The sequence below is a fragment of the Peromyscus leucopus genome, chromosome 4 (genome assembly GCF_004664715.2).
Source record: "Peromyscus leucopus breed LL Stock chromosome 4, UCI_PerLeu_2.1, whole genome shotgun sequence".
Classification (NCBI taxonomy): domain Eukaryota; kingdom Metazoa; phylum Chordata; class Mammalia; order Rodentia; family Cricetidae; genus Peromyscus; species Peromyscus leucopus.
The window spans coordinates 13,354,148-13,417,135 of record NC_051066.1 but is presented as its reverse complement, the minus strand read 5'-3'; the positions used below and the strand labels follow the sequence as shown (position 1 = coordinate 13,417,135).

The 62,988-nt window shown below is 47.7% G+C and overlaps 3 protein-coding genes and 1 non-coding gene across 6 annotated transcripts in view; 2 read left to right on the top strand and 2 right to left on the bottom strand.

Annotated features, from left to right (window-relative positions):
• Positions 1 to 3,833: 3,833 nt before the first annotated feature.
• LOC114692853 (von Ebner gland protein 1-like) lies at positions 3,834 to 9,662 on the bottom strand. Of its 2 annotated transcripts, none has more exons than XM_028868877.2 (7): positions 9,510 to 9,662; positions 8,757 to 8,893; positions 7,615 to 7,685; positions 5,568 to 5,678; positions 4,896 to 4,997; positions 4,680 to 4,706; positions 3,834 to 3,992 (listed from the first exon to the last, which is right to left on the bottom strand). In XM_028868877.2, the coding sequence occupies exons 1-6, from the start codon at positions 9,594 to 9,596 to the stop codon at positions 4,681 to 4,683; spliced, it is 534 nt and encodes a 177-aa protein (XP_028724710.1). In that variant the 5' UTR covers positions 9,597 to 9,662; the 3' UTR covers positions 3,834 to 3,992; position 4,680. The 2 variants fall into 2 exon arrangements, with proteins under 2 accessions (XP_028724710.1, XP_037060559.1); XM_037204664.1 differs by having other exon boundaries at positions 3,834 to 3,989.
• Positions 9,663 to 12,139: 2,477 nt separating this feature from the next.
• LOC114692856 lies at positions 12,140 to 12,296 on the bottom strand. Its single transcript, XR_003734468.1, has one exon. It is a non-coding gene; the product is annotated as a U1 spliceosomal RNA (small nuclear RNA).
• A 9,840-nt stretch (positions 12,297 to 22,136) lies between these two features.
• On the top strand, positions 22,137 to 29,140 carry LOC114692855 (von Ebner gland protein 1-like). 2 transcript variants are annotated; one of them, XM_028868878.2, is made up of 7 exons: positions 22,137 to 22,292; positions 22,747 to 22,883; positions 23,971 to 24,041; positions 27,320 to 27,430; positions 27,993 to 28,094; positions 28,283 to 28,309; positions 28,985 to 29,140. In XM_028868878.2, the coding sequence occupies exons 1-6, from the start codon at positions 22,206 to 22,208 to the stop codon at positions 28,306 to 28,308; spliced, it is 534 nt and encodes a 177-aa protein (XP_028724711.1). In that variant the 5' UTR covers positions 22,137 to 22,205; the 3' UTR covers position 28,309; positions 28,985 to 29,140. The 2 variants fall into 2 exon arrangements, with proteins under 2 accessions (XP_028724711.1, XP_037060259.1); XM_037204364.1 differs by having other exon boundaries at positions 28,982 to 29,140.
• Positions 29,141 to 61,534: 32,394 nt separating this feature from the next.
• LOC114692742 (vomeronasal secretory protein 2-like) overlaps positions 61,535 to 62,988 on the top strand; it is a 3,710-nt gene continuing 2,256 nt past the window's right edge. Inside the window, exons 1-3 of the mRNA XM_037204417.1 lie at positions 61,535 to 61,627; positions 62,148 to 62,281; positions 62,511 to 62,581. Of these exons, the coding sequence (XP_037060312.1) occupies positions 61,535 to 61,627; positions 62,148 to 62,281; positions 62,511 to 62,581 (298 nt within the window). The remainder of the gene's footprint in view (positions 61,628 to 62,147; positions 62,282 to 62,510; positions 62,582 to 62,988) is intronic.

Sequence of the window (62,988 nt, the reverse complement as noted above, 5' to 3'; positions counted from 1 at the left end):
TCTTTTGAAAAATTATTCTGATTGTATGTATTCATTTCTGGAAAAATATGAAAGGGGAGAAGCATTCTGAATCCAAGCCCTTGTTTTTTTGTTAGGGCATTTATCAGATGCAAGCTCCCTCTGGCAAGCCGCCATGTTCGTTCTAGTACTGCCATTGCTGTGCTTGGCCCTGGTCTGGGTAGGACTGGATGCATAGGCCGTGCTTCTGACTCTAGCCAGAGTCTTTCTATGAAGTTACCAGGGTCTCAAGTGAGCATGCCCAGCAAGTTCCCCAAAGCAGACATCCTTTTCCCTCCCAGTGATGCACAGTGCATCCAGAAGATCTCCTAAGAAGTGGCTCCTGAGCTGTCACGACCCTGTGTGGTGTACATACTCCAAGCAGGGAAGAAGCATGGTAAGGTGTCCTACTTAGCTTTAACTGTCCACTGGACATAGCCTAGGGTCCTCTGAAGAGGATGTTCTAATGGACAGATTGCCCACATTGGCCTGTGGGCATGTCTGTGGGGAGTATCTCAATTGCTAATTGATATAGGAGGGGCCAGCCCTAAGTGGGTGGCATCATCCCCTAGAGAGGTGATTCTGGGTTACCTAAGAGTGCTTGATAAGCACGAGCCTGTGTGAGCCAGCAAGCAAATTTTCTCTATGGTTTCAGTTCAGTGTACATAGCAGAGCTACATGGAGACAATGATGTATTTTTCAGCTGTATTACCTCCAAAATGACTGTTTCTAAATCATGCAAAATAAAACAAAGTAAAAGTGAAAATGTAGGGTTTATTGAGGGTTCCTCTGTTCAGAAACAGTCCCAGTGTCATCCATCACACAAACTGTAGCTGATCCATGCAGTGGAATAATGCTCAGCTATAAAAAGAATGAAGTTCTGACCCAAGGGTTGGAGGCTATGGAGCTAAAAGGGAGAAAGAGCTGGGATGCATGTAGAGAGGGAGAAGGCAGGAGGTGGGGAGCATGTGAGTTGAGCTGGGTCCTAGAAGGAAAAGGGAAGGTGGCCTGAGGGTCTTGAAGATGCCTTGGTCATTGTCATTCCTTGGTGGAAATGGATATCATCCTTACTGTGGCTGAGCACTATCACAGCTGATTCTAGAAGAAATGTTGGGGTGAAACTGATGCCCTTCCATAGGTGAGCCTCAGCTCTGGTCATTTCTAGCCTGTGAGTTGGATCCCAGTGCTCATGAACATCCAGCAGCCCTGAACTGAAGCCGTCTATGAGAAAGAGCAGTAGGAGTTCTGGGTGCTGAGGAGGTTCCATGCCTAAACACACAGGCTGAAAGAGAGCACAGAGAAGGCAGTGCTGCCACCATAGCCCACAGATTGAGCAGGGAGGGGACTTCAAGGTCTCAGAACAAGCAAAGTTCCTAGAAAGTGGAGGGATTGAATCAGTTGGCTGGCACAAGTCAGCCAGATGCGTTTAGAAGAAGGTCTGTGCTCTAATCACCACTGGTCATCTTCTGAGGGTCTTTTGGGAGAAATAAAGAGGCCAGCAAAGGTGCTGGACAGGAATGTGGCATCCATGGATGCTTCTCAGAACCACTTTGGAAGCCATCTATGTTAGAGGAATCTATGGCATTTTGGGGCCCTCACTGGTCTTATGCTATGGAAGTCTTTGTGTAGAAGTTTCTTTTGGGAAGAGTTCATTAAGGATCTCTGATCTCTGGGGCTGGAGAGATGGTTCAGTAGGTAAAAGCACTGAGTGGTCTTCCAGAGGACCCAGGTTCAATTCCCAGTACCCACAGGGCAATTCACAACTATCTGTAACAATTCCAGGGGATCTGACACCCTCACAGACATACACCATGAAGGACAAACACCAAAGCATATAAAAAAATATCTGATCTCAGCTGGGGGTAGTGGCACATGCCTTTAATGCCAACACTCTGGAGGCAAAAGCAGGTGGATCTCTGCCAGTTCGAGGCCAGCCTGGTCTACAGAGTAAGTTCCAGGACACCCAGGGCTACACAGAAGAACCCTGTCTCAAAAAAGCAAACAGAAAACAACAACAACAAAATCTCTGATCTCTTCTAGGTCAGTCTTGGATCCAGCCTCTTCTGGAAGACCTAGCACCAAGCCCAGAAACAACCCAGCCTCTAAGTGAAAGCGAATTCATCAGATCCCTCATTTCAAAGCTCTTCCTCATAACAGACCCCAGACTTCAGTTCTGTCTAGTGCAGTCCATTGTCTACAGATGTTGGACAGATAGACCATGAGAGGCCCTGCTGTTCAAAGATGATACCAATAGACAAACCATACCAGGCCCAGGATGCCCAGAGCACGTGCCTGCAAGCCAGATGACTTCCCTCTGATTACACCTGCCAGGAGACCATCTTGATAGTCAGAGGTGTTGAGAGGAAAGAGAATAATCATTACAGAAAGACAGAGCCAGCAATGGACAGGTACATGATGCTTCCACAGAATGGCAGGTGCATGTAGTATAGCAGGAACCCACTGCCTATGGGGGACTTCAGGACCCTCCTCAGAGAAGAAACAGATTTAATGGCCCAAGAAGTCTGCATATGCTACCTCCAGTGTCCCAAGGAGGCCTGACGGACATCCTGTACAAAACCTGACAATATCCATGGGGCCCAGGAAGTGCAAGGTTATGATGGAGTTATCCTGGTACTCAAGGAAGTTTGGTTGATTCCTGCCTCCCCTAGGAGAAAAGAACCCCTCATCACGTTGGCTTTCCCTACTACTCAGTGCAACCCTCAGGGTGATTTGGGGAAGTACACTCATGACATTAGAATGTGCTGGCATGGAATTCCCTGGAGATGGGCTGTAGTGTCCCCTTTTCCCTGCTGGTATATTGGCCATCAGTCCTCCAGGACAAAGGGGCAGAAGTGGCGATAGAGAGCTTTGTATGGCCTGTGATAACAATGGAAATTGTCTTCTGGTAGACTGCTCCAATGAGACAGTTCAACTTTGTTCCAGAGTATAGGGAATATATAGGACTGAGGACAGTAGTAGGGGAATCACCTTATTTGCATTAAACAGCATGCTCCTATTGTAAATTTCCTAGTACAAGTCTTAGTTATCACCTGAGGAAGCACAGTCCTATCATAATGCTCCTCACACAATGTCTAATTACCATATGGGCAGCAGGGGAAAAGCCTCTGCAGGGTACTGTGTCAAGTGTCATACTAGACATAAGTCAGGTATCCGGGCCTAGAGACAGTCTCCAAATAAGGTCAGGTAGAGAACAGAGCACCTCGTGCCAGGGGCAGGAAGTCCTCCATATTATCAAGCCCAGAGATAGTAGCCAAGCCAGGTAGACTGCAATGTCCGACCAGCAGGGGCCCCAGCAATGGGCTATCTCCAGATACATAGGATAATGTCCAGGAACACAGCAGAGACTAGAACACTGTTCATTCCTCAGGAGGAGTTAGTTCCCAGTGTCGTCCTGTCTATCAAAGCCAGTATCTTAAAGGATGACGCCCTCCCCCCCCCCCCCGCCCCAACTACTGTAATGGTAACCAATTGATCATCACCTGCCAGTAAGCTCTCCAGGGACCTCACTTCTGGCCTGGAGTCCCACACACTCATCCTCACACTCTTCCCACCACCCCCACCACCTGACTTTGAGAAGACATAAGCAGAAGTTCCTAGAGGAACCTGGGTTACAACAGTTTTTCACTCCTTCACCTGGACCTTTGTGGCCTTTGCCCAGAAAAACACCATGAGAAACAAGAAGAAGCTGGGAGCACCCATCCATCCTAGCCTCTTTCCTACCCCTCCTTCTCAAAAACAGCCCCCAAGGCCCTAGGATATGTGAGAGCGTCCTGCCTAGTTCCCTCACCACCCACAGACATGCAGAGACACCAGGGAAATGATGAAGTTCTTTAATGACAAGCAGGGTAGTGAGGGACAGAGGGTAGAGGTGGGTGAAGCCAGAAGGGGGAGTGAGAGAGTTCCTTCTTCATCCTGTGCTCAGACGGTCAGGGTGGAGCAAGGCTCTGAGGCAGGCCTGGACCCACGCTTCCCTGCTGTGGAAAGGAGGAGTCAGTGGAGACAAATGATTCATTCAGGAGGAAAATGTTGGGATGGCAGGAGCTCGACCCACCAGATCTAAACAAGACAAAGGTCATTCAACTCCCTCCCCTGCAAACTGAGTCCCCACATTCTCCATGCCCGTGTGTGAAGAGGGGACAGGTGACTTCAGGGCAACAGCATGGCCAAGGGAGGACAAAGATGCTGTTGGACTCAGGCCCTGCCCACACCTGGCCAGTTCACCTTGGGCAGGTCTCAGAACTGCGTCTCCCAAGCATCACACAGCAAAGAGGAACCTAGGAAGGCTGCTGGACCCCAGGCATGGCTGCCACATCCTTTAAAGCAATCCATGCCATAAATGGAGTCAACATGGTAACTGAGAGGAAGGGAGGGGCAGAGGAGGAATGTCCCTTCTGCAGAGACCTGCAGGGGATGCACACAGAGGGACATCCTCTCCAGCTGTAAACCAGCTGCAGGGTATCAGCAAGGGAAGATTCCTGATGTTCAGGAAACAACACCCACGAAGGAACCCTGAACAAATACCCACAGGTAGAGTGCCTTCCAGTAGCACAGGTTATACCTGTCTTCACAGGTAGGAAAAGGTTAAAACACACAATGTCCCTAAGCCCTGTTGACTCCAGAACCAGGATTTCCTCAAGTGTCCCCCAAAACTGGCCACTTACCCTAATTGCTTCCTAGAGGGCAGATTTCTGTCCAAGAAAGAAAAAAAACATGATTCAGAAGACCCAGGGAATTCAGTCAGAAAGCCAAGGCCCCTCCATCAGCCAGCATGACCCCCACCCCTAAAGGACAAAGCTGGATGAGAGACAGCCTGTTGTCCTGAGTGACTGGCTGCCTTCCCTGCATGGGGTGAGAGAACAAGGCAGCTTGCTTCCTACCACTCTGCGTGGGGATGAAGATGTTCCCTGCGTTGAGGCCTCCAGCTCTTAGAGCATTCTGAAAATCTTGTAGGGCCTCCTGGTTGATGTCAGGGTCTCTACCTACAGATGAGACCAGAAGGGACAGGGTGTCAAGAAGAGAGCTGGGGGAGCTGATAGAATTTCCTTCCCAGCCAAGAGGACTAAGTAACTCTTTGGGGTGAAAAGGGAGACATTGCCCTCCCATGCAGAGACATGCCCCAGAGGCCTGGGTGAGAGAGGAGAGCCCAGGTGGGGAAGGAGAACCAGAACACCACACTTGTCCCCCATAGCATCTGACCTAGAAGACACAGGGGCACTGTGCCTTCAGCGCCCTGAGTTTCTCTCAGGGCATCTGGGAACAGAGTGACCAACCTCACTCTGGAGGAGTATGTCACCCTTGGCTGAGGGCTCCATGCTGTCTCCCTGCTCTGTGTGGACAAATGCCCAGCATCAATCAGAGAGAGCTCAGGAGGAGGCTCTGGGGCCTTCATCTCCAGGCAAGAAGGACAGTGACAACAGATGTGATGGGGGCCGGCCTTGATACGCTGAATCCTGTTTCCATACACATCCTTCTTCCAGCTGGAACCCCACAGTGATGAGGCCCCTTTCACCCCATGAGCCCTTGGTCCACCTCACAACAATGGGACTCACCCAAGAGTTTTGCAATTCGGAAACGATACCCATACTTGCTGCTCTCCCAGTAGAAGAAGAGGTGGTCCTCCACTGCAGATGGTATGATGTAGAGCACCTGAGTGCCCCCAACTGTGGAGGTACAGTGATGCAGATTAAGAACAAGCCTCCTGACCCTTCAGCAAGGATCCAAGGGTGGCCTGGCACCCAGCCTGGCACCTCTCAACTCTGTAACCTCCCAGTTACTCAGGTCTGCTTGACCCAGGTTCTTCACCATCCTAGAGCCTCAGTTACAAGGACCCTCCATTTCCATGGGAGCCACACACATGGGAGATGGCCATGTCCCAGTTCTGTGTGTCGTACAGGAGAGTCTGTGTCTGGAACCAGATATAGCCTATTCCTGACTCCTTCCATGAGGTCATCCATAGCCAACAGGACATCTCTGACCAGTGGTATTAACTAGTTTTATGTCACCTTGACTCAAGCTCAAGTCATCAAAGGAGGAAAATCCAATTGAAAAATGCTTCCAGACACTCCTCCACTGCTGGTGGGAATGTAAACTTGTACAACCACTGTGGAAATCAGTATGGTGGTTTCTCAGAAAATTAGGAATCGAACTACCTCAAGACCCAGCCATCCCACTCTTGGGCATATACCCAAGGAATGCTGATTCATACCATGAAGATACATGCTCAGCTATGTTCATAGCAGCACTATTTGTAATAGCCAGAGCCTGGAAACAACCTAGATGCCCGTCAACGGAAGAATGGATGGAAAAAATGTGGTACATATACACAATGGAGTACTACTCAGCAGAGAAAAACAATGAAAGCATGAAATTTGCAGGCAAATGGATGGAACTAGAAAAAAATCATCCTGAGTGAGGTAACCCAAACCCAGAAAGACAGTCATGGTATGTACTCACTCATAGGTGGATTCTAGATATAAAATAAAGAACAATCAGACCACAACCCATAGAACCATAGAGGCTATATATATATATATATATATATATATATATATATATATATATATATATATATAGCATGGAGGTCCCTAGGATGACTGTGGCTTATAATAAATTTCAGTTTTACTCAATTATTGAAAAAAAAATAGCCAAATGAATGGAAACACATGAACTATGAACCAAAGGTTGAGGGCCCCCAGCTGGATCAGGCCCTCTGAATAGGTGAGACAGTTGATTGGCTTGATCAGTTTGGGAGGCAACTAGGCAGTGGGACCAAGTCCTGTGCTCATTGCATGAGTTGGCTGTTTGAAACCTGAAACTTATGCAGGGACACTTGGCTCAGTCTGGGAGGAAGGGACTGGACCTGCCTGGACTGAGTCTACCAGGTTGATTGCAGTCCTCGGGGGAGGACTTGTCCTAGAGGAGGTGGGAATGGGGGGTAGGCTGGGATAAGGGGAGGGGGTGGGAGGGGAGAATAGGGGAACCCATGGCTGATATGTAGAACTGAATGGTATTGTAAAATAAAATATATATAAAAAAAAAAGAAAAAGAAAAAAAGAAAAATGCTTCCAGGAGATCAGGCTGCATGCAAGCTTGTAGGGAATTTTCTTAATTAGTGATTGATGGAGGAGGGCCCAGCCCATTGTGAGTGGGGCCACCTTTATAAGAAAGAAAGCTGAGTAAGCCAGGAAGAGCAAGATGGTAAGTACCACTCCTCCATAGCCTCTGCATCAGCTCCTGTCTCCTGCCCTGTGTGAGTTCCTATCCTGATTCTTTTGATGATGAACAGTGTTGTGGAAGTATAAACAAACTAAGGTCTTTCTTGTTCAACTTCCTTTTTTCATGGTGTTGCAGCTCAGGATCAGTAACCCTAACTAAGATAATAGCCAGTTCTTTTCTAGGGACAAATCTGTGACACACAGTGTAGTGTTTGGTGGCAGTTATTCCCAACTCTAAGGAACACTCATGGGAGTGATCATGAGTATTAACAGGGTTACAAGAAGTAAAGATTCTCAGGCATGTGATACCCTGGAATGGCTACATTGGCCTCACATGTATCAAGGGAGGTTGGGTTCAGCCCTCACAGGCTCAGGGACTCACAGGCTGTGTATTTGTCAGGTTGATCTGTCTTCTCTAGGACAACCCTCATCTCTCGGCACTCTCCTGCAATCCTGGAAGACAGAAGGTCTGTGAGACACATTACCCAGCCACACACCTTCCCTCCTGGTGGCACCCACAACATGGTCCACAGGTGCCTGCTTCCAAGGGGGCCACGGGAGTGCAGGCTTCACTGAGTCCCAATTATGTTTCCAGCAGGCCTCCTGAGTCACATGTTCCAATCCCCTGGCTCCCACAGTGGCCTAGTTCTGTGTCCTGCCCCTGATGGCTGCACCCTGACAGCCTCTTGCTCACTCCCTTCGGGGACCCCGAGCTACATGGTTTGTAGACATTGTCTGGAGTCAGCCCTTCCTGCCTAGCCTCCATGCTGTGGGGCCCCTGCGCCTCACCCTCTGTCTCTGGAGATACTTGGGGACCAGCCCCACCATCAGTGTCACCCGGCCAGCTGAGGGGACTCTTCAGTGAGTGGGACTGGGGGAAAAGAACAAAGGGCAGACTCCAGGGTAACTGCCAGGTCAGAGTCTGCCCAAATGTCAGATTCCGTGAAGACAGCACAGACACGGCCATGTTGTCCAGGGGCCACTGAGGTGACAGGAGCCCAAATGTCACATCAGACACAAAGGTAGAAGCCACACAGACGGGAAGTCACACAGGTGAGAGTCTACACAGAGAAGAGGTCACTCAGAGGACAGGCCACACAGTGATTGGTCACACAGGTGGGAAGAGGCTGGGATTTCAGTGTCTCTTGGGGCCTGATAAGCTTTCTCCACAGGGCCCTGTACACCCTCATTTACTCTGAAATCCCAGGCTCTGCCTCTCTCCCCAGCAGAATTTCACACTGGAGGGTGAACAGGCCCAGATTGCATGTTCACACTGGGTCTGAGAGTGGAACCCTTCTCCAAGGGCCTGGGCCACTGACAAAGGATATCCCATCAGAATAGAAAATGGGTGCCCCTTGCAGCTGAGATATTTTCTCTGGGCCACCCACCATCACACCGTCCTCTCTAAGCTGACGCACCCTCAGTGGTACTGTTGCCCCAGGCCCCCAGCTCAGCCTCTAGCTCTCATGTGTGGGGAATCAAAGGCCAAGAAGAATGCTACCATGTCAGCGAGCATGCACTTACCGGATGGTGAAGTTGACTTCCAGGTTGCCCTCTTCCAGGGTCTTTATGGTCATGGGAGTCACAGACACAGAGAGAAGCTTCTTTTTGGGAAATGCCTTGTCAGACGCAGTAGCTTTCACATACCACGTTCCTGACACCTGGAGAAGGCACCTGCCCATCAAGACTCAGGTAGACCCCAGGACCGCCCTAGTCCTCAGCCCCGACTCTACCTTGGCTCCCAAGTTCTGGACAAGTGAAACATATTCCAGGCTCCCTTTTTTTTTCTCTTTTGTTTTTTTGAGACAGGGTTTCTCTTTGTAGCTTTGCACCTTTCCTGGATCTCGCTTTGTAGACCAGGCTGGCCTCGAACTCACAGAGATCTGCCTGGCTCTGCGTCCCGAGTGCTGGGATTAAAGGTGTGCACCACCACTGCCTGACTCCAGGCTCCCTTTCTATCAACCCCTTAAATAAACTAGCTCTCCCAGGGCCACAGTGGTGTGGTCTCCCACCCTTGCAGCTGTGACACTATCTCAGACCTCTGCACTCCCAGAGAACAGTGAAGAGAGCTGGACTCTGACCTCCTCCTGCCCTCTGCACCCAGAACCATCTGACCAGATTCCTTGTGCTGTGTCTGACATTCCCCAGTAGGGGTTCAAGCCTCACTCTAAAATGATGTCTCTTTAGATGAAGGAGGAATGGGGCTCTAACCGTCAACCTCAGCCCCCCATCTGCCATACCCCCCCCCCTTGAAGCCCCTGCCCATGTCAGCCTCACATCATGACTCTCTTCCACAGCAGGGTAGGCCTGGGCCTGCAGGGCCACAACAAGGCTCAGGCCAAAGCTCAGGAGCAGGGCCTTCATCTCCACAGTCTGTGCTCACAGGTGCCCAACAAGTCACTGACAGGCTGAGGAGGCTGTGCTGGGGCCCCACTCAGCTGCCCTTTATACTGCTCAGCCCCGGGTCCCCAGGGAACTTGGCAAGGAGGACTGACCAGTCCCTTCCTGGCCATTCATCATGGCCAGGTCTTCAGTGGACCAAATAAAATGTCATCATTGTTGGAAGTTGCTAGAGAACACTCATGGCTCAAAGGATGATGGGACAGGGCTCCTTGCAGATTTGCCCTGGCAAGAAAGTGAATCTGAGTTAGAGGTGCAGCCTCCCATGTCAGGAGCCCCTGGGGGTGAGTAGAGCAGGATCGAACCCCTCCTGCACACACTGTGTGGTCATCCAGCTGGCCGACATGCTCATTGACACAGAGGAGGCCACCGAAGCCAGACAGTCTTGTGCTCCATTCTCAGGAACCTTCCCCAATTCCAGGGCAGGACACTGAACCTTAGAGTCATCTTGGAAAAAGAGGAAAGTGGGGGCCTGCTGTGTGACTGTCAAAATTCGTGCTTAAAGATGTGTCCCCTCCTCAGCAAGGTGTGTGCACCAGCCCCTGACCATATGTGGAACAATGGTGGGTCAGACATAGAAAGCAAGCAAGCAGGCCTGTGTGAGCACATATGTACACAGGCACACATGTACACACAATCAGCAATGGGACAGGATCAGAGGTAGATCTGGAAAGGTGGCTCAGCAGTTAAGAGTCCTTTTTGTATTGCAGACAACCTGGGTTCAGTTCCTAGCACCCATATGGTGGCTCACAACCTCCTGTAACTCCAGTGCCCGGGTACCTGACATTCCCTTCTTCCCTTCACAGGGTTTGACATGCACATGGGGCATATAAATTTATTCAGCCTCATAAAGATACAAATAAATAAAAAATTAGTGAAAAACTAAACAAAACAAAAACAAAACCCAGGCTGCCATAGGATCCCAGGCCTCTAGGCTGGCAGGACCGTTGTCCTGTAAGGATTAGTATTGTTATCATGAAACCCCATAACCAACACAACTTGGAGAGTAAAGGGTTTATTTTGATTACAGTTCAGAATCACTGTATTCTTCATTGAAAGGGTTCAGGACAGGAACTCAACCAGGGCGGGCACCTGGAGGCAGGAGCTGATGCAGAAGCCATTGAGGAAGGCTGCTTATGGAGCTACTCAACCTAGCTTGCTCATCCTGCTGTCTGGCGGAACCCAGGACCTCCAGCCCAGGTTTGACCTGACCGACACTGGGCTTGGTGCTTCCCAACAATCACTAATTAAGAAGATGACCTATAGGTACGGGTTGCCCTCAGCCTGATCTTTTGGAGGCATTTTCTCAGTGGAGGCTCTCTTCTCTCCAGTGACTCTAGCTTGTGTCACGTTGACATAAAACTAGCCAGCACAATTGACCCCTTGTCAACTTGACACACAAACATGTCACTGTTAAGCCACGACTTTTCCTTTATTTTTCATCCCCAAGTAAAAAAAATAAGTGAAACACTTTCTTACTTCAAGAGGGAAGAACTAGGGTACAGTCATAGTCTGAATAAAGGAAAAATGAAACTCTATTTGTGTGAATAATTGAATGTCCAATGTCTGGGAGCCACTCACAATCTTCTGGGCTTCTCCGAAGTGCCTGGGTCACTTCACTGGCTCCACCCTCTGCAGCACACACAGCTCGTCTTCTAGGCCCCAGCAGGCTCCACTCCACTGCTGCTGCTGTTCTTGGTGGTCATCCCATGGTGCTGGCATCTCCAAAATGCTAGGGTCTTCTGCTCCAGCTAGGCTGCACTTTCACCAATAGCCTCTCCTGGGCTCTCTCCAGTGACTCCAGTCCTGCCACACTGTGCCAAGCCCCAGCTCTTCACTATGACCCCTTCATGCCTTGTAAAGCAGTATCTCCTGGGTGGCTCTTATACTACCCAGTTTGGCTGCCAGCATGAGGTACGACCTGAGTTGCCTCTGGAACACAGTTGTGTGCTGACCCTGAGGAAACACTTTCCAGAAGACTTAACCTCAGTGATGCTGCTCTCCTCTAAGTTACTGCTAATTTCTCACCTATACCTAACCAGACACCACAGATTCTTCACACAAATGGTTCAGTAGAGTCTTTGCTTCTCTCTGAAACTTCACAAGCCAGGCCTCCATCACCTACACTGCTCTCAGCATTCTTATTTTCCAGCCTCCCACAGACCATCTCACTAATTTTGAACCCTCGATGACTTTTCTAGCCCAAAGTTCCAAAGTCTTTCCACAATCCTCCACAAAGCACATGGTCAGGTCTGTCACAGCAAGACCCCACAATCTTGGTACCAACTTCTGTCTTAGCTAGGGTTACTATTGCTGTGATGAAACACCATGACCAAAAGCAACTTGGGGAGGACAGGGTTTGTTTGGCTCACACTTCTACATCACTGTTCATCACTGAAGGAAGTCAGGGCAGATAACTGGAGGCAGGAGCTGATGCAGAGGCCGTGGAGTGCTGCTTATTAGCTTATTCCATGTGGCTTGTTCACCCTATTTCCTTTTCTTTTTTCCAGGGAAGAGAATGAATACAGTCCCCCACTACCACAAATTATGCAGTTGAGTTTTCTACGTTTGGGGAAATCACAGGGTCAGTACATCTAGAGTGCAATACATAAGCCTCACCCTGGGAAAACCACCTTCAGGGTACCTCCCCCGTCAGGTAAGTATTCAATCTGTTTTTTTTACAGAACACAAGACCTCCTGCCCAGGGGCTGCCCCACCCACAGTGGGCTGGGCACTCCCCCATTGATCACAAATTAGGGAATGTTCTACAGGCTTGCCTACAGCTGGATCTTATGGAGGCATGTTCTCAATCGAGGCTCCCTTCTTTCCAGTGACTCTAGTTTATGTCAAGTTGACATAAAACTAGCCAGCACAGTAGGGGGCTGTTTCTCCAGGGCTGAAAAATAGTCTTCCCGACTACAGAAGGGGGGTTGGCAGCCCTTCCTGATAGATCCCCCGGGTCAACTGACTAGTTGTCACACAATTGGGGTAAGGGGAGGGGGAACCCCTTGAACGCCCCTCCCCTGCTCTGGCCCCAAGGCAAGGGAAGACACAGCTGCAGCCTCCAGTACAGGGACTGGGACAAGCCCGGCTGTGATGGTGGCAAAGTGCGTGAAGGATTTTCTACACATGATTTGGAAAAAGCCAGAGAAATAAGAGCGAAGGGACAAAATTGATGAGAAGGTGAGAGAAGAGGATACCCAGAATGCAGTGCCTTGTGAAGAGATCACAGATAGACACGAAAGGCTGGCAAGACCTCAGAGCCCTGAGGCAGACACAGTGTGATGAATGTTGACAAGATGAGGTGGCCAGAAAGAGTCCTCATCTGTGAGCTTGCTGTGGTGACCTAGGACTCCAGGTTCTCCTGTCTCCTACAGATTCCAGACTGTTCCCACATGGGCTATTCCACGCACAAGCAAGGAGTCCATTACTCATGTGATTTTATAGAATTTGCCACAGTCATCTGTCTCTGTGGTATAGGTTTGTAGGTAAGGGGTGTGTGAAACCAACAGTCACGTAGGATTGTACCCATCTTTACCATATGGTCTTGGCTTTCAGGAGCATTCCCAACAGGCTTTGTGCCAGAACCCCTGGTTTCCTGTCCCAAGGGTGCTGGACCTTTAACCACAGAGGGATCTCACCATACAGCCTCGGGTTGATGGTATGCCATGAAACAGAATAGTCCCATTTCTGATTTACTGGCAGAACTTACAAGGGCATCTGTGCCAGAAGCTGCACGTTCCCCTCATCCTCTCAGTTATTGATGAAAAATGAATTTGATTTGAACTCCACAGCAGAGCAAAGACTGAAGCAGTTCTGCTCTGCTCGCAGGAAACAGTGTGATGTCAGTTCCGAAGGAAGCCGGAGTCAAGGAATGGTGGTCACAGGGTAGAAGGGGTTTCAGAGTCTAGCCAGGTTGTGTAAGTAAGTAGAAACGATCCGCCCATGTTATCCTGTTTTTTGGGAGTTCTAAGCTTTCTTTTTAAAATTCATTTAGTTTGATCTTATGAGTGTCTACTTGCATGTGTACATGTGCAGCCACATACATGCCTGGTGCCTAAGGAGGGCTGAGAAGGGTATCAGATCCCCTGGGACTGCTGTTCAGATAGCCATGAGCTAGCACGTGAATGCTGGGAATCAAACCTGGGTCCTCTGAAAGATCAAGTGCTCTTAACTGCTGAGCCACCTCTCCAGACTCTCCATATATATTGTGTTTAATGGCTTTTGAAAAGCTAATGTCCCAAAGCCACAGAGGGCAGCAGAGGATCAGAAACTCATTGTAAGGGGGCTGTGGACAGAGTCCCCCCCGCCCCCCAGATATACACAGTGCTGACAGGACAGGCTTTATTTATTTATTTATTTTTAAGAACTTTTTAATTCATTTTACGTATCAATCACAAATCCCCCTCTTCCTTCCTCCTGCCCCTCAAGCTTCCTCCCACAACCCACCCCCCAATCCCTTCTAAGAGAAGGTATGGCCTCCCATGGGTCGTCAGCAGAGCCTGGTACATTCAGTAAAGGTAGGTCCAAGCCCCTCCCCTGCCTCGAGGCTGTGTGAGGTGTCCCACCATAGGTAGTGGGCTCCAAAAAGCCTGCTCATGCACCAGGGGTGGATCCTGATCCTACTGCCAGGGGACCCCTTAAGCAGATCAAGCTACACAACTGTCTCACTTATGCAGAGGGTCTAGTTCAGTCCCGTGGAGGCTCCACAGCTGTTAGTCTAAATTTCATGCTTTATTTTTTATTTTTATTTTTTAAACAGAGTTTCTCTGTAGCTTTGGTGCCTGTTCTGGAACTCACAGAGATCCACTTGTCTCTGCCTCCTGAGTGCTGGGATTAAAGGTGTGTACCACCACCACCTGGCTCCAGGACAGGCTTTAAACAAGAAATCTTAAATAGCTGAGGACAATTCATGCCAGTCCCAGGGTAAAAACCTTGTCCTCCTTCTCAGACACAGTTCCCCCCAAGAAGCCTCAGATGGACTTCAGGGAGCTAGCTGAAGGCTATCCTTAGTTCTGCAGTTAACATATGACTACCCAGGGCTGACTCTCAGAGCAAGTTGAACATGAGCAGCTATCATTCTACTTCCCAAGGTCCATTGAGCTCCCAACTCCACCGGGCTGTCTATGGCAGTGTCTCTGTTAGGTGTCCTGCCTGTTCCCAGAGGAGTTCAGGGTCCTGAAAGTGTGTCTGACTTTCAACTCTGTCATGTCAGCCCTGTGTGTCTCTCCATTGCTTTCTGTAACCCTCTGCCATCCCCAACACATTCCCTGGGTCAGGAAGGGCCTGACTACCCCGTCTTTAGGGAACTTAGAGTCAGGACCAGTCCCACCCTTTCCCCCACCCTACCCCTGTCCCCGACACTGGTCTTGCTCTCTGTCCCAAGAGGCACCGCCGCATAGACAGGTCAGGACCAGCACCCAGGCCCCTCATCTTTCCAGGCCGAGGCTCAGTAAATGCTGTCTGAACTTGGCTGGACTGAGTTGCAGGTACCTGAGGGGATGGGATCTGCACTTGGCTCTGAAGCTGAGGATGGGGTCCAGAGGCCAGAGTATGTTTGTGTACAGAGGGAGTAGTTGTGTTCAGGGAAAGGCTGTATTTGCTTTCTGGCTCTTTCTCCTCCAATTCCTCCTGGACGATGGCTAATCTGAACACAGGGCACTTTATAGAATGGCTTGGGCCATGCCACAGTAAATGTCACACAAATGGGAACATGCCTGGAGGTTACTTCACCCGGGAGCCAAGTAATGTCCTTGGATGTGGTCTGGGGGAAGCTGTGCCAGCCTTACCCTGGGTACCTCGTGCTGGAACGCCACAGTCACCTAACACTCTGTTCCAGAAGGGTGGACATCCCAGTGGAGTCAACCTAACCCTTTGGCCATCTAAGCCCCATAAACCAACGGAGAGGGAGGGACCTCACTTGGAAACACACATAATTCTTCCCTTCCTTGGTTTCCTGGAGTTCCAGCTTAATAATCACCCCAAAGTGTTATAACCAGGGAGACACAGAAGTTCCCACGGGTAAGGAAAGGGAAGCAAAGGGAGGGAGGCCTGGAAGGAGCCACTAAGAGAGCAACATTGAGCCCCTTAAGGATATCTCCTGGGAAACTGAGGCTCAGTTGAGCCTGACCCAGGTCTCTTTCCATCTGGCCTCCACCTCTACACACAGACAACTGTTCTGTGGGGCTGGAAATGGCTAAGGAGGGCCCTCCAGACCATGAGCCATATGGAAGAAGCCCACCTTGTGTATCTTGCCACCTGAGCCGGTCCCCAGACAAACAGTAGGAAGTGCTTTGTGGGGCAAGCCCCATGAATGTGTCCATGCTGTGGTTTGTCTAGATAGGCCTGTGGAAAAGGAGGGGACCAAGGACTATGGCCATTTAAGTGCATCATTGTCTAACCAGGTTCTGCCATCCTTGACCCCCTTTCCAAAAAAAAAAAAAAAAAAAAAAAAAAAAAAAAAAAAAAAGGAAGGCAAGGTTGAAAACAGTGAGTGAGGTGCTGACCCAGCCAGAGGCTAATCAGACTCCAGGTTCATCACTGGTCAGTGCACAGAAGAGCCGCGACCCTTGCCAGATGCTGCCCGTCAGACCTCCTGCCCCACACCTTCCACAGGAGGGCCCATGCCCTCGTTCTGAAGAGGCATCCAGGTGCTGAGCATGGCTGAGACTCCCACTCCCCTACAGACTCACTCCGCCCCACACTCAGGGGTATGAATTGCCCCACCTCTTAAGACCACCTCTCTCCTTTCTTCTGATTTTGTGAGCCCCGAGTTGTGACCATTCACCAAGTAATTCACTATAAGCCAAAGTGCCCATGGGAAGGCTGCCTGTCACATAGTGAGGGACACAAAGACGACCTTCAGTTCCCATTGTTGAAATTTCAGATTTCCTAGTGATTTGTACAAACACAGAAAGTGCTGTTTATATTATATGTAACACTATATATGTGCATTATAGATAATTTTAGATTTTTAAGAAAAAATGAAAATTGTTTATAAACTCAGCACACCCTAAACTCTCCCCTGAGACTGAGCTGGGTCACCATGAAATGTACGGTTCACTGGGAACAATTTACCTTTTTACTGTAGTTTCTTGATGACTTTTTTGCTCTCTGCTCAAGCTGTGTCCCCACAGCCACCTCCAGGGCCACTGGCCTCTGCCATTCATGTACTGTGTACACTCTGGAGTTTCCCAGCATCTTGAATGAGGCACACACAGAAGTACCGAGCAGATGTGTATGGTGGGATTGTGTAAGTGCAGGAAGCAGGGTCTTTCTGGGGCTGATGGTGGCACTATTGGTGGCTGCCGAGCATCCATTTCCTCCCTCCTTCCTCCCACACAGGCCATCAGTATCCTCATGAATAATGACACTCTCCCATCTACAGGTCGCCTCTGACTGATATACAGTGACCTGTCCCTCAGTCTATGATAGGGCTGGCCAGAGAGATAAGGAGAAACTCACTGGGGATGTCTGAGAATCCCAGAGGAAGGCCCGTGAGAGAAGCCCACCCAGTGAACCCTTGAATAGAGTCAGGAAGCATCCAGGTCCAGCATGACATCTTGAAAGCTGGCTCGATACCTGGATTCCAGCCCAGAGAGCAGAGGCTCAGGCTGTGGGCTAAGCTTGTGAGGCAGGCAGTGCCCTGTGTGGAGGCTGTGTGTCAGAGGACAGCTGTACCATGACAAGGGACAAGTAGGGGTGCGGATGTCATGGAAAGGGAGGTGCAGGATAGTGAGAAGTCAGGGGAGATGTGGAGCTCTGAATGGCCACCTGCCCATCATAGGCAGCACCACTACCACTCCAGCCCTGAGTAAGGAGCCATGACAGGCAACAGGATGTGTCTTTAAAGCTGTAGCAACTGACCTTTCAAACATCAGCAAAAGACACGCTCACCACACTGTGGAAGTCCTACCCTCAAGCAATAGTGCAGTGCTTTCCATGAGAGCCAGCCTCGGATCTGCGTCACTCTGGCCTCAGCTGGCTTGGCCCTTCCACAGGGAAGTGAGTCTCCATTACACGTTATCTGTAGCTGTGGAGAGCCAACCTCATGTCCGTGCTGTGCTGGCTTCAGATGGCTTGGCTCCCCAATGGGGAAGTGGGTATCAGACAATTATTCTATTTTCTGCATCACTGGAGATCCAGCTTCATATCTGTGTCATGGTGACTTTGACTGACTTAACCATCCTGAGAGGAACTGAAGCTTAGAGCTGGCTCTGAGCCTTCAATACTGGCTTGTTCTACAAGGTACCAAGAGTACTCAAGAAGTCCACAAGTTTGGACAATAAGTACAACTTTTCTGTGAGCCACAGAAAGCCAGAACTTTCTATCATTGTTCTTAGAGTTCAGCAGATACTTGAGTGGGGGACTTCGGTGCCCACAGCCATATAAGACCCCTGTGATAGATTGACAGATGGTTCCATACAGTCATTTGGCATTGGGCAAGGACCCTACAAGTCATTTCTGAAGATATTCTCACAACAACCTATCAGGTAGACCCAGAGTGATTGCAAATCCTGCTTGTAGATTGGATTAGACTGAGAAGGGCCTAGGACTAGACACACCTAGGACGTGACTCTGAGTGTGTCTTTAAGGGATTCCAAAGAGGATTAACTAAGGTTAGGAGAACATCATGAAAGAAGATGATCTTATCCCTCAGCCTAGGACCCCAGGGGAGATAACAGAGTTCTGAGAAAGGAGAAGCCAAGAGTGAAGTTCTCAGTATGTTTCCTTCACAGTACAACTAGGCTGCTTTGCCATGCCCTCCGCCATGTCAAACTGAAATCTCTGAAACTAGGAGCCAGATATAACCTAACTTCCTTTAGATTGTGTAGACCAGGGGGTGGTGTCAGCAAGGGATGGTCTTTGCTGCCAAGGCTGAGAAGCTGAGTTGGGTCACTAGGGCTTATGTGGTGTCAGGAGTGGTGTCCTCTGACTTCCACAAGCACTCCATGGTGTGTATATGTGCACACACATACACTAGATAATGCAATAAACATTTTAAACTAATATTTAAAAAAATGATAGCAGAGAAGTGAGATTGTTGCTGTGAATATGAGACAATGTGGTTGGAGATGATGGCTAGAGAAGCCCTAGTATTCTGTAAACAAAGTGTAAGGGGTGTTCATGTGAGATTGCCTAGAGTAAGACCAACAGCAAAGACTGTACACATGAGGCATCCACCTGGAAATGTCGACTTTATTGGGAATTGGGTTCAAGGTGGTGTGTGTTACACTGTGAGAGAGAACTTCAGGGAAGACCAAAGTAACTGTGATGGACTAATTAATCTACTAGAGGAAGTTTCAAGGCAGTCCAGCATTGAGGCTATGGTATGGTTATTGCTGGCTGCTTTGGGTCAGGTTCACAGAGAAAATCAAGAGCAAAATGCAGAGTAGAAAGACTTGAAAAAAATGCATTTCAGTGATAGAAGCTCACGGAAAGTTGCAGCTAAGAAAGTCATAGTTTCTGAAGAAATTGCAGCCATTGAAAAGAAGCCAAATAGTTTTAATTGAGAAAATGGGAATTATGCCTTGGTGAATTTCAGAGACCTTACTTACTGTAGACTCAAGGGCACAAATGAGTAAATTCATTTGAAAGAATTTCCTTTACTTGGATAGATCTGGCTTAGAATTTGGTTTCTCCAGATCCATTTTCCTCAGTAACCCAGATACTCAGAGGCCACTGCTACCAAGGGGGCCCATCTGCTGTCCTGTTGGAAGGATCAGGAACTGCCTATGCAATGAAGCATGCAGAATCCACATTACCTGGAGACAGAGGCTTGTACCCAGAGTTCAAAGAAAGTCCTAGGAGGCCAGGCAATGAGCAGCAGGCTCAGGATTCCTGCAGGCAGCTCCTGAGAGAATAGCTAGAAGGACAAAGTTGATGATGTAGTGTTTGCCTTGGTAATTTATAGATGTAGGGAGTAAAAAACATCGTTGATAAAAGCTTTGGGCAGCAAACAAAACCAGCCCAAGAGATATATCCTCAAGCCAGGGTGTATCTGCTAACATCTTAGGAGTTGGTCTTTCCAGGTTTATGTGAGCCTCTGTGACCACACTGTGTGACACAAGAGCAGGACATAGATTATAGGATTTAATGATTTCATTTCTGGGTTTCAGTCTAGCTTTGATCCCATGCTTCCTTTTTATGACCCCTTGGGAATGGGGATGTCTCCTCTGTACTATTTTATCTTGGCAGTATGCCATTTTCTGTTTTTCTTTTATAGGGACACAAAGCTAAGGGTTTGCCTCGAATCTCACTGGAAACTTTGCATTGCAGATTTTGATGAAGGCTCCAACAGTTACAACTATGAAGACTCTTGGATGCATTTGTATCATGGGTCTCTGGGATTCAGGGGTTTGAATATGAAGTATCTCCTGTGGTATACTCCTAGTCCTTAGGTGTTGATATTATTTGAGAAGGTTTTGGAAGCCTTAGGAGGTGGGTCCTAGTTAAAAGAAGTAGGTTATTAAAAGGTGTCTTTGAGGAATAGATCTAGTTCCTCTTCATTTTCTCTTCTTCCTGCTTTCAGTAGATGGAAAGCCTCTTCTACTACAAGCTCCCACTGCCATGGTGCTCAGCCTAAACACATGGGATCAAGAAACCACAGAGTTAACCCTCAGAAACCAGGAGGTTAAATGATTTCTCAACAGTCTGATTCCATTTCTATTGCTGTGATAAAATACCCTGACAAAAGTCAACGTAAGGCAGGAAAGTTTCATTGTAGACAACATGAGAAAGCAAAACAAAACAAAACAAAACAAAACAAAACAACAACAAAAAAAAAAAACCAAAACAAAAACAGAAAAGAAAAACCAAGAGAGGAAGGGGATTATTTGACTTACAATTCCAGGCCACCGTCCATTACTGAGGGAAAGTCCAGGCAATCCAGTTACAGCACATCCAAGGCCAAGTGCAAAGAGAAATAAATGTACCTGTGCTGCCTGCTTGCTTAGTACCAAGCTAGATTTCTTCACCAACACACTTCAGGGCCCAGCCTAGGGAATGGTGCTGCCCACAGTGGGCTGTCAAGTAACAGTAAAGTGAAGACAACCCACAGACAAGGCTACAGATCAACCTGATCTAGATAATTCCTAAATTGAGTCTCTTCCCAGGTGATTCTGAGTTGTAGCAAGTTGACATTTACCGCTAGCCAGTAAGCCAGCCAGAAGTTGCCTGTGTCTGGTATTTTGTTTAGGAGAGGGTCATATTGTCTGCCCACTTTTCCTTTCTCTGTTACCTTGCAGTCTTCATGCTATCTGTTCTTCTGCCTCTGCCTTTGCCTCAGCCCCAGTGCTCCGGTCAGCTGTGAAGCTCTTGAATTTTAAAATATAGAGAATCTGAAAATTTTGAAGAACAAAGACAACCCTTTCCAGGGGATTTATCCCAGAGTTCTTGATCCAAGGCTGAGCATAACAGCTTAGGAACTGAACTAGAGATACCTCACCTCACCCAAAGGGCCACATAGAGCTAACACACTGCAACATGTTTGCCCAGACTATGACATAGACCTGGAGGGTGTCAGAGATAAAGAGAGTAAGTTACAAACAGTGGCATATCAGAGCCATAAAGGAGGGTTTCTAGGATCCTTAATGTATCAAGGAATCCACTCATCACTCCTTAGAAAAAAGACCCCTGGCATCTGCTAGCTTCAGGGACAGAAGCCTGTGTGCATTAGGCCCTTTACCTGACTGTAAGCCTGTGGGATTTATATGTACCACAATCATGCAGGTAACTGAAAACCGGAAGAAAGTATCATATCCCCTGGAACTGGAGTTACAGGTGGTCATGAATTACCATATGGGTGCTAGGAACTGAACCCAGGTTGTCTGCAAGAGCAAAAAGGACTCTTAACTGCTGAGCCACCTTTCCAGATCTACCTCTGATTCTGTCCCATTGCTGATTGTGTGTACACGTGTGCCTGTGTACATATGTGCTCACACAGGTCTGCTTGCTTGCTTTCTATTTCTGTGCCATTATTGTTCCACATATGGTCAGGGGCTGGTGCACACACCTTGCTGAGGAGGGGACGCATCTTTAAGCACGAATTTTGACAGTCACACAGCAGGCCCCCACTTTCCTCTTTTTCCAAGACGGATCTAAGGTTCAGTGTCCTGCCCTGGAAATGAGGAAGGTTCCTGAGAATGGAGCACAAGACTGTCTGGCTTCGGTGGCCTCCTCTGTATCAGTGAGCATGTCGGCCAGCTGGATGACCACAGTGTGTGCAGGAGGGGTTCGATCCTGCTCTACTCACCCCCAGGGGCTCCTGACATGGGAGGCTGCACCTCTAACTCAGATTCACTTTCTTGCCAGGGCAAATCTGCAAGGAGCCCTGTCCCATCATCCTTTGAGCCATGAGTGTTCTCTAGCAACTTCCAACAATGATGACATTTTATTTGGTCCACTGAAGACCTGGCCATGATGAATGGCCAGGAAGGGACTGGTCAGTCCTCCTTGCCAAGTTCCCTGGGGACCCGGGGCTGAGCAGTATAAAGGGCAGCTGAGTGGGGCCCCAGCACAGCCTCCTCAGCCTGTCAGTGACTTGTTGGGCACCTGTGAGCACAGACTGTGGAGATGAAGGCCCTGCTCCTGAGCTTTGGCCTGAGCCTTGTTGTGGCCCTGCAGGCCCAGGCCTACCCTGCTGTGGAAGAGAGTCATGATGTGAGGCTGACATGGGCAGGGGCTTCAAGGGGGGGGGTATGGCAGATGGGGGGCTGAGGTTGACGGTTAGAGCCCCATTCCTCCTTCATCTAAAGAGACATCATTTTAGAGTGAGGCTTGAACCCCTACTGGGGAATGTCAGACACAGCACAAGGAATCTGGTCAGATGGTTCTGGGTGCAGAGGGCAGGAGGAGGTCAGAGTCCAGCTCTCTTCACTGTTCTCTGGGAGTGCAGAGGTCTGAGATAGTGTCACAGCTGCAAGGGTGGGAGACCACACCACTGTGGCCCTGGGAGAGCTAGTTTATTTAAGGGGTTGATAGAAAGGGAGCCTGGAATATGTTTCACTTGTCCAGAACTTGGGAGCCAAGGTAGAGTCAGGGCTGAGGACTAGGGGCAGGACTAGGGGCGGTCCTGGGGTCTACCTGAGTCCTGATGGGCAGGTGCCTTCTCCAGGTGTCAGGAACGTGGTATGTGAAAGCTACAGCGTCTGACAAGGAGATTCCTGACAAGAAGCTTCGCTCTGTGTCTGTGACTCCCATGACCATCAAGACCCTGGAAGAGGGCAACCTGGAAGTCAAGTTCACTGTCCTGTAAGTACATGCCCCCTGAAATGGTAGCATTCTTCTTGGCCTTTGATTCCCCACACATGAGAGCTGGAGGCTGAGCTGGGGGCCTGGGGCAACAGTACCACTGAGGGTGCCTCAGCTTAGAGAGGACCGTGTGATGGTGGGTGGCCCAGAGAAAATATCTCAGCTGCAAGGGGCACCCATTTTCTATTCTGATGGGATATCCTTTGTCAGTGATCCAGGACCTTGGAGAAGGTTTTCACTCTCAGACCCAGTGTGAACATGCAGTCTGGGCCTGTTCACCCTCCAGTGTGAAATTCTGCTTGGGAGAGAGGCAGAGCCTCGGATTTCAGAGTGAATGAGAGTGTACAGGGCCCTGTGGAGAAAGCTTATCAGGCTCCAAGAGACACTGAAATCCCAGCCTCTTCCCACCTGTGTGACCAATCACTGTGTGGCCTGTCCTCTGTGTGACCTCTTCTCTGTGTAGACTCTCACCTGTGTGATCTCACACCTGTGTGACCTCCCGTCTGTGTGGCTTCTACCTTTGTGTCTGATGTGACATTTGGGCTCCTGTCACCTCAGTGGCCCCTGGACAACATGGCCGTGTCTGTGCTGTCTTCACGGAATCTGACATTTGGGCAGACTCTGACCTGGCAGTTACCCTGGAGTCTGCCCTTTGTCCTTTTCCCCCAGTCCCACTCACTGAAGAGTCCCCTCAGCTGGCCGGGTGACACTGATGGTGGGGCTGGTCCCCAAGTATCTCCAGAGACAGAGGGTGAGGCACAGGGGCCACACAGCATGGAGGCTAGGCAGGAAGGGCTGACTCCAGACAATGTCTACAAACCATGTAGCTTGGGGTCCCCGAAGGGAGTGAGCAAGAGGCTGTCAGGGTGCAGCCATCAGGGGCAGGACACAGAACTGGGCCACTGTGGAAGCCAGGGGATTGGAACATGTGACTCAGGAGGCCTGCTGGAAACATAATTGGGATTCAGTGAAGCCTGCACTCCCGTGGCCCCCTTGGAAGCAGGCACCTGTGGACCATGTTGTGGGTGCCACCAGGAGGGAAGGTGTGTGGCTGGGTAATGTGTCTCACAGACCTTCTGTCTTCCAGGATTGCAGGCGAGTGCCGAGAGATGAGCGTTGTCCTAGAGAAGACAGATCAACCTGACAAATACACAGCCTGTGAGTCCCTGAGCCTGTGAGGGCTGAACCCAACCTCCCTTGATACATGTGAGGCCAATGTAGCCATTCCAGGGTATTGCATGCCTGAGAATCTTTACTTCTTGTAACCCTGTTAATACTCAAGATCACTCCCACGGGGCAGTTTTCTTTCCAGATGGGAACAACTGCTACCAAGCACTACATCAGGTGTGGTAGATTTGTTTCTAGAGGAGAATTGGCTGTTGTCTTAGAATTACTGATACTGAGATGCAACACCATGACAAGAAGGAAGTTGAGCAAGAAAGACCTTAGTTTGTTTATATTTCCACATCACTGTTCATTATCAAAGGAAGTCAGGACAGGGCAGGACATGGGAGTTGATGCAGACACCATAGAAGAGTGGTATTTCATGACTTGCTCTTCATGGCTTGCTCAGCTTGCCTTTTTTTTTATGGGAGATTTATCCACCTTAGATATGTTTTTTTTTATTTAGAGTTTTTTTTTATTAATTATTTTATACCAACCACAAATTCCCCTCTCATCCACCCTCCTGCTCCCTCCCAGTGTCCCTCCACCCAACCCAAACCCTTTCCCCTCCTCCAAAAGGGTAAGGCCTCCTATGAGGAGTCAGCAAAGCCTGGTATATATAAAAAAAGCCTGGTATATTCAACTGAGGCAGGACCAAGCCCCTCCTCCGCTGCATCAAGGGGGTGCAAGCCATCCCACCATAGGTAATGGGCTCCAGAAAGCCAGCTCATGTCCCAGGGATAGATCCTGATCCCACTGCCAGGGGTCTCTCAAACAGACCAAGCTCCACAACTGTCTCCCATATGCAGAGTGCCTAGTCTGGTCCCATGCAGGCTCCACAGCTGTCGATCTAAAGTTCCTGAGTTCCCACCAGCTTGGTTCAGGTGTCATTGTAGATTTCCCCATCATGACCTTGACCAACCTCCTGCTCATATAATCCCTCTTCCCTCTCTTCAACTTCATTCCTGGAACTCGGTCTGGTGCTTGGCTGTGGATTTGTGCATCAGTTACTTCCATCGGTTACTGGATGAAGGCTCTATGATGACAGGGTATTCACCAATCTGAATACCAGGGTAGGGCAGTTCAGGCACTCTCCATTATTGCTAGTAGTCTAATCTGGAATCATCCATGTGGAATACTGGGAGTTTCCCTATTGCCAGGCTTCCCCCTAACCCAAGAATATCTCACTCTATCAAGATATCTCTTTCATTGCTCTCCCACTCTGTCCCTCTCCCAGCTTGACCATTGAGTTCCCTCATGTTCTCATCCCCCATCCCCTCCCCTCTATTGCTCCCCTTATCCCCAGTTTACTCATGGAGATCTCCTCTGTTTCCCCTTCCCAAAGCAATCCATGCATCCTTCTTAGGGTCCTACTTCCTAACTTCTCTGGAGCTGTGGGCTGTAGTCTGATTATCCTTTGTTTTACATCGAGTATTTACTTATGAGTGAGTATATTCCATGTTTATCTGAGTCTGGGTTACCTCACTCAGAATGATATTTTCTAGTTCCATCCATTTGCCTGTAAATTTTATGATGTCATTTTTTTTTAACAGCTGAGTAGTACTCCATTGTGTAAATGTGCCACATCTTCTTTATCCATTCTTTGGTTGTGGAGCATCTAGGTTGTTTCCAGGTTCTGGATATTATGAATAATGCTGCTATGAACATAGTTGAGCAAGTGTCCTCATGGTATGATTGAGCATCCCTTGGGTATATGCCCAAGAGTGGTATCATTGGTTCTTGAAAATTGATACCCAATTTTCTGAGAAGTCACCATACTGTTTTGCAAAGTGGTTGTACAAGTTTGCACTCCCACCAATAGTGGAGGAGTGTTCCCCTTGCTTCATATCCTCTCCAACATAAGCTGTCATCAGTGTTTTTTTATCTTAACCATTCTGACAGGTGTAAGGTGGTATCTCAGAGTTGTTTTGATTTGCATTTCCCTGATGACAAAGAATGTTGAGCAATTCCTTTAATGTCTTTCCATTTGAGATTCTTCTGTCTGTCTAGAATTCTCTGTTTAGATCTGTAGATGATTTTTAATTGGATTATTTGGTATTTTGATGTCTAGCTTCTTGAGTTCTTTATATATTGTGGAGATCAGCCCTCTGTCAGATGTGGGATTGGTAAAGATCTTTTCCCATTCTTTAGGCTGTCATTTTGTCTAATTTACAATTCCTTTGCCTTACAGAAGCTTCTCAGTTTCAGGAGGTCTCATTTATTAATTATTGGTCTCAGTGTCTGTGCTACTGGTGTTGTATTTAGGAAGTGGTCTCCTGTGCCAATGCATTCTAGGCTACTTCCTTTTTTTCTATCAGGATTAGTGTAGCTGGATTTATGTTGAGGTCTGTGATACACTTGGATTTGAGTTTTGTGCATGGTAATAGGCGTGGATCTATTTGCAGTCTTCTACATGTAGATATCCAGTTATGCCAGAACCATTTATTGAAGATGCTTTCTTTTTTTTTTTCATTGTACAGTTTTGGCTTCTTTGTCAAAAATCAGTGTTCATAGGTGTGTGGATTAATGTCAGGGTCTTCAATTTGATTCCATTGGTCCCTATGTCAGATTTTATGCCAATACCAAGCTGTTTTTATTACTATAGCTTTATAGTAGAGCTTGAAGTCAGGGATGGTGATGCCTTCAGAAGTTGCTTTATTATAAAGGATTGTTTTAGCTATATTAAGTTTTTGTTTTTTCATATCAAGTTGAGTATTGTTCTTTCGAGGTCTGTGAAGAATTGTATTGGAATTTTGATCATGATTCAGCTTGCTTTCTTATAGAGATGGCCACACTCACAATGGGCTGGGCCCTCCTCCATCAATCACTAATTAAGAAAATTCCATACAAGCTTGTCTGCAGCCTGATCTCGTGGAAGCATTTTCTCATTTGGACTTTACTCCTCTCTGATGACTTTAGCTTGTGTCAAGTTGACATAAAACTAGTTAATACCACTGCTCAGAGATGTCCCATTGGCTATGGCTGACCTCATGGAAGGAGTCAGGAATAGGCTATATCTGGCTCCAGAGGCAGACTTTCCTGTACGACACAGAGAACTGGGACATGGCCATCTCCCATGTGTATGGCTCCTCTGGAAATGGAGGGTCCTTGTAACTGAGGCTCTGGGATGGTGAAGAACCTGGGTCAGGCAGACCTGAGTAACTGGGAGGTTACAGAGTTGAGAGGTGCCAGACTGGGTGCCAGGCCACCCTTAGATCCTTGCTGAAGGGTCAGGTGGCTTATTCTTAATCTGCATCACTGTACCTCCACAGTTGGGGGCACTCAGGTGCTCTACATCATACCATCTGCAGTGGAGGACCACTTCTTCTTCTACTGGGAGAGCAACAATCCTGAGTTTCATTTCCGAATTGCAAAACTCTTGGGTAAGTCCCATTGTTGTGAGGTGGACCAAGGGCTCATGGGGTGAAAGGGGCCTTACCACTGTGGGGTTCCAGATGGAAGAAGGATGTGTATGGAAACAGGATTCAGCGTATAAAGGTCGGCCCCCATCACATCTGTTGTCACTGTCCTTCTTGCCTGGAGATGAAGGCCCAGAGTCTCCTCTTGAGCTCTCTCTGATTGATGCTGGGCACTTGTCCACACAGAGCATGGAGAGAGCATGGAGCCCTCAGCCAAGGGTGACATACTCCTCCAGAGTGAGGTTGGTCATTCTGTTCCCAGATGCCCTGAGAGAAACTCAGGGAGCTGAAGGCACAGTGCCCCTGTGTCTTCTAGGTCAGATGTTATGGGGGACAAGTGTGGTGTTCTGGTTCTCCTTCCCCACCTGGGCTCTCTCACCCAGGCCTCTGGGGCATGTCTCTGCATGGGTGGGCAATGTCTCCCTTTTCACCCCAAAATTGCTTAGTCCTCCTGGCTGGGAAGGAAATTCTATCAGCTCTCCCAGCTCTCTCCCTGACACCTTGTCCCTCCTGGTCTTATCTGTAGGTAGAGACCCTGACATCAACCAGGAGGCCCTGGAAGATTTTCAGAATGCTCTAAGAGCTGGAGGCCTCAACGCAGAGAACATCTTCATCCCCATGCAGAGCGGTAGGAAGCAAGCTGCCTTGTTCTCTCACCCCATGCAGGGAAGGCAGCCAGTCACTCAGGACAACAGGCTGTCTCTCATCCAGCTTTGTCCTTTAGGGATGGGGAGTTGTGCTGGCTGATGGAGGGGCCTTGGCTTTCTGACTGAATTCCCTGGGTCTTCTGAATCATGTTTTTTCTTTCTTGGACAGAAACCTGCCCTCTAGGAAGCAATTAGGGTAAGCGGCCAGTTTTGGGGGACACTTGAGGAAATCCTGGTTCTGGGGTCAACAGGGCTTAGGGACATTGTGTGTGTTTTCCTACCTGTGAAGACAGGTACAACCTGTGCTACTGGAAGGCACTCTACCTGTGGGTATTTGTTCAGGGTTCCTTCGTGGGTGTTGTTTCCTGAACATCAGGAATCTTCCCTTGCTGATACCCTGCAGCTGGTTTACAGCTGGAGAGGATGTCCCTCTGTGTGCATCCCCTGCAGGTCTCTGCAGAAGGGACATTCCTCCTCTGCCCCTCCCTTCCTCTCAGTTACCATGTTGACTCCATTTATGGCATGGATTGCTTTAAAGGATGTGGCAGCCATGCCTGGGGTCCAGCAGCCTTCCTAGGTTCCTCTTTGCTGTGTGATGCTTGGGAGATGCAGTTCTGAGACCTGCCCAAGGTGAACTGGCCAGGTGTGGGCAGGGCCTGAGTCCAACAGCATCTTTGTCCTCCCTTGGCCATGCTGTTGCCCTGAAGTCACCTGTCCCCTCTTCACACACGGGCATGGAGAATGTGGGGACTCAGTTTGCAGGGGAGGGAGTTGAATGACCTTTGTCTTGTTTAGATCTGGTGGGTTGAGCTCCTGCCATCCCAACATTTTCCCCCTGAATGAATCATTTGTCTCCTCCTTTCCACAGCAGGGAAGCGTGGGTCCAGGCCTGCCTCAGAGCCTTGCTCCATCCTGACCATCTGAGCACAGGACGCAGAAGGAGCTCTCTCACTCCCCCTTCTGGCTTCACCCACCCCTACCCTCTGTCCCTCACTGCCCTGCTTGTCATTAAAGAATTTCATCATTTCCCTGGTGTCTCTGCATGTCTGTGGGTGGTGAGGGAACCTGAGGGGGTTAGGAGACTCCCACATGTCCTAGAGACTTGGCAGTTAGTTTTAAGGAGGAGGAGAAGAGGTAAATTGTTGGGAGCTGTGCAGCCTAGTCTTGGATCAGCATATAACTACCTGTCTGAAGGGTTTCCTCAGGGCAAGGCACCCGTGGAAACGGACTCTCACTTGGCAATGACCCAGTCCTAAGGACAGCATAGGAATTTGCAAAATTCGTGCACCTTTTCAGGCTCTTTTCTCTCTCATTACGTTGGTGATTCTTTGGGTGATTTTTAGTTTTCCTTTGTCAGTCACATTGCAATAGCTGTAATTTCCCCTGGAAATTCTGCTCTTTCTCACTGTCTAAGATTTGACGTGAGCTAATGCTTCTTAAATTTTTTTCTCTTTTTAAAATAAGTCCAGGCTTAATCTGAGCAGAGTAAAGCAACTCCTGGTGACTCTTGGGAAGGCAGGAGAGAGAGTGCAAGAGAGCATGTGGCAGGTCTGGTGACCAGGTCTTAAATATCCTGTAGGTGTTGTCTTGAGCATCTTTGGGGGAGGAGCTGACCCTTGGTGGGCCTTCTGAGGGTTGGGTTCTGGAATGGGAAAAGTGAGACTGGAGCATGGAATGGGTCCCTGAGCTAGAGATTCTCAACATCTCAACCTGTTTGGGTATATATGGATGCCAGTTCAAGTCTGTCTACTTCCTACTGGCAAGGGAAGATGTGGGTAGGGGCAGTGGGGAGTAGTCAGTGAGGTCATGTTCAGTAGGAGGTGTGGGTGAAGAAACATTTGGTTAACTGCCATTCTGAAGACCTTAGGCATCTGTTTCTCTCTCTCTCTCTCTCTTTCTTTCTTTCTTTTTTTTTTTTTTTTCGAGACATGGTTTCTCTTTGTAGCTTTGTGCCTCTCCTGAAACTCACTTGGTAGCCCAGGCTGGCCTCGAACTCACAGAGATCCGCCTGGCTCTGCCTCCCGAGTGCTGGGATTAAAGGTGTGCGCCACCACCGCCCGGCTTGGCATCTGTTTCTTTAGGAGACAGAAAAGGCAGGTTGCTAGGAGAAAAATAAAACCTGATTATTAACACCTGCCCTATGAATGGGGCTAGCTGTGGGAAAAAGAATGAAACACAGATGTGCCCTCATTGTACAGAAGAGGCAAGGCTGAGTGTCCTCGAGTCTAGAGAGGTGGCACCAGTACTGAAGTCCCAGGAGCTTAGGGAAATGGCACACCAGACCTAGGGATGATATGTTCTAGGAGTACTGGAGCCATTGCATCTGCTGTTTCCCTGGAGGCTGGGAATGAATCCATCCTGCAAAGGTGTCAATAAGAGTTAAGAGATAATGGAGCCTTCTTATGTGAGTGTGGTCAACATGTCAGTACTTGTCTGGTTGGTGTCCTCATTTGGCTCAGGGGCTGGCATGTCTGGAGGACCCCATGCAGGTTGGCCTTGGCACAAGTCTGGCAGGAGGAATGAACCTGTTTAAAGACTGATTTATTATGCCAGATTCCTGGATGCAGTAGCATAACTCTTTCCCCAGGAACCTGTACGTGTCTGTAAAACAACTGGAACAGATTTATATCTTGCTGTCATAGCAAAAAGCCTCTATGTAGTCCTAAAGCTGAGACTAGTAAAATCCACAGAAATTTAAGGACTTTTGAAAACTGTTTATAGTCTTGAGGGGAGAGCTGCTAAACTGGCAAAGCTACCAGTGCCCTAGTCATCAAACATCATCGGATATGAGAAGGATAAGCAAAAGTGAGACAGATTTCCAGCTACCTAGGCAGTCCCAGGTTCTCTGTGGCCATTGGTGGAAAAGTCCCAAAGACAGTACCTGTCTTTAGCTGCCAAGCCCAGAAGATCTGACAGACTTCCCTGTGGGGTAGGAATATGGGGGAGAGTGGGGTCATTGATCCCCCAGTGTCCTGTTGTCCAGTCTGGACAGGGTCTTGGCATTGGTTTAAAGTGCAAAGCAGTTCTTGCTGTGTGGCTGGCTTTGCCACATTCAAATAAAGCTTCCAGGTAGAAGTTCTTCCATGTTCCTTGGAGGAGATATAGGATGCTGCTAGGAGCTGGTATGTCTCTATCATGAGAAGCTATTTTATTAAAATGCCATATTATCAGATCCCTGAAGCATTTGAAGACCAGGGTATAATTATCTGTTAGGTATATCTGAATTAGACAAATGTTGTTTGTTGTTTAGGCTTAATTTGAGAGCACATATAAGCTAAATCTGGACATACTGCTTATTCAATTAGTTACAGCTTATCAATGTTGGTAAAAGCAAGAAGATTAGAAGGAAAATTTCAGTCTCTAGTTCAGCTATGGTCTTAGGATATAATCATAAGGCAAAATCAAGTTAACATTGTAAACAATTCAGTGTTTTTTAAAGTCAATAATAAGGGAATACTCTTATGATCTAAAATCTGCCTGTATGGATCACCCTGGAAAGGGGAAATGGATGAGATCTCCATGAGTAGACTAGGGGTGAGGGAGGCAATGGAGGGTAGGGGATGGGAGATGAGAACATAAAGGAATAGGATGGTTGAGTTAGAACAGGGATGGAATGGAAGAGCAATGAAAGAAGTACCACGGCTCCTGTGTGCTGACCCTGAGGAAGTACTCCCAGAAGACTGTACCTCAGTGATTCGGCTCTCTTCTCAATCACTGCTCATTTCTCAGCTCCAGTGAACCAGCACTGACTGTCTGAGTGAAGCAGTGGTTTTACTTCAGTGGTGCCGGTCTCTAAGGACAGCCATTCTCCAGTTCCAGCCGATCAGACAGCATAGACTCTTAATTCAAAATATCATAAAATGTCCCAGGTAGAGTCTTTGCTTCCCTCTGAATCTTCACAAGTCCCCCATCAAACGCCTTGTTCTCACCTTGCTTTCCTCTCATCTCTCACAGAAGAGCCACTGAGCTTTTCCAGCCCAAATTTCCAATGCCATCACAATCCTCCCAAAACCACGTGGTCAGGTCTGTCACAGCAGTACCCCACTCCTGGCACCAGGTTCTATCTTAGTTCGTTTTCTACTTTTCTGATGAAAAAACAAGACCAAAGCAATCTGTGAAAGGAAGGGTCAGTTTGGGGCTTTGTAGAGATCCACAGCAGTTTCCTAGTGAGAACTTATGGTCCAAGAATCTGAGCTTGCTTTACCCAGCAGGGCTGCATAAGGGGATGATTGGACCACAGGCATGGTTACCAGGTTTTTGGAAGGGTCTGCACTTGGCTGTGCGGTGTGCTTTGATCTAGCAAGGGGGAGGTCTTTTGCCCTGCCCCTTGGCATTGTTATAAAAAGCTCGTTTGAAGTGACAGAAGGGGCCGGTGGATTTTGATCCGGGTCCTCCTGAAGATATCCTGTGTTTCTATGTCTCCTCTCTGCTATCTTTCAATTTAAAAGTTTCTTATCCCTCTCTCTCCTCATAGGAACCCTCTAAAAGGTAGGATCTGGCCTCCCACAGGGCTTATAGTTCCAGAGGGATGAGGATACATCACTATCATGGCAGGGAGGTGTGCCAGTAGGCAGCCATGGTGTCAGGAACAGCTGAGAGCTCACATCTCAAACACAGGCAGAAAGCATAGCTAGCAAACTCAAAATGCTGTGCAGTGTTTGAAATCACAAAGCCTGCCACACCAGTGTGACAAACTTCCATCAGCAAGACCACATCTCTTACACCTACCCAAACAGGGCCACAAACTGGGGGCCAAGTATTCAAATATCTGAGCCTATGGGGGTCATTGTCCCTCAAACCACCACGTACAATGAAAACAGTCCAGTAAAAGAAAGAAATCAAAAATGCAAAGAACATGAAAAGCATGCCACCCAGAGACGAGCATGGTGGGAGACGGACTCAGTCTGCTTGGTTTTTCTCAGAGAGAAAGGATGAGAGGGAGAATGGAAGACACACACACACACACACACACACACACACACACACACACGCACACGCACACGCACACGCACACGCACACGCACACGCACACGCACACACACACAGAGACAGAGACAGAGACAGAGACAGAGAAAGAAAGAGAGAGAGAGAGAGATGTGAAGGAGGAAACACAGACTTTTTCCCTTAAAAAAATTTTGGAGACAGAGTCTAATGTTGCTGGAGGGCTTCTCTCCAGGTTCCACCAAGCCCCGCAGTCCCACAATCCACGTATAAAATAATCACTCAGACGCTTATATTACTTATAAACTGTATGGCCATGGCAGGCTTTTTGCTAACTGTTCTTATATCTTAAATTAACCCATTTCTATAAATCTATACCTTGCCATGTGGCTCGTGGCTTACTGGCATCTTTACATGTTGCTTGTCCTGGCGGTGGCTCGCAGTGTCTCCTTCTGACTTCCTGTTCTTTCTTTTCTCCTCTCTGTTAGTCCCGCCTATACTTCCTGCCTAGCCATGGGCCAATCAGTATTTTATTTATTGACCAATCAGAGCAACACATTTGCCATACAGAACATCCCACAGCAGTCTAATGTAGCTGAGTCTGACCGGTATCTCAGTGTGTATCTGAGGCTTGCACTGAACTCCCGATCCTCCTGTCCCCACCTCCCAAGCACTGGGATTAAGGTGTGCAGCACCACACCAGGCTACTCTCATCCTATTAGTAACTGCCTCTGTTAACTGAGTGTGCTAACACTGACATATCTCGGTCTCAGCAGAGTGTGTCACTTGACACACAGAAGAGAGCCATGCAGCACTGGAGGCGGGAAGCCACAAATCAGTGTGGGTGGCCCTGCCTTTGAAAACCCAGGAGATCCAAGAGGGTTGGTCATCAGCACCTTCAAGGATCCTCCACTTCTTGTGCTGAGCACCCATGCTTCATTCAGATTGGCTTTACTTTGGAACTGGGCATTCAGGGTGGTCAAAGTGCATCCTTGATGGCCGGTGGTGGCACACGTCTTTAATCCCAACACTCGGGAGGCAGAGGCCGGTGGATCTCTGTGAGTTCAAGGCCAGCCTGGTCTACACAGTGAGTTCTAGGGCAGCTAGGACTGTTACACTGAGAAACCCTGTCTCAAAAAAAAAATCAAAATCAAAACAAAACAAAGCAAAACAAAACAAAACAAAAACCAAGTGCATCCTCAAAAATAATGAAGTCCATAGGGAAACAATCTGTCGTCCCCACTATGTAGTCCATCTTCCAGGAGTTCCTGATGTTCATCTCAGGACTGCTCTCCATTTATTTCAATGACCTCAGTCCCCTTCAGGCCTGGTGCTATTGGTTGAGCTATCAATGCCCCCCTATCTATAAATGCCGTGTAACACCCAGACACAGGACCCTGCAGTGAGGCACCTGGGACTTTAGTAGCATCTAAAAGTTGTCCACACTGAGGTTCACCTTCAAGGGCAGTGAAGGGTGTGACCAGAAGTGGTGAGACCAGGAGCTGTGGAGTTGGGGAACTCCGTAAGAACCACCACTAGAATGAAATGGGGTCATTCCTAAATGCCTTAGGCCATGGCACACTGTGGACAGGGTGCCCTCTCCCTCCTACCCTACCATCTCTCCACCTTGTTGACCCTGGGTTGTCCCCAGCCACCTGTTTTTTGATTCCTGAGATCATGTACCATCTGAGGACTCCACATGATGCCCTTTCTCAGTCACCAGGGATTGACGGCAAACCCCGTCTCACCTGCACTGGATCGATTCTCTCACCACTTTACTTTTTGGGTCTCTGAGCATAGGTGGCAGAACTCAGCTCACTGGGACACAGGGAATGACAGGTGGGTGAGAGGTGTGGTGAGGCTTCACATCATACTGCACATGAGATTCATGATTGGTCAATCACACGTGACTATTGTTTCTCATTGCTTTTTTTTAAAGGATGGAATTCCATACACTGCTGTGGGATGTTCTGTATGGCAAATGTGTTGCTCTGATTGGTCAATAAATAAAATACTGATTGGCCCGTGGCTAGGCAGGAAGTATAGGCGGGACTAACAGAGAGGAGAAAAGAAAGAACAGGAAGGCAGAAGGAGTCACTGCCAGCCGCCACCATGACAAGCCGCATGTGAAGATGCTGGTAAGCCACGAGCCACGTGGCAAGGTATAGATTTATGGAAATGGATTAATTTAAGATATAAGAACAGCTAGCCACGGCCATACAGTTTGTAAGCAATATAAGTTTCTGTGTTTACTTGGTTGGGTCTGAGCAGCTGTGGGACTGGTGGGTGAGAGAGATTTGTCCTGACTGTGGGCCAGGCAAGAAAATTCTAGCTACAATACACCATTGTCATAAATGCTTTCATCAGTGACCCACATGCAGTGAAGTATAATCTATTTGATTGCAATCAGCAGGACAACAACAATGCCCTTGGGATGACAGACTTTCTGCTCAGTAGCACCTTGCATGCTGGGGTCAAGGCCTAGGTCTTATGAGCACCTCATCAAGAGTCAAGGCTTGTTAGAGAGTGCTCATAAATATTGTTTATAGATATGTGGAGCTGTCCAACCTGGGTCAACAGAGGCACAAATATGCCATTGTGTGACCAGCACCTGTGACCAGAGCCTGGGCCAGCTGAGTCTCAGAAGAGGACATTGAGGGCTAAGAAGCACAGGATGGGGGAGGAAGGAGGCTGAGCTTCTGCTGGGGAGGGAGCTGGGCTGACTCTTTAGAGAGGGCAGCCAGGGAAGCTCAGCCACGGACTCTGGATGCAGTGGGCCCTGGCCACATTGTGCCCCTCTTGCTCTTTTGAACCAAAGGGACCTAGACTGGTGGTCACCTTCGTGGCCTGTCAGTGTTCAGACAAATGAGAGTGTTAATTTTAGTGTGATGGGGACTCTTGTCTGAGAAAGTTGATACAGTTGTACAAACACTGGCTCTCAACTGCCTGTGTCTGACCTAAGAATCGATCACAGGGCACAGGCATGGAAGGGGATTCAATTGTACAGGGTGGGCTGGGGTTCCACCAGTCCTTTCAGCAGGCCCTCAGATGATCAACACAGCAGAGGATCCAATGTCTTTTGTCAAAGTTGATGTCCCTGAGCTCATAAAGGTGAAACACGCTGACATATCCTTTAGTGAACACATAATTGTGACCCCCTCCCCCACATGCAGCTAGAGCTTTTCCAGATTCAGGATAACATTGTGAAGCACAGGCTTCCAAGCCCGACTCCTCAGGAGCTTAGGATGCAACAGAGGAGGTGGATGATGGGTAGAGGTGAGGAAGAAGGAGTGAGGCACTTGAGAGTAAGAAGTGCTCTAAGAGAGCCCAGATGACTCTGGGGCAGAATGCAGCAGTTCAGGTGACTGTGGGCTTGAGAGTGGCTAGGAGACTCTTCTTAGAGGAGGCCCTCTTTCAGGAGACCCTGAGCCTTCACACAGTGACCCTACCTACATCTAGGATGAGCCTCCAGGCATGAGCAGCAATGAGGTGAGATCCTAGAACCCAGTGTGTGCTCTAGAAATCAACAGAATTGTGCATGGAGAAGAAACCCAGTTCCTTTCTAATCAGGAGGAGCTGATAAGTCACCTTCCAGGGAAGGTGGCCAGGCCAGTCATGGTGAGAGCAGGGCTAGGGAATGAACTCAGCATTCTCTTACTGGCCCAGAGTGAAGACTGTGTCTCCACCCCACACCTGAGTCACTCATACTCTCTGAGGTTCTTCAGGGGTAGCACCCTTGGATGGTGCATACTTTGTAGGTCTTTTTTTCTGGAGGTGGCAATGAATGACCACCATATCCCAACAGCAACAACACTCCCAACCCCCATGGTGGATGTGAATTTGGCCATAACAGATGGCCAGGAGGGGTGTGGTCAGTGTCATTGTGGCCATAAAGGGCATCCTCTGAGGAGCCAGCAAAGCCTCATAAACTCACCCCAGTGACCTGCCTTGTCTGAGAGCACAGAGCCTGGAGATGCAGAGCCTGCTCCTGACTGTCACACTGTTTGTCCTGGTGGCTGTCCTACAAGCTCAGGATGACCTGCCCTTCCTCTCAGAAGAAAAGAAAGTGAGGCAGCAAGGGATGGTGGACAGGTGTATGTGGAAGGCTTGACTGCTGGCCAGTGTCTGAGGACTGGAGCTAGCACTCATGAGTGTTCAAGTCCTCTGAGTCTGAGCAGAGACTGCTGTTCTCCAGCACACATGGGTTCCTGGGCCACAGAGTTGGAGCAGGAAGGGTCCTAGAGCAGGGACACCCAGAACCAGAACTCATTCTGGTTCTCTCTTAAAGAAATTCAGTCTTTGGAGACAGACCACTCCTGCTTCTACTGGGCTATCAAATTGTAGTTCTTGTCTAATTTTAAGAAACAAGGGGTTGAAGGGTGGAACATCACTAACCTGGGGGCTGCATCTTGGGTTCTGAGATGTGTGTTCATGCTGCATTGCCTATGGGAACCTGGGGGAGACTTGGGGCAAATGTGGGCTCAGGACTCTGTCTGCCCCAGCTCTCAGGTGTCAGTTCATGAAGGCTAGAGTGACTGAAAGGAACCTGACAGAGCCGAGGAGACCTATGGTAGTGTTCCCTCATAGAGTGTCGTATCTGGAACAAGGAATTTGGAGATCAGGACCACCATCATGTGAGTATCCCCCATGTGTCTTTTCAGCTTTCTACCCCCTCCTCTATCCATGTTTGGATACTGATGACAGAAAATCTCCTTCCTCTGAGGGGCCACAGTCTCATCATCCTAAAACTTGGAGGAGTTGATATAGGATTTCAGGGGACATTGTGCTAAGGCTGATGAACCAGGTGACCTCAGTAGAGCTCAGGCATGTTTCTGAAAGAGGCTGTCTGTTAGTTTTCTGTTTTCCAGGTCTGAGAGTCAGTGCATTAAGGTGGAGTTCATATGCATAGAACAGAGGTGCCTGGTCAACTGGACTGTGAGTCCCTGTCTCAGTTTCTTCTCTTAATGCTGTGATAAAAACACCCCAGTGAACACTGCTTAAGGGGGAAAGGGTTTGCTCTAGCTCACAGTTCAAGGTACAGTCCACAATGGTGGGGCTTTCCTGGCAGCTGGAGCATGAAGCAGCCGCTCATATTGCACACATAGTCAGGAGAGCAATGAGTGCATTCATGCTGGTGCTCAGATGGCTTCACCATTTTATAGTCTGGATCTTCTGCCCACAGAATGTTCCTGCTCACAGTTAAGATGATTCTTCCACAATCAATGAACATAATCCTAACAACCACTGTCATGACCAGTGGAACATCTCCCAGGTGATTCTAGATTGTGTCAAGTTATTAGTCAACATGGTATCCCTGGCTGCATGTGATTATCTCTTGCCAGGTAAGCTCCTGGGGTTGCAGCCTCCCTGCCCCCACTTACTTTTCAGGAGGGACTACCCAGTTAATTCCCAGGTGACTTTAGAGATCACAGGCTAGTCCACAGAAGAGACCATGCTTCCCTTTAGATAATACTGTCCATTAGCTAATAGGGAGACTGAAGCTTAGATATAGGAAGCAGGGCAGTGTAGCTGCTAGTGGACCAGTCATGCACAGCCTCCATCTTCCCTGACACCTGTGGTCCTGGCTCCATAGCTATGGATGACACCTCTCCAGGAGGAACTTCTGTCTCATGATGGGACCACAGCAAGGTCTGGAGCCATCCGGCTGGGTGCTCATGGGTTATGGCTGAAACTTACTAGACTGTTCCTTAGTGTTGTCTGAATGTTGTCTTTGAAAAAGACACTACACACCCATTTCTCTTTATTTTGCAGTTTTGGGTCAAATATTCTGTTACATCTATGAGCTACCAGTGAAGGACCACTACATCTTATATGCTGAAAACCTTTCATTTGAGAAAAAATTCCAAATGGGGCTCCTCATAGGTGAGGGATTCCAGAGTCCCCACCTCCTGCCCATGCTCTCTACTACCATTAGCTATTTGAATGTGCAGCAGCTACACCCTGGCACCCTGGGTGTCTAGCAGCTCTGCAAAAGGTGCTGTGTGGTCAGTGTGCATGCTCTGAAGTGGGAAGGGATGGTCTGTGCAGAACTTCCACGGACATGAGCAGCTGTGGCCTCAAATACTGACCAATAGGACAGGAGTTCCAGCCAGTGACTTACACATGGCACTTTTAGGGGGTTTCAGGTTTCATAGCAGGCAGGTTTCATTGAAAGGTTGTGTCCTAATAGAGACCTTTTATGGGCTCTTGTGGAATATTAATTTAAGATGTGTTACATTTGGTCATGCTGTGGAATATTTGGTTAATGATGCAAAGATGTGTTGCATTCTTTTATGTTGCATTTGTTTTAACTCTGTAAAGTTGTGTTACTTTGCCTGACTAAAACATCTGATTGGGCTAGTAAAAAGCAGAACCATCAATAGCAAGGCAGGAGAAAGAAATAGGTAGGGCTCCCAGGCAGAGAGAACAAAGAGGAGGAGGAGAGAGAAAAGGAAAGGAGCCATAAAGGAGGAGGAGAGGGTGATGCCAGGGGCCACCACTCAGGTACACAACTAGCTACGAAGTAAGAAGGAAAGGAAGGTGTACAGAACACAGAAAGATACACAGCCCAGAGGCAGAAGGTAGACAGGATAAGTTAAGAAAAACTGGCTAGAAACAAGCCAAGCTAAGGCCAGGCATTCATAAGAAAGAATAAATCTTCCTGTATTTATTTGGGCTGGGTGGCAGGCCCATCAAAGAGAAAATAATAATAATAATAATAATAATAATAATAATAATAATAATAATAATAAACAACCAACTACAATGGGCAATTCCCCCTACAGATAGGAGGCAGACTAGGACCTTGAAACACAAGGTCCTTCCTGGTTAGAATGTGGCATTATTTGTCTGCTTAGGGTGTCACCTATATGTTCAGTCATACAGTGGCTCTATGTGTCAGTGATACCCACTTCCTGTGCACAAGCTAAAAAACCCTGAGATTATATTCCTAAAGCTACCCACCTGGTCTATTCCCTTATTTGGCCATTTTCTCCTCCTGAGGCTGAGTACTAAGGTCTAGCTATCAAAGTATTGAAGTCAAGAAATCAAAAGCCTGGGGCTGGAGAGATGACTCAGAGGTTAAGAGCACTGCTTGTTCTTCCAAAGGTCCTGAGTTCAATTCCCAGCAACCACATGGTAGCTCACAACCATCTGTAATGAGATCTGATGCTCTCTTCTGGCTTGCAGGGATATGTGCAGACAGAACACTGTATACATAATAAATAAATCTTTAAAAAAAAGAAATCAAAAGCCCCTTTTGGCTCACCTAATTAACATATCCCACCTCCACGGACCCTCTGAAATCTCCTCCCCTCTTGCTCCCGTCTGCTCCAGGGTGAAGGCCCTAGAGCTGGGCAGTGTTTTTATCTTTGTGTCACTGGCTCTCGACAGAGCTGTGCTGTCACACCCCATCTGCTTATCTGTCCTCTGCTCACAGGAAAGTGTCCAAAAGAAAGTTGGAGGCCCTGGAAGGATTTAAGAAATTCACACAGCACAAAGGACTTCTCCAAGAAAACATCGTTGTGTCTGTGCAGAGGGTGAGAAAATGCTCTGCTCTACTCCTTGCCCGGGTCCCCTCTGTGTCACCCATGATTCTGCAACTGCTGTGTAACCACGTGCCCTTCACCAGCAGGGCCCTTCTTGTCACCTTAATCACGGGGCCATCCAAGCTGCAGGTGTAATCTGGGTCTTCACCCTGGACACCTTCTTTAGTTGATGTTTTTCTTGCTGTCACAGAACGCTGTGTTCCCAAATGTGTCAGTGGTGAGTGACGCTCTGAAGGAACCCTGAGAGAACTCAGATGCCTCAGTTCCAGGGTTAAAGCGTCTAGCTGTTCTTGGCCTTGCTCCCATCCTTTCACTCAGGAGGGACCATTTTTAGCCAGGAAGCAGTGGCCACTCCAGGAGGAGTCCTCAAGCATAATTCCCAAGAAATCTGTCCTTTCTTTTCCCAGACCCATACTGTGGTCTCCACTTGGTCTAATTAGAGATTTATAAGGTCAAAGGGTCAGGATTGTTCAGGAGACCATGTATTCTCAGGAGGGACCTCCAGGAGGCTTGATGGAAGGAAGACCTCTGATAGGCACCCACCTCCCAGGTTGCTACTCTCTGCTATTCCCGTGGTAAAGGGAGGAGTCACTTGTGTTCCTCTCTCTGTCACAGCCCACCAGGACCACAGCTGCTGAGCCATCTTCGACACTAGCACATGGCAGTGACCTCTCTGGACTCCTCTCCCCCTGGACCGGAGCTGCCTTCCCCACTGGAGGCCCCACTCCTTCCTTGACTGTGACTCCCAGTGACCCGCTCTCCTGCTTGAGCGGTCAACCCCATCCCTGCCCATCTGAATCCAGTAAAGAGGTTAGCATTTTTTGTCTGGGTTCAGCTTTTATGTGTCAGGCCTTCTCAGTTCACACGGTTGAGGAGATATTGGAATTAACAGATACCAGACACCAAGTAGCCTGGCACCCAGCAGTCCTGTAGAGCTATGTGATATCTTGGAAGTTCAAGTGATGTGCAGTCAATGCCAAGTAGCTTCAAAAGATGTCTGACATGGGGCAGGAGAATTTGGGTAGTCGCTAGAGGGGGTAGGACTGGGTGATGGCATCAGGGTGGCAAATGTCTGAAGGTCTCTACAGAGATCTTGCTGCACTGGGGAATTTCATGGGATGCTAGCTTTGAATTACCTAGGAGCAGTGGCAGCGGTGGAGGGAGGAAGATTGCAGGACCCTTCCTCATCACCCTCAAGCAAGGCAGACCTGGATGCAGATCTCTGAGTAGTTTTACTCATCTTGGCTTTCTGTGATTGGTCAGTATTCAAGGTCTGTGTTGATATTGCCTCAGGGATCACAGTGATGGAGGGCTGGGCCAGTACTTTGAATGATGATGATAAACTCAGAAACTGCCAATCTCAGTGGGACATGGATTCCTGGAGGATGAGTGTGCAGTTTGCCAATTGCTCTCAAATGAGCATCAGCAGTAACCCTCCAGCCCAACTCCTACCCTTACCTGTTTCTTCTCCTTGCCCCTCTCTGCCTGGACCTGGTCATCTGGAAAGGGAGTTGACCCCAGTGATGTGGGATGTTCTTCTGTGAACAGGGATAAAGGCCGGTGTTATGAAAAAAAAATATACTAAAGACAAAGTCCCTTAACCAAGAGGCGCTCCAATAAAGTGTGATCTGAGAAGAATCCTCGCGTGGTGGTAAAGAGGATTCAGAACTCAACACACGGAGCGGTGACGTCGGTAAGTTCTCCAGGAACGGTGACGTTGGTAAACGCCCCACAGTTCCTAATTCTCTCTCTCAAATGAGCGGCAGCCGCCGGTTTGAGTTCCTGGCGGGTTCCTGGCATGTGTGCTTGACCTGCAGTATGGCGGGAATGAGGCCTCTGCAAGTGGCACATTAAGCTGCGTGGTGGATTTAGCCTTTGCTAGTTACAAAACAAAAAAGGTTTCTGGGCTACACGCTGCTTGGATAAAAGCACAGACCCACGATGGCTCCCAGAGCTGGTGGAAAACGTACCACCGCCATGTTGGGAAGCTGAAGGGGGCGGAGCCAGCAGCCACAGAGCTGTTTCAGGCTTAGAAGGCTACAGTTTAAAGCAATAAGTTTGCAATAAGACAGATTCAGATGGAACAAGACTTTAAATGCTTTACAATGTGTGTAAAAATGTACATAGGCTTGGAAGAGAGAGGAAAAGGAACATAGACAGTTATATAAAGAAATAGAAAGTTTAAAAAAATAAAGTCTTTAAAGAGAAAGTAAAAGTAATATAAAAAATAAGTCATATAAAGATGGATATCACACAGAGAGTTTGGATTATATTGTCTTTGGGATTTTTAACTGCAGAAAAACATTTGATCGTAAAAGATGTTGAGTTAAACCAATATGTATATATTAAAGATACTTTGACTTTAAAATTTGGATATAAGGATGTGTTACTTTGGAAAGGAGACTCTGCTTTTGTCTCTACAGAAAGCCAGAGGCTATGGATTTGTTCCAGATTAAGACACATCAGGTTTGACCAGCCAAGACCCCCTGAAGGTCTCTGATGACACCATGGCCCAGATGATTCAACATCCAGAATTGTTTCAAGGCAACTGGCTCAGACGATACAGCCTCACGGACTACTCCATGATCCTTAAATATTCTTTGCGTCCCCATAAGATACAGCGCCCCCCTCCAGCAGGAAGTAGTTAAGAGAAGCTACGCCCAAATTCCCAAATATACCAAGCTGGCTTTGGAGATGTGTAAAAGTTAAAACCTTCCTTTTTTTAAAAAAAAAAGAAAAGGGGAAGTGCTGTGGGATGATTTGTATGTCCTGTGGGAGCCCTTCTTGGGTTCCTTGTGGCGTTACCCAGCAGGTCCGTATAGAGGATGATTAGGACCATGGGCCTGAGTGCAGGTGTTTGAGATGGTCTGCACTTGGCTGTGCTGGGGGATGGTCTGTATGTCAAGTTGTTCTGATTGGTCAATAAATAAAACCTGATCGGCTGTGGCTAAGCAGGAAGGATAGGCGGGACTAACAGAGAGGAGAAATAAAAGGACAGGAAGGCAGAAGGACTGGCTGCAGCCGCCGCCATGACCAGCAGCATGTGAAGACGCCGATAAGCCACCAGCCATGTGGCGAGGTATAGATTTGTAGAAATGGATTACTTTAAGATATAGATTTATGGAAATGAATTAATTTAAGATATAAGAATAGTTAATAAGAAGCCTGCCACAGCCATACAGTTTGAAAGCAATATAAGTCTCTGTGTTTACTTGGTTGGGTCTGAGCGGCTGTGGGACTGGCGGGTGACAAAGATTTGTCCTGACTGTGGGCAAGGCAGAAAAACTAAAGCTACACTTCTTTATACTGTGAATATGTGTTGCTTTTATTGGTTGATGAATAAAGCTGATTTGGCCTATGGCAGGGCAGAATATAGGTAGGTGGGAAAGCCAAACTGAATACATACCTACCAATAGTATGTGAGGGTTCCATTTCCCCAATTTACTTCTTTTCTTAATGATTGACATTATGGACTAGGCCAAGGTGGGATCTCAGTGTGTATTTCCTTGATTGTGAACAATGATGGATACTGTCATATGTTATTACCCAATTATACTTCAACTTTGAGGACTGTTTCAGTCCCTGAATTATTTATTAGACGGTTTGGATGTTTGTATTTAGTTTTTTGAGCTCTTTATGTATTCTAGATATTAATTCTCTTCCAGAGGTTATCCCATTCTGTAAGCCAGTTTTCACCCATGCTGTTGCTTGCTTTGGAAAAACTTTTCAATTCTATCCAATCTCATTAACCAATTCTTGGCTGTATTTCTTGATCGATTATGCTCTTTTCCAGATCTCCACTCTATGTCCATCTTTTGAAGAGTCTGTGTTTTAGTTTCGCTATAGATTCCAGATAGCGTCATGTCCTACATTAAGATCTTTGACTCCTTTTGCATGGATTTTTGGCAGGGTGAGGTAAAGACCCAGATCTATTCTTGGACCTGACCTTCAGGTCTCCATCAGCATCTGTTGAAGAGACTTTCTTTCATCGTGTATATAATTGTCAAGAATCAGGTGGTCACAAGATGTAGCTCCATTCCTAAGCCCTCTATGGTCTATGTTTCTATTTGCTGCCAGCAACACAATGCTTTGGTTACTGTATTGTAACTTGGAATCTAGGATGATGACACCTCTGACATAGTTCCTTTTACTCAGGATTGCTTTGGCTATTTGGTGTCTTTTGTGCTTCCATATAAATTTTAGCAATATTTTGTCTTTCTGTGAGGAATGGTATTGGCATTTGATGTGGATTGTGTTGATTCTGTAGACTGTATCTTTTTAAAAATAAATTTATTTATTTATTTTACATCCTGGCCACAGTTTCCCCTCCCTCCTTTCCTCGTATCCCCTCCCCTCCATGTCCCCTTTGTTCCCACCCTGCCCCAATACACTCCTCCTCTGATTCTGTTTAGGAAAGGGCAGGTCTCCCATGAATATCAACAAAACATGGCATATCAAGTTGCAGTAAGACTAAGCACCTCCCCATGTATTAATGCTGGGCAAGAAGACGCAGTATGAGGAGTCGGGTCTCAAAAGCCAGTAGAAGAGTTGGAGACAGCCCCTGTAGCCTGGGCTCATAGGGGCTCACAGAGACTGAACCAACAGCCAGGGGGCCTGCATGAGGCTGACCTAGGCACTCTGCATATATGACAATTGTGTAGCTTGGTCTTCTTGTGGGATTCGTAACAGTGTAGACTGTATTTTATAATGTAGAAACTTCCACAGTATTAATTCTGCTCATCTGGGAGCATGGGAGGTGTTTCTGTCTTCTAGTGTCTTCTTCAATGTATTATTTTCAACTGAAAAGTTTTGATTTTAAAGTTCTTTCACTTTTTTGGTAGGTTAATTGCAAGACATTAAATTCACTATTTTTTAAAACTGTTTAGAGTGGGATTCATGTGTTCACTACTGTGCATAGTGATACAGTATATAGAAAAGTTATATGTTTTTATTTTGATTTTTGTTTTGTTTTGTTTTTGTTTTTTCGAGACAGGGTTTCCCTGTGTAGCTTTGCGCCTGTCCTGGAACTCACTTTGTAGACCAGGCTGGCCTCGAACTCACAGAGATCCACCTGCCTCTGCCTCCTGAGTGCTGGGATTAAAGGCCGCCGCCGCCGCCGCCGCCACCACCACCACCACCACCACCGCCCATCTTTTGATTTTGTAAAGGTGTTAATTAGTTCTTAGAGTTTCCCAAGTCTATTATGTAGAGAGTCATATCATCAGCAAATACTGATGTTTTGACTTCTCCTTTTCCTATCTGTACGCTTTAATCTCTTTTTCTTGTCATATTGACTAGCTAAGATTCAAGCTGCTTATTGAGTTGAGAGTCAAGAATGTGGACACCCTTGTCTCTGCTGGCTTTATTGATAATGTGTTTCTCCATGCAGGACAATGTTGGCTGTAGTTTAGAACAGAGCTTTTATTATGCGGATTTGCTCCTTCTGTTACTACTTTCTTCTGAGCAGGTATCATGAAGGAGTGACTGACTTTGTCAGAGTGCTCTTCTGAGTCAGACCTGATCATGCCATTTTTGTCACTGTCATTTATTTGCTGTATTGCATTCTTTATTTGCATATGTTGACATCCATGTATCCCAGGAGTGAAGTCAACTTGATCATAGTAAATGATCTTTCTGGTGTGTTGTTAAGTTATTATTGTTATATACTTTTAAGTTATATAATAAATAAAATGTTATTTTAACAATTGCTTTATTGAGAATTGCCTCCATGTTTATTGGGAAGATTTGCCTATACCTTTTTTGTGTGTTTGTTTCTAGTATTAGCATCAGGGTACTGCTAGCCTTGTGAGAGTAGCACTCCTTCTCTTCTGTCTTACGGAGTAATTTGAAGGTCACTGGTGCCTGTTCTTACTTAAGAGCTGGTACCATTCTGCAGGGAATCCATGTTGGTCTGAACTTCAATTATTGGGGAGGCTTTTATTACTGCTTCCATCTCATGCTCAGTACAGAACTCTTTGAGTTGTTTTTCTTTTGCTGAACTTTGTTAAGTCATGGTTGTCTATGAAATTATCTATTTCTTTTCTATTTCTCAACTTATTTGAATCTAGTTTTTAGTGCATGCCTTAATGATCCTTTGAATTTCATTTGGTGTTTGATGAAACATCTTTCTTTTATCTCTAATATATTAGTTTGTGTTTCTCTTTTTCTTTTAATTAGTTTAGCTAATTTTCTTCTATCTTTTTCATTTTTTTGAAGTCTCATATTTTGGTTGACTGTCTTGTTATTTCCTTTATCATCTCCTTAGTTTCTGCTCTAATCTTTCTTTTCTTTCTTTTTTTTTTTTTTTACCACATATTACTTGAAAACTTCATATGTGACTATATTGGACTTAAGTCCAATAGCCACCCCTCTCCCTTCCAATGGCTCCTAGAATTATACACCACATCTTCTTCCAAACTTCATGATCATGTCACACTTTCTCCTCCTCCTTCCACCCCTTCCTTCCCCTGCCTTTCCTCCTTCTCCTCCCACCCTTCCTTCCCCTACCCTTCCTCCTTCTCCTCCCACCCCTGCCCTTCCTCCTTCTCCTCCCACCCTGTCCTTCCCCTGCTCTTTCTCCTTCTCCTCCTTTCCCTTCAGAAATCTAGAGTGCAGACAGTGCTGTGCATGTGAACATGGGTGGAAGGCCATTCAGTTCAGCATGGGAAACCAACCATGGGCAGACTCCTCTGAAGAAAACTGACCACAAGTCAGCAGCCACCCCCTGACAAAACTCCTTTGATTTTCCAGCCCATAGCTCTAAAGCTTTGCTAATTTCTAAAGGCCTAACACACATTCACTCAGGGTTCTCAAGTAACGACCTCATTTTTAGTACCAATTTCTGGTGTTAATCCTCTTCTTATCACTTGGCAAAATGCACAATGGAAACAACACAATGGAGGAAGGATTTATTCTGGCTTGTGATTCAGGAGCTACCATGCATCATGGTAGTGGGGAGCATGGTGCCTGAATCAGCTAAACCATGGCAGTGCAGGAGGAGCTCGTGACTTGTTTGCATCTAGAGTATCAAGAACTGCCTAAGACCCAGAGGTGGATTCTACCAGCATCTCATGTCTTCTCATGAGACTTTAGGGCCAAAGGTTCACATGTTTCCCAGAAAAGTACCTCCATCTAGTGCTGAGGTGTTCAGATAGAAGAGTCTGTGGGAAACACCCAGGTAACACACATAGAGACATAAGCACAGAAATGTATACGCAGATACACATAGATTTGCACACACAGACCCTCACACACGAACAGACACACGCACACACAGAGATGCACATACAACCACATATACACAAACATACCCTAAAATGCACGGTGACACAGGATCACACACAAGCACATACAAACATGATACAGGTACAGATATGAACACACATAACTGCTATATTGACACACAGAGACAGAGACACATCTAGGCACAACCTGCATGCTCACAGACAGACAATCACATGGAGAGATAGGCATCCACTTGTCCACACAAATAGAAATAGACTTGTGCATCCTTGTGTATAGTTGCCCAAAGACACATGCAAATGCAAACATGCGCATAGACACTGGCACACATCTCCACAAAGCAGGACAATGAACTTTTTTGTGCAGTGTAAAAGAGAAGGGAGAAGTGAAGAGTGAGGACTCCTGAGCAGCTTCCGCCCATGGCCTGACTCCCCACTTCTCTTGCAGTGTGGAGAGAGGGAAGGCAGTTGATCTAAAAAAAAAAAAGCTCAATTGGATTTGGGGACATTGTTGGGGCCCAGCTGCTGGGTGAGGTTGTGGAGGGCAAGAGGGGTCTGTAGGGTCCTCATGAGTCTAATGCACATGGGAAGACAGGGCTCAGGATTCAGGGTGCTAGAGGGAGCGGGCACAGCTCAGTTCTCAGGGGGCTGTGGCATCAGAACACAATTGTGTGTCCAGCACCACTGTGTGGAGAGGGAATGGGGGTTGCGCTTGGATCTGGGAGTTCTGGAAGGGACTGGGAGGTATGGAGACGTCCTTTGTTTTGGGAGTGGGACCTGTCCATGGAAAGGTAGGAACACAGGAGCCCTGGTTATCTTTCTGGCTCTAGATTCTCAGGCAGGATTTCTGATTCTGATAACATTCTTTCCCTGACAGACTTCCTCAGAGTGAGTGAAGGCACAGCTAGGTGTCGCCTGCAGAGATTACCACCTCCACTCAGAGCTGCTTCCTTTACCCTTTCCAGACTGAGAGAGGCTGGGTGTCAGAACACTGACTGTGGTCCCCAGGGGTCCCAACCTCTCGTTATCCTCGCTCCTGTGCCACAAAGCAGGTCCAAAGAAAACAGTGCAATCAGCACACAGCATGGATGGAGCCTTTGTGCAGGGGAGATGGGGGTGTCTGGTACTCAGTATACAATAAATGTGCTTCTCAGAATTCATGTAGACAGAGGCTCCATGGCTACAATGCAGCTGTTCCTGCTGACCATAGGCCTGACCTGCTCTTGGTGGTGCAGGCAGGCGACATTAGTCATCATGAATGTACCACGACAGACAAGGTGAGATCTCTGGGTTGACTGGAGGTAGGAATCAGGTTTTCAGGATCATGATGCTGGACTGGGTGAGAGTCTGCATTTGTTGATGAACTTTGGTAGGCTACCTCTTGTTATGTGCTAGGGTCTGCCCTCCTACATGGAGTTTTCACGTTCTCTGTTGGGTGGGTGGTACCCACAAGCAGAGTGATGGGTTATAGGGGCATCTGTCTGGCCATTTTGTCACACAGAGACCCACAGCCTCTCTCTGTCAGTCCTGGGCTTTTAAACCCACAGAAATGATACTTCAGAATTTCTGTGGTCCAGGGATAGCACTAATGAGGAATAAGTTTTGGAAGAACATTGATGACTCCAGTCCTTAGAGTGGTCCCTGACAGTAGGAGGAGACAGGGACTGAATCCAAGGGGCAAGGCATACCCATGTAGGGTGAGAATGGTCATCAGTGACTCAATACTCCGTGGTATTGTTCACCCACAACTGATCATTTCTGATCTCTGTCCACTACACCCCTAGCCTTATCCTGTAGGAGGTGACCTTTCTATTCCTTCTGAGTGGCCTGTGCAGGGCCATAATCGTATCCACTCCCAGGAACAGCGTCTCCTAGGAGATACCTGCCTTACCTTGCCTGGATCAACCTACCAATCATGCAGAGAGGGTGGTCATGACCAAGGGCTTCCTGACCCTCCAGTCTGCTTTGAGATACTTGCCAAGCCCCTCCTGCCTCTGCTCTCACTTCAGCTACAGCCTGAAACCCCTTTTCCTGGCTCTCCCTCTCCTTCCTGCCCTCCTCTATGGTGACTTCCCCAGTCTAGCTTTTACGAAACTGGGACATAATTCACTGGGTAGGAAACCTTCCCATCTGGAAGCAAAGCTGAGAGGCCCACTGCTTCCCTTCACATTGGCCAAAACCAGAATTAGTTTCTTGGAGTTCAGGATGAACATCTCCTGAGTACCTGCCCTCAAGCCATCTGCTTGACTTTTAGCTGCATGGTCTCCTCACCCTCACCCCATACATGCTCTCAACTTCAGCTAGGTGGAGGATGCAAACAAGTAATCCTCTTTTCTTGTCTAGACAACATGTCAGGTGTCTTCTGTAACTGCAGGAAAGATGTTCCCAGGAACACAGAGTTTAGCACAGGAGACCCAGGGTCCCACCTGATGCATTCTGAACTGTTGTACACTGGGAATGATAGGAACTTCCAAGCACAATGCTCCTGGCTCTTGGAGAAACCAGTGTGGACACCACTCACATCTGTGTAGGGAAGGAGTCTCTGGCACTGCAGGATTTCAGTAGGTTCTGAGGTCAATGAGGAGCCTAGGGGATCATGGGCAAATTTGGGATTGTGTCATCTGGCAAAGGCCCTTGGAGAAACATTTGGAGACCAAGGGCATAGCCTGGCCTCTCATGGAAAATGGTCTGAGATGGGTTGGTTGGAACACTGTCCTGGACTCCGGGTAGGGGTTGGTCATTGGCTCTCCACCTATCTGTATCTGATGTTTCCATACTAGTGTGGCATGAAACACACAGCATTTGAACATAGGGTGGAAAGCCTGCAGCTGGTGCTGGCCACTGCATGTGTTGGGGATGGGGTAGGACTGAGCTCTCCTTACTGTTGGGCACTGGGCATGGGAGCAGAAAAGGATGGGGCAGATGTGAAGGACAGAACTATGCTTCTGCCCTGTGTCCAGGAAACCCACTGGATGTGTTGAGTTCAAGATGACCATGAATGAAACAAGACCAACCTTGCTACTTCATTCTCTGTAAGTGCTTATAGTTACATTGTTATATTTCACAGATAATTTTTGGGGAATCTTGATAGCCACACAGCTTGTTCTTTGTCTGCAGGACCATGGCACTATGTCACCATAGTGTTCCTTGGAGGGGAGAACTTCAATGTGGCCTTCTTAAATGGCAAAACCAATGATGTACAACAAAAGATGGCAATACTCATGGGTGTGTCCTGACCTGCCTGAGTTTGTGGGTGTTGGCATGGCTTCCTGTGGCACTAGGTATGGAATCATTTTCTACTTCCTTTTCCCTTAGCTCTAGATCTGGGGTTGTTGCTGTGCTTCCTGGCTCTTTGGGAGAAGGATTTGTATCCATTTCATTCTCAGTCTTCAGATGGCCACTTGTAATGTCTAAGACCACCATCCAAGCTCCATCTACCCATCCTCACACCTTCCCTCCCTCTCAGTCAGCCCTTGGTGCAATCTTTCTCTGAGCAGAGATGTAGGTGTCACTGAGTATATTGTGAGTCCACTGGAGACCTGTGTTTTTATCATGGTAGCAGGACCAGAGTACCAGCATCCAGTGCCATGAGGCCAGAGTGGTGTTCGGCACTCTGTGGTTCACAAGATGTTCCCCTTTAGCCAGGCAGTTCTGAGATCCTGAAGTCCATAGCTCACTGCCAATTTAAAAGTAAAGGAAGGAAGAGACAAATACATGAAGGAGACTCAGTTTTTAGCTTTGGCAAGTGCTGTGGAAAACAAAACTTATAATTTCTCTTTCTTTAATTTAGACAGTTTACAACATATAGGATGGGGTGGTGCCTTTGTGGCTAGGAGTACTGTCTCTGCAAGTGCCAGGGCCTGACTTCGAACACCCGGCACAAACATGCAAAGCTGGCCACAGCTGAGCATGCCTGTTACCCAAGCACATCCCTAGAGCCCTTGCTGGCCAGCTAGCAGACCTAAAAAGGGGATTCAGATTTAGTTAGAGACTCTCTCTGAAACAGTGACCTACCATTATCCTCTGAACAGTTCATGGGCATGCACAGGTAAACACACACACACACACACACACACACACACACACACACACACACACACACACACAAGAGGAGTCAGAAATTAAGCATGTATAGATTTAGCTGTGAGACAGATCAGTCATGTCCTGATAAAGGCAACTCTCATGATTAACAACAGAAACACCCACTGATGCCCACTGGCCCCACCTTCACATTGTAACCAAGGACTCCAGGGGCTGTGGTGCCATCCAGACCCTGTTGGTGTCTCTAGCTTCCCACCTACCATTCCTACGTGAGATATCCCCCTGGGCAAAGGAGGAGTCAAGGGCCCTCCTCCCAGCATGTATTTTGGAGGCAGAGGATGGATTACTGAGGGCCTTATTGTATGATGGTGTCCTGCTAACAGGACCTGGGAACAGAACAAAGGCAGAGAGGTAGTCGGTCAGTGGTGGATACCTCCTCTTCTACCTCATGCTACCTAAGCTGTCAAACTCAACATTTCCCTCTGAGGGAAGTGGATTAGAGCACTGAGTTCAGGATGTGCCTGGAGTGGGGAATTCTGCATCTGTCCTCTGCCCTCCATGAAAGGGTGGCTGGGACCCTTTATAAGAAGCCATTGGAGAGGGACCCCCTGGGTCCTCTAGTCTCACAGGAGAACTACGTGCTCGGGTGGTACTTGTCTCAAGTAAGATATGAACTTGATTTTCTCCTGATAGCTCCCATATGGCTGACATCCTTCTTGGAGAGTTTGGTGTGAAAACACCCTAAAATCTGCCTATGTCACAGAAGATCCTCCAAGGGACTTGTGTGTGACTTGTCTATAGTGAAAGTCCTTCCCAGTACTATTGGTGGAAGTATTAAGGCAACTCTATGTAGTTAAAAGGGAGGTTTATTTTGTGGGGGTAACTTACAAGTAAAGGGATAGTTTACAGAGTTCAGGAAAGGTATAGCACAGTCCAGCAGTGTTCTTTGGAGAACTCTGCTCGGTCTACCTCCAGTGTCCAGGATCCAGGAACCAAGAGAGCTGGCACATCCGGATCTCAGGTCTTAAGGGCTCCTGTCTCGGCCCCGCCTCGTAAAGTGGGACAGTTACCAGAAGCCTCAGGGGGGTAGTACTTCCAGGTCAAAGCTGGAACAGCTACTCACTACACAGTACTTCTTGCCATCCTCATCTGTCTGCAGGTTGCCATAATCAGATGGCAAACCCAACTTTGCTGATGGATTTTGAGACATCTGTGAACTAACTATCACTGAATAATCAAGCATCATCAACTCTTCTTATGGTGGTAAGCTTTTGCTGATTCTCCTTCTCTTCTATTCATGATTTCTCTGTATGGCAGTGGCCATGTCAACACCCTCCAATTCCCATCTTTTTCTATGTCTGCAAATAGATTCCTGTGAATTGGGCAAAGAATCCTAGTACACAGATGGATCCCTGAAGAAACTACATGGGAATCTGGCACTGGGACCTTCTTCCTCCTGCAGCAGTAGACAGAATTCCAGGTGCCAAGAGAGATAGGGCTTCCCAACCACACCCACACCTCCTCAGACCTCTGCTTTCAATAAAGATGATAGATAGCTCCTGGGTCTGCATGTCCAGAATGATTCATGGGATCCAGATCTCTGGTAATGAGGTGTAGGCAGATGCTCAGACCTGACCTTGATTGTCAGGAAGAAAGGACTTCATGTTCACAGGTCTCCATGTAGGTGGCATGCTATGGCATACAAGGTCACTGGGCTCAGTAGTGGGCAGGTGGAGAGAGAGAGAGAGGCATGAGCCTGCAGGAAGATGACAAGAAGTAAGTAGTGAGGGGACAAGAGGTTGAGCAGGATCACAGGGATGCAGGTGTGTTGGTTAATGTATGTCACTGCAAGAACCCGAGTTCTCAGTACTGTCCTCTGGTTCTGTCTCTGGTGATGGATGGTGGCCCTAGTGTGAGGCCACAGAGGAGGGTGGCTGTGGCCTCTGGGCATGTGGAAGTTGGGGCTTGCTACTGAGGCCTTTATGATCTGAGAATTAGCTTATGTGTATCACCTCCTGCAGGGACAAAGAGCCCCAGAGGCCAGAACATCAAAAATGCAAACCTGAGGCCAAGCCCAGGTAGAGAGAAGGGAAAAATTCTCTCCATATCTCCACTAAAGATCCAAAATCAGTATTTTCAAAGTTCAGTATTTTCAAATATAATAACCTTTTCTGCTGATGTTATTCACACACAAAATGCAATTAGATTCTTTATGGACAATCTTCTCAAACTCCGTGGCATCAGGAAGCTTTGATGAAATGACTCGTGAGCTTGGAGTCAGGCTGTGGATTAGCTTCCTGAAGACTGGGTCATTATGACCTGATATATGTGCTGAGAAAAATCAGTGCATTTGCCCCCAGGCCCTTGTGCAGTGCCAGGCAATGAGTTGTAACCACAGAGGACATGTTCCTTGGAGAAGGGAAGAGAAGAGAGGAACTCAGAGGACCAACTCCACCCCAAGATGAACATGTCCATGGGCCAGTCTTCAAGTGGAACCTGCTCATGGAGAGCCTGGGAATCACAGACATGACAAATCTCCTCCTACAACTGTGTTGTCCCCTCCAGATCTCCCTCAGAGTGTGTGGGGCCAAAGGAGACAAGGTGTCCTTGAGCGTCTAATGTGTCTTGTATGAACGTTTCCTACCCAGACATAAACAAATTCTACTCATCTCAGATAAGGCACCCTTTGTCTCACCTAATTAACATGTCTGATTAAATTAAACACCCCATCCTAACATGGGGGTTCCCCCTTTACCTTTCAAAACCATCTTTTGCCTATGGGCTACAGCTGTCTCCTCTCTATTTAGAGATAGTTCTTTGTCTTTCCTAACCCCTCTTGGGACAAATACCCCTTTCCCCTCTCCCTTGTTCCAGTCCCCTTCTCCCTCATCCTCTGTCTCCTGTCTTTGTCTCTTATTTCCTGCCCTTTGTTCCTCTGGGGCAAATTTATCTCCTTTGTGCTGAGAACTTGGTTTTGTGGTGTCCTGAGCCAATACTGGTCCCTACAGCAGCAGTGACAGACCGGTGTAGAATTCCATCGATGTCCAACTTGGTGATCAAGTGAATACTGTGCTTGCTTGCAGTGTGTGGGTAAAGTGGTACTTATAGGGGTGTGGGTTACCTCAAACTAGCTGCATCGCTGAAAAGTCTCACACAAGCTTGACGGCAACTTATGGTGATATTTTATTTGTACTGAATTGTGATTTTATTTGTATGTTAATAAATAAAGTTGCCTGGGAGTCAGAGCTAATAGTAAGCCATAGCAGAGCTGGGCACTTGGTAGGCAGTAGCTAGGTAGATCTCTGTGTGGTCAAGGATACAGCCAGCATTGGAGATACAAGCCTTTAATCTCTATACCAACCACAGAAGACCTGGAGGTCTGTACAGACAGGCAGTGACGAGGCGGTCGTGTGATTGGGTTTACAACCAATGAGAAGGCAGAACAGAAAGTCTATATAAAGACAAACACACAGGAAGTAGTTCTCTCTTGGCTGAAGAGGATCACTGAAACAGGAAGGGTAAGGTTCTTAGCTCTGACCTCTTGGGCTTTTATCTTTACATTGGCTCTGTGTTTCTTATTTAATAAGATGTTTACTTCTACAGCAACTTCCCTGCAGGGATACAGATAGCTTGTTTCCTTCAGTTAATCTTTAACACTTTATATATTCTAAAGCATCTCCTGAGATGCGAAGACCATGTATAGCCTGGGGAAGAATTTCACACAGTGGGAGGGAGTGGATGGAAACTCAGGAGAGGGTCTGAGTTTCCACCTCCTCCTACTGTGAGGATCCCTGGACAGACCTGATCTTGATGGTTTCTTGAGAACCATGTCTGCTTCACACAATATTGGTGGGTGTTATACTTGGGGGACAATGTTCCACAACAGGCCTGTCCAGGAGCTCTGCATTCTCATTTACTATGCAGGAAGGAGATGGTTAGCCCATTTCTTTTGATCCTTGGCATGTGAGAACTACCCAGGGGTTGTGAGCTCCTAGAGGCACATCCACATGGGAGCTGTGCCCCAAAGACTCAAATGCCCTTTGAACCCTACATCTGGGGTGAGACTACTTGTTTGGTTTCTTTGGGCATTGGGACAATGGGCGTGGACCTTGATTGGTACCCTCAATATTCCTGCACACTGGACCAGACTGTGAAGCTAGGCTGGCTTTGTTCCATTGAGAGAACACAGACTATGGGATGGAGACATTGGCAGGTCTGTTCATAACAGCCCCTGACAGAAATGAACAGGCTTGGTCCTCAGAAGGGTTTCACCCAGCCTGGATGCAGACACAGGATTTATGTATATTGAAGAGATTTCGGATTAAGGCTGAGCTCTCTGCTGTGGAAAGTCACTGGAGATCTTTCCTGGATCAGGGTGTGTTATAAGGAGGAATGCATGTCAAGCCAGCCCCCACAGTGACCTCAGGGAAATGTGAGGCTCCTTGGATTGCAGCCCCAATGTAGAGAGCAGCTTGGGAGGCTGTGTCACAGGGTGGCTTGTCTGTGGGACAGGTGGAAATGAGGTGGGTCGAAGGGCCACTGGGTATGCAGCTGGTTTATTAGGCTCCATGTGTGTTGATTAAGTTGTGGTGCTTCAGAGCACAGTGTCTCTTATCTTAGTGCAACCAGAGCTGTGTGTCTGGTCCCAGAGTGTGAGAGCAAGCCATGGCTGTGGTTGGGAATGGTGCCACCAATCACAGCTGAGAACTCAGGCAGGCAGCCTGGCTAGGAAGGTGCCAAGAACACTTTGAAGTCCACGGGGAAGCCTGCAGGGCATGTAGGGCAGTGCCAGAGACCATGTCTGGGCAGCAGTTTGTGTGGCCATAGAGCTGACAGAGCAATGGGAATCTGAAGGGGAGAAGGCAGCACCCACAGGGTCTCACCCCAGAGAGAACATCCACCTCACATGGGAAAAAACTGGGATCTTGAGGAAGGGGAGGAAGGACCTGAAATCTGCAGTGGAAGCTGGATAAAGCCACAGAAAGGCAGATGTAGCAGCCTTTGAATTTCTCTGACTCGTTCCATCTACTGCTCTGTTCTACTTCCCACCACGTGTTCTTCTTGTCTAAGACCATGAGGTGTGTCTCCGCCATGACACCACCCTTTCCTAGTCTCCATTTTAAAAGCAAAAGTTCCAGAGTGGCCCCCAAATCATCACTGTTGGCTCTACCCTCTCTCTAACCTGGTCTCTGGTTATCTTCCTCTCCCTGTCCTGCCATCTGCTCCATCTCCCCTGCCCTCCAGCCTGTTCTTGGCACAGCCAGGCTCCCTCTGCCCCTTCCAGCCCCCACTGAGTGTTCCTCCCTCCTGGAGTCCTCCTCCACTTCCTCATTCATGGCTCATTCCCTCCACTCCCCTTAGTTATGGGTTTAAATGTCCCCTTTGTGTAGCTGACTCAGACAATTGAATCTACAACCCCTCATACCCATAGTTGCTGTAATAATATACAATTAAATAATCAGGAGACAGGAGCACACAGTAGATTGAGCAGAGATAGTGAATACAATGAACACTGAACAACACAGTGTAAGGAGAGCTAGAGACACTAGCTGAGGGTTACAGGAGATCAGTGGGGAAGGTATTACAGTTGGGAACCTTGTCCAAATCACTTGTCAGTTCTGATTTTGTTTTTAGACTTACTGGATCCTTCCACAGAGACAGGCATACCATCCCCACATAGGGCCTTTTCTCTTCCTGTAGATATGTATGTATTTTATTCTCCTGTTAACCTCAAGAGTATAGTTGGAACTTGCTGCATTGCATTACATGTGCACAGGGAGAGTGGACATCCTCACTTACCCCAGAGGCTGCAGAGAGTGCTATATTGCACAGGAGGAATGACACATTCTGCAGATCTTTTGCAGAAACTCTTCATCAACATAAGGGAGAGACTCTTCTTTGGACAGTTCTTACCCAGAATCTTGTCAAATGATTTTCTAGCACTGATTGATTGACATGACACAGATTTTCTCTGTTTCAATTGTTAAAATGATTGGTTGTTTTTAAGACAGAATCTAATGTAGAGGCTAGCCTAAAACTCAGTATGAAGCCAAGGCTGGTGTTGAACTCCTGATTTTCCTGCTTCTGCCTCCTAAGTGATGGGATTGTGCACTACCATGCTAGGCTGCTTTTATCCAATTAGGAACTGCCTTAATTAGCTGTAGTAATTCATGGCACATCTGGGCTTCGCCAGAGTGTGTTACTGGAAACAGAGAAAAAAGGGACACAGGCACCAAAAGTGGGATCTATGATCACTGTGACTGGCACTGTCTTAAAAAACCTGTAAGAGGACCAATTTGGTTGGTCGTTGGCCACTTCAACAATAGACTATCTCTTGTACTGACCCACTTATGCTTCAAACTGAGTTTATGCTATAGGTGAGCACTCAGACTTATGGAAACGTACCTCGTAAATAATTAATGAGGAACTGGAGAGTTATCTCATTGGTTAAGAACTCATATAGCTCTTGTAGATTACCTGGGTTCCATTTACAGTACATATAGTGTAGCTCACAATATTCTGTAACTCCAGTTCTAGGGTAATCAGACACCTTTCTCTGACCTCCTCCTTTACCAGGCAACCATGAAGAGCACATACATATATGCAGGAAAAAGACTTATACACATAAAATAAATGAATCTAAAAATGAGTAAGATAATCTCATTTAGGGAAACAATCTCTAGCACATGTAATGTAGGTCATCTCTAGGTATTGATTATTCATATCAGATGACTCCCCAGGAGTTTTAGATGCATCTTGTTCTAGCTGATTTGATGACAACTCAACACAAGCTGGAGTCATTTGGGAAGGGGGAACCTCAACCAGGAAAATACCCCCACCAGACTGGCCTATAGAAAAGCCTGTTGTGTATTTTCTTAATTGGTGGTTGATGTAGGAGTGTACAACTCAATGTGTTCAAGGACAACTGGGCAGGTGGTGGTGCCATAAGAAAGCAGACTGAGCAAGCCACAAGGAACAAGCCAGTAAGCAGCCATCCTACGTGGCCTCAGCATCATTTTGTACCTCCAGGTTCCTGACTTGAGTTCCTGCCCTGACCTCTCTGGATGATGGATTATGAATTGTAAACTGAAACAAACCCTCTCTTGCCCAAGTTGCTATTGACATGATGTTTTACCACATCCATAGAACCTAACTAAGACACACCTCAGTCCCAGCCAGTTCCCCTTCTGCATGGTGCTGTTGGAGGTGCTATCAAAAGCTTTCTGCTAATGCTGGGTAAAGCCCAGACTCTGTCCTTTGCAGGGAGATTCCTAGGAATTAGCAGGACAGAGAATTTTCAAAGATGAAAATTCAAGGGTAGTGAGGGGCACAAATTGAAGTAATGAAGGCTAGAGCTGTGGAACTGGGGATCCCTGCAGGAACTGCCACCAGAAAGAAAGGGGAGGCCTGAAAAGAAATGCCTTAGACCATGGGAACAACACAGGCCAGGATATCTCTCCCTCTGTTTTACCATCTCCTAGGGTCTACCCATGACTGATCACAGACACCTGTTGACTCCTGAGAGCATCGACCATGAGTAGACCTCAACTTCCTGTCCTGCCTCTTGTCCTCCCAGGATTGCCAACAACCCCTGCCCTTCCACCTCCTGATGGTGTCTTTTATCGCTTTAACTTGACAGATGCCTGTGAGCATAGCTAGAGATCTTGGTAGAATTCAGTCTACTGGGACTAGGGAAGGACAGGTAGATAGACAATGGGAAGCAACTGTAGAGTGCAGGAGCTGCCTTTCATATTGCACATAAGACTTATGGTGGCAGACACCATCTGTCTATCATCTGCATGTGGCTCTCATGGTTTTTCTTTTTTCTTTTTGGTTTTTCGAGACAGGGTTTCTCTGTGTAGCTCTGCGCCTTTCCTGTAATTCACTTGGTAGTCCAGGCTGGCCTTGAACTTACAGAGATCCCCCTGGCTCTGCCTCCCAAGTGCTGGGATTAAAGGCGTGTGCCACACCATTCCCATAAGTGCCAATATCAGTGATTCAAACAGTGGTGTGGAAGGTATCTATGGTGCAGTCCGCAGGACAAAGTACACACAGTTTTTGGCACCCTGAGTGAAGAGACTCCAGGCTGCTCACTAATCTTTGGTCTTAAAGAGCTCTGGCCCCACCCTCTCACACCCAGAATGTCAGGCTTCCTGCTCAGCAGCAGAGTACAGGACTGGATTATGGCAGCTCTTCAGCACAGCCCAGGACTTGTTACAGAGTGCTCATTAGTATTGTTTAGAGAGTCTTGAAGCTGTCCAGGCTTGATCTACAGAGACACAAAGGCACCTTTGTAGGACTAGAACCTTTCTCTAGAGCTCAGGTCAGATGGGACTCAGGACATCAAGATGGAGAGGGAAAAACAGAGTTCCTGCTGGAGAAGGATCTGGGCTGAGGTCAGAAGATAAGTTGGCCAAGGCAACTCAGTTGTGGGTTCTGGGTTCATGTAGGTCTCTGGCCTCCATTGTTTCTTTTGCTTCCCCATTCAAAGAAAATTGGACTCATGGTCTCCTTGCTGACTTGCCAGTTGTCAAATTGACAAGGTAGGGAAAACCTTTGGTAGATCAGGGGATCTAGTGTTCTAAGATAATTGTACAACTGTGGGTTCACAACAGGCTTTGATGGAGCTCATGGGTTTCACATCAGGCCATAAGGTGTGGAAGGAGCTCAAGTTGTGACAATGAGGCCCAGGAGTTCCATGTCCTATCATAAGGTTCTGAGATGATCAGCACAGCAGAAGACCCAAGCATCCTTGCTGGAGATGAAACCCTGAACTACAGCGAGGAAACTTCCCTTTAGTGGGCACAGATTAGGGATTGCTTTATAGCTAGAGCCTCTCCAGCTTCTGAACTAAAGTCTGAAGCACAGAAGGCAAGGCCCTGCTCTTCAAGAGCTTGGGATATAATTGAGTAGACAGATAGGTGATAGTTACAGCTGAGAAAGGAGAGGGATGAGACACGGTGGAGTAAGAAGTGCTGTAAGACAGCACAGCTGTCTGGAGTATAGAGGGAAGTCATTCGGATGACTGTGGTCTCTACTGGTCCCGTGTGGCCCCTCCCTCTTAGAGCAGTCAAGGTTCAGGAGCTCCTGAACAGTCCGGTAGATCCTGACACATCCAATGTTTCCCTGCTCACCCAGTAGCAGAAGGCAATGGGGTGGGCCTAGTGTGCAGCTTGTGCCCAGGGCACTGGCAGGATTGCATGTGGTAAATAGCTCAGTCCTTTTCTCAGCTTCAGTGGGAGAGAAGCCAGCTTCTAGATAAGATGGCCAAAGAAGCTAGGGATGGCTGGAGAGCGAGTACAGGTGTGGAGAAGGAGTAGGAGGAAGCCAGGTCCCTCCTTTCCTGGCTGCCTCTTCTCTATTCTTGTCCCAGAGTCATTTAAAAACTATAATGGGTTCTGTGTCTGTGGTACCCTTGGATGGTGCCTACATTGCAGGGCATTGTGTCTTTTCTTTGTGTTTGCCACAGAATGATCACCAGATCTCAATAACAATAACAACAGCCTCCATCCCCATGATGGACATGGATTTGGCTAGGAGGGGTGTGGTCAGTGTCATTTGTGGCAATAAAGGCCACTCTCCAAGGAGCCAGCACAGCCTTCACATTTTGTCACCTGTGTGACCTGCCTTGTCTAGAGGACAGAGCCAAAGATGCAGAGCCTGCTCCTGACTGTCACGCTGTTTGTCCTGGTGGCTGTCCTTCAGGCCCAGGATGACCTGCCCCTCCTCTCAGAAGACAAGAACGTGAGGCAGGGAGAGATGGTGGACAGGGGTGGGGGAATGCTTGACTGCTGGTCAGTGCCTGAGGACTGGAGCTAGCACTCATGGGCTGTGAAGTCCTCTGAGTCTGGCCTCTGACACTGCACCTTGGCCTGGAGTCTTACCTGCTCTCTACTGCCCTGCTGTCTCTACTGTTGGTCCACCAGCAGACAAACGCCCTCTTGGACCACAGAGCTGGAACATGGAAGGGTCCTAGTTTTAGTGACCCCAAGAACCTGAATGTTTCTCAGGGGTGGACCTTCATTCCCTGTCCTAGACCTAAAGACTTTGGGGGATTTGGGAACAGACACTTCATGTCTAACTGGAACACAGGTTTTCAGGCAAACTTTAAGGAACACAGGACTGGGGAGTGGGCCAAACCATATCAGGGGCTTCAGGCTGTGCTCTGTAATGTTTTCCAGGCCCCTGCCCATGTGCTGGAGCTAGGAAGAGAACTTGGCTTGGACTGAGGTGTATAGGGTGTACAGGGCTCTGTTTGTTATAGTTCTCAGGGATATGGTACTTGAAGGCCACAGTGAAGGACCTGAACAGCACAGAGGGGAAGAGCCCGAAGGAAGAATTCCCTTTTGCAGTGAGAACCCTGGAGAATGGAAACATGGAGGTCATGGTTGTTTCCATGTGAGTGTTACCACTATGAATCTTCCCAGCTTTCTCTTCCCTTCTCAACTATTCTTTGAGTGTTGATGACAAGCAGGTTCATTCTTTGAGGGGACACCCTCCCAGCAACCACCCAAAACCATAGCTGCTGTTCACATGGGGTTTGGAGGTCGATGATTCACCACGCAAGCCGAGCAGAGCCCAGGTGTGGGCTCTGAAACAGGCTGCTCATGCGCTTCCTGCTTTCCAGGTATAATGGTGAGTGCCTGCAGATTGACATCCTGTTGGAGAAAACAGAGAAGCCTGGCCAGTACAGTGCCTGTGAGTCTGTCTGAATTTCTTCCCCCATTGCAGCGATAAATTCTCTGTCCCAAAGGATTAGGGGAAGGGTATTTCTTTTAGGTCACTGTTCAATGTACAGTCCATCCTAGTGGAGAATTCAAGGCAGCTGGTGCTTGACAGCTAGTTATATTACATCTATAGCCAGAAGAAGGGGCTGAGGGATGTATGCATTCAGGTGCCCAGCTGGCTTTCTCTGTTTTACTTTGTCTATTGTCTGATGCCCAGTGGACAGTCCCATCACAATTAAGATGGGTCTTTCCACTTCAATTTTCATAATCAAGATGATGCACATGTGGCACAGCCAAAGGCACATCTCCCAGGAGATTTTTACTTGTCAAGTGGATGTTTAACCTGAACTGTCACAGTCTCCCAGGGTGCCTGTGATC

Coding starts and splice junctions, on each gene's coding strand:
- LOC114692855 (XM_028868878.2), top strand. CDS start 22,206: ATGAAGGCCCTGCTCCTGAGCTTTGGCCTGAGCCTTGTTGTGGCCCTG. Junction 27,431..27,992: donor CCGAATTGCAAAACTCTTGG/GTAAGTCCCATT, acceptor TCTTATCTGTAG/GTAGAGACCCTGACATCAAC. Junction 28,095..28,282: donor CTTCATCCCCATGCAGAGCG/GTAGGAAGCAAG, acceptor TTTCTTGGACAG/AAACCTGCCCTCTAGGAAGC.
- LOC114692853 (XM_028868877.2), bottom strand. CDS start 9,596: ATGAAGGCCCTGCTCCTGAGCTTTGGCCTGAGCCTTGTTGTGGCCCTG. Junction 7,686..8,756: donor GAAGTCAACTTCACCATCCG/GTAAGTGCATGC, acceptor TCTGTCTTCCAG/GATTGCAGGAGAGTGCCGAG. Junction 5,679..7,614: donor ACCTGACAAATACACAGCCT/GTGAGTCCCTGA, acceptor GTACCTCCACAG/TTGGGGGCACTCAGGTGCTC.